The 72,089-nt window shown below is 37.1% G+C and overlaps 2 protein-coding genes across 2 annotated transcripts; both read left to right on the top strand.

The window, feature by feature from the left end:
* Window positions 1–8,516: 8,516 nt before the first annotated feature.
* On the top strand, window positions 8,517–9,215 carry LOC141695683 (uncharacterized). The gene has a single exon (XM_074499911.1). The coding sequence runs from the start codon at window positions 8,517–8,519 to the stop codon at window positions 9,213–9,215; it is 699 nt and encodes a 232-aa protein (XP_074356012.1).
* Window positions 9,216–56,752: 47,537 nt separating this feature from the next.
* LOC141695682 (uncharacterized) lies at window positions 56,753–59,977 on the top strand. The gene is made up of 9 exons (XM_074499909.1): window positions 56,753–57,164; window positions 57,252–57,303; window positions 57,400–57,710; window positions 57,795–58,005; window positions 58,130–58,597; window positions 58,655–58,775; window positions 58,893–59,157; window positions 59,262–59,288; window positions 59,463–59,977. The coding sequence occupies exons 1-9, from the start codon at window positions 56,753–56,755 to the stop codon at window positions 59,975–59,977; spliced, it is 2,382 nt and encodes a 793-aa protein (XP_074356010.1).
* Window positions 59,978–72,089: the final 12,112 nt, after the last annotated feature.

Genomic DNA, 72,089 nt, shown 5'->3' with positions numbered 1-72,089 from the left:
CTTTTTTTTTCTGGATTTTAATGTTCCTTCTACTTTTCCTTTCAGCTTGCGAGGCCATCAATAATGTTAACAGGCCTAAGGAGGGGGAGTCAGGCCGTCAGAAAAGGGCCAAGCTAAACAGGGACCCTAGGAGCAAACCTGACGGTCCTTCTTTTCTTAAGCCCCACGTCCCGGTGGTCGAGCTGGGGGACGATGTGGATCCTCCACTTAAGGCACATTCCTTCAGGCCTAACTGGGGCTTCAGGAGGAGCGATACGGTGGTTGGATCCACCAAACACGCTAAAGATTGGTCTTATCACTCCGTCACTCCCCATGACTTTACTGACATTGTTACGGGGAGTGATATTGAGACTATTGAGCTTCTGGGTTCTCAAGCCCAAGCTGCGGTAATTTTCTTTCTCTCCTTCTTTGAATCCCAACTTTCTTGTATTCCAACGAACTTGTGCTAACTCATACATATTTCTTTGCAGAGTAATACCTACTTCCAGGCGGCCCTCCATCAGGCTAGGTCCTGGAAGGGTAACTCAGATGGGTTTGAGAAAGAGATGAAGAAATGGGAGGAGAGAGCCAAGGTCCTGGAGAAGAAGCTGGACACGAAGAAAGAGGAGCTGGCTCAGGCTCATTCCGAGCTGGTGAAACTTAGGAGCGATAAGGATAAGCTCATCGATGACTACATGGATTCTGACAAGTTTAAGAATCTCATGGAGATTCATGATGAGGGTCTTTATTCCCTACAGTTTACTCAGGGATGGGACGCGGCCGTGAAGGCGGTTTCTGAGAAGTACCCGGGCTTAGTCGACCCTAAGGACTTTATAAGTCCTGAGCAGGCTGAGTCGGAGGACAGCATAGATGCCCTCTTTAACTCCCCTCAGCCAGATGATCGCATCTTGGATCCTAACACTGCTTCTCCTCCCGCTTCTCCTGCGAAGGACGCTGAAGGCGCTGATAAGGAGAAAGAGAATGAAGGCTCCCACATGGAGGAGTAGTTTTTCTATTCTGTAATTTGATCCTTAATTTATGTCTGGACTTTTGTTTGTATCAGATCTTATTACCCTCCGGGGTTATTTTATATGCTTCTTTCCTTATTCGCATTTTTCTCCTTTATCTTTCTGATACTTTAATATGCATTCAAGCTTGAACTAATTGGCCACACCAGTGTTATCACAACTCAAACATCCATAGGTTGAAATAATTTCGATTTCTTCAGTTTGAAGTCTGGTTTTTCAAAACCTTACATAGCATAGGTTCGACCCTAATCAATAATAACTAGACAATGTAAATTCTACTGGAATATAAAATCCTATGCAAGCAAAGCTTCCAGGTGCTTTTAAACCTACTTGTCACAATGACAAGTGAGAATCGTACTTCGCCTATCTTACACGTAGTAAACCTTCAGGTTTTGTGCGTGCCAGGTCCTCGGGACTTCAAAACCATCCATAGTTTCGAGCTTGTAGGTTCCTCTACCTTGAACACTCTTGACTCTGTACGGCCCTTCCCAATTTGGGGCAAGCTTCCCTTTTTGTCCTACACCAGATGCTTCTATCTTCCTCAAGACTAGATCGCCTTGTTTAAAAAACCTTTCTTTAACCCTTAAGTTGTAGTAGAATGAAGCTTTTTTCTGATATTCTACTATCTTTGCATGTGCTTTATCTCGCACTTCATCAATTAAATCCAGGGCTAATCTCTGCCCTTCCTCATTTTCTTTCTCATCGAAAGCCTGAATCCTTGGAGAGGAATGTGATATCTCCACAGGAACTACTGCTTCCGCCCCATATGCCAACATGAAAGGAGTTGCATCTGTCGTGACTCTACAGGTAGTCCTATAAGCCCATAATATGGGAAGTATCTCATCTACCCAATTATTTCTCGACTTTTCGATCCTCTTCTTTAGTCCATCCAGGATTATCCGATTTGCTACTTCCGCTTGCCCATTGGCTTGCGGGTGAGCCACAGAGGTGAATCGTAACTCAATTTCATTTTCTTCACAATACTTCTTGAATTCCTCATTGTTGAATTGCGTTCCATTGTCAGTGACGAGGATACGGGGAATTCCATATCGGCACATAATGTTTTCCCACAGGAATTGTGCAACCTGCTTAGTTGTGATTTTGGCCAAAGGTTTGGCTTCGATCCACTTGGTGAAATAATCAATGGCTACAATCAGAAACTTCCTTTGTGCTGTGGCCATAGGAAAAGGCCCTAGAATATCCATCCCCCACATAGCAAAGGGAATAGGTGAGTTGATAGAGGTCAGCATCTCGGGGGGTTGTCTGGCGACTGGTGCATGCTTCTGACAACGATCACACTTCTTTACATATTCTTTGGCATCAGCCATCATTTCTGGCCAATAGAAGCCTAAACGAGTTATCTTATGAGCCAAGGCCCTGCCCCCCAAGAGTTGCCCACAAATGCCTTCATGCACTTCCTCAAGAGCCAAGCGTGCCTCATCGGGCCTGAGACACCTCAAGTAAGGAACCACGAAAGATCTTTTATATAGAATCCCATCTATCAAAGAGTACCTTAGTGCTCGAACAGTTAACTTCCGTGCCTCAATTGTATCTCTTGGCAACCAACCGGTCTGAATGTGAGCCTTGATGGGATCAATCCATGACGTCCCCAAGCCTACGGGAGCCACAAGCTTAACATCTATGCTTCGTGTCTTCAAAACACGGAAGTACACACTTCCTGAACTTTCTTCAATCTCAGATGAAGCAAACTTTGATAGCGCATCTGCTTTAGCATTTTCTTCCCTTGGAATGTGTTCAACATGGCATTCATTAAATTGGGTCATCACAGCCCTTACTAGGCGAACATACTTTGCCATCGTATCATCCCTTGCTTCAAATTCTCCCTTTACCTGGGATATGATCAACTTCGAGTCTCCACGGACCTTTAAGTTTTTGACTCTAAGTGTCCCAGCTAGACCAAGGCCAGCAATCAGGGCTTCATACTCTGCCTCATTGTTTGTGGTTGGGAAGTCTAGCTTCATGGCATACTCAATTAAGAATCCATCAGGGCTTTGCAAAACCAACCCTGCTCCACTGGAATTTGTTTTTGATGCTCCATCAAAATAGAGAACCCAATATTCTTTCTCCTTGTCCCCATTGTCGACTCCCTTGTCTTGAGGTGTGGTATCTTCCTGCCCCCCGACTTCTTGGTTGGGTATGGTACATTCCACCACGAAGTCAGCTAGTGCCTGGGCTTTTATGGCCATACGTGGCTTATACTTGAGATCGAACTCTCCCAACTCTATTGCCCACTTAATTAGTCTCCCACTTGCCTTGGGACTGTGAATGATATTTCTCAGTGGCTGATTTGTTAGCACTTCAATTTGGTGAGCTTGAAAATAAGGACGCAGCTTTCTTGAAGCCATCACCAAGGCTAAAGCGAATTTCTCAATGGCTGAATAATTCAACTCAGCACCATGCAAAATTTTGCTGACATAGTATACGGGTTTCTGGACTTTCAGTTCCTCCTTAACCAACACCGCGCTCAAGGCGCTTTCTGAAACAGCCAAGTACAAGAATAAAACTTCACCCAGAACTGGCTTGGCCAACAATGGGGCCTGGCCCATATACTTCTTTAACTCTTCAAATGCCTTCTGATTTTCCTCACTCCATACAAAGTCTTTAATGTTCTTTAATGACTTGAAGAATGACAAGCACTTGTCTCCTGACTTGGAGATGAATCGTCCTAGCGCAGCAACCCTTCCTGTGAGTTTCTGAACATCCTTGACAGTTTTTGGGGGTTCCATGTCCAGGATTGCCTTTATTTTATCGGGGTTAGCCTCAATTCCCCTCTTTGAGACCATCAATCCCAAGAATTTTCCAGATCCTACTCCGAAAGCACACTTCGTGGGATTCAACATCATCTTGTGGTACCTCAGGACCTCAAAAGCTTCCCTTAAATGGGTTATATGATCAGTCTTTACTAGACTCTTGACTAGCATGTCATCAACATAGACTTCCATAGTCTTCCCAATAAGATCCTTAAAAATTTTATTCACCAACCTTTGATAGGTGGCTCCTGCATTCTTGAGACCAAACGCCATAACAAGATAACAATAAACACCAAAGTCAGTGATAAATGATACCTTTGGAATGTCATCCTTATGCATTTTGATCTGGTTGTATCCGCTAAACCCATCCATGAAACTCAGCATCTCATGTCCAGCGGTGGCATCAATCAAAGTATCAATTCTAGGCAGCGGAAAACAATCTTTGGGGCATGCATCATTCAGATCGGTGAAGTCTATACACATCCTCCACTTTCCATTAGCCTTCTTCACCATTACAGGGTTTGCTAACCACTCCGGAAATTGAATCTCCTCAATGAAACCAGCCTCTAAGAGCTTTTCCACTTCCTGCTTTATAGCCTCTTGTCTTTCCGGGGCAAAATTTCTTTTCTTTTGTTTCACTGTCTTCCGACTTGGATCCACGTTTAGCTTGTGAGTAATTAACTCCGGGTCTATGCCTGGCATATCAGCTGCTGACAATGCAAACACATCACTATTTTCTTGCAAAAATTTCACTAACTTCCCTCTAAGGGGCTCCTCTAATGTGGCTCCAATGAAAGTCATCCTCTCAGGATTCTTGGGATCTAAAGGAACCGAAACCAATTCTTCTGCTGGTCTTCCTCTATTCTCATCATTTTCTCGAACATCCATATCTTCAATAGGAAGAACCTGCCCCCCGACTCCATCTGCCCTCAAAGAGGCCACATAACAGCTTCTAGCCATTTTTTGATCTCCTCTCTCTTCTCCAATCCCGTTTCGGGTGGGAAACTTCATGACTGAATGGTAGGAAGAGGGGACTGCCTTGAAGGCATGTATCCCTGTTCTCCCCATGATAGCATTATAAGTTGAACTAGCCTTTACCACTACGAAATCCAGCATCTGCGTTGCTTGCCTTGGCTCCGTACCTATGGTGGTTGGCAACTTAATTATCCCTTCCACAGGACATTCTACTCCAGCAAATCCATATATCGGCATGTCGGTTGGTGTTAACTGGGAGTCGTTATACCCCATCCTTAGAAAGGTGTCGTGGAGCAAGATATCCACAGAAGCACCATTATCCACAAGGACCCTCTTAACCGGGCTATTTCCTATTATTGGTGTTATGACCAGCGGGTCGTCATGGGGAAACTTCACACCCTCTAGGTCGGAATCATCAAAAGCCAATGTTACTTCTGTCCTGGCCCTCTTCGGGGCTTCTCCAACAATATGCATAACCTCTCTAGTATATGCCTTTCTGGAATTTTTGGACAATCCAGCAGCAGTTGGACCTCCAAAGATCGTGTTTATCACAGGCCCTTGAGGTCTCGGCCCTCCATAAATGGTGTTTATAACTGGTCCTCTAGGTTGGGGATTCCGCCCCTGATCATCTTGGTCCCTCCTACGATCTTCAAAGTTCTTCCTTCCATTATTATTTCTGTCCCCTCCATCTCCAGTATACTTATTCAATCTTCCTTTTCGAATCAAAAACTCAATTTCATCTTTCAATTGCCTACACTCATCGGTGTCATGGCCAACATCTTTGTGAAACCTGCAATACTTGCCCCTATCTAGCTTGGCGGGATCAGCCTTCAAGGGCTTAGGCCAGCGAATATCTCTGTCTTTCTCAATCTCCATCAAAATCTGACTTCTGGGAGCATTCAGCTTAGCGTATTCAGTGAACTTTTGCCCAGGTCCTCCCTTCTTGGGGGTTGAATCAGGGTTTTGTTCGGTTCTAGGATATTTGTCCTTAGCGATATACTCCAAATCAGTTTTTCGTTTCTTGCCTCCAGTGGGCTCATTACTTACTACGGTCTTCCTCATACTTTCTTCAACCTTGATATACTTCCCTGCCCTCTCTTGGAGCTGCAACATGCTCTCAGGGGGTCGTTTGGCCAAAGACATCTTAAAAAACTCATCCCTAGTTCCTTGTTGCAATGCTATCATGGCTACCTTATCATCAAGATCTGGGACTTTTAAAGCCTCCTTTGTAAAACGATTCAGGTAATCTCTTAAGGATTCCTTAGCTCCTTGCACAAGACTCATAAGAGATGCTGAACTTTTCTCATGGACTCTTCCACTGATGAATTGCTTAATAAAAGCCTGACTTAGTTCTCTGAATGATCCAATAGAATTTGGGGGTAGGCGACTGTACCATCTTTGAGCCATACCCGACAGGGTTTGAGGGAAGGCCCGACATTTTATAGCATCATTCACGGGTTGCAGCAGCAGTGCATTAGAGAATGTCCTAACATGATTAGCGGGGTCTCCCGTGCCATCATAGGCTTTGATAGTGGGCATCTTGAATTTTCTTGAGATATGGGCATTCATTATCTCTTCTGTGAAGGGTGGAGTTGGATCATCAGGATCTCCAAGGGGAAGGAGATTGCTTGGATCAGTTCTTGGGACAGCAGCCCTTCTTCTTACCGGACCATCCAGGTCTATGATAGGAGGAGGATTTCTCCCCCTAGGAGGTATGTGGGATCTGGTGGCTTGGTGAGCCTCCAAATCACGTCTCAGCCTTTGGATTTCAGCCTCATGAGCCCTGATCTTTTCCTGCACTTCTTGGGGATTCGCCCCTGGGGTGCTTTGGGGGCGTTGCCTTCCATCGGCCATTGGCTCTTTTCCAGGACGCCTCCTTCTCGGGGCCACTTCATCATCCGAAGATTCGGAGTCTCTCTCAGTGTATGGACCAGAAAATTCCCGATCCTCAGGGATAGGATCCAAACCTCGTATATAGGGGGGCGACCGCCCTCGTGCTTCGCTTCGCCCAGCATATCCACTTCCTCCAACCTCAGGGTGAAGGGGCATCCCATAAGGGGGGTTAGTAGTAACAATAGTTGAATATTCATACCCGACGGGTCGAGAATTCACAGGTATATGTATTTGTTGAACTTGAGGATTCGTACCTTGAATAATCGGGGGAGTTGTCCCTTGTGGCTGAGGATGAGTTGCCCCTGTCTGGGCTTCCCCCTGAGTAGATGCATAAGTTGAATGGGGAGGAACCTCCACGGTTGATGAAATCACCTGGGTTGTCCCTGATGGTGTTCCCTCCTCCAGAGTGCTGGTTGTTCTCCGTGTTCTCGCCATGGTTGTTGTTGCGTTTTTTCCCACAGACGGCGCCAAATGTTATGGATAAGAAATCAAGGTTATTACTTCCTGTATTTAATACTAAGATTCGGGAGCTCAAGGCCTTTAATGGCTGCTCTCGTGTTTCGTGACTCAATCTGCCTTTACGAGATGCCTACGTATCTCTGTGAATTAGAGAATCAAGCCAAAAAAAAACGTAGTTCTGATTGGTGGGGTGAGGCCCCTTATATAGATGTGGGAGTCCTTGAATTGGACTTGGTATAGGAGACTTGGTGGACAAGCCTCTGAATTAGGATAGACTTAGGAGTCCTAGGAAGTAGGAAGCTGATCCCTTATCCTTTTAGGTCCCCTTGAGGCTAATCTATAAGGATTTATATCCTTATCGGGACTCTTCTCAATAGCTGATTTTTCCCTTATTAATTAATTACGAAATTAATTAATAATTAGGGCTTTTGGGCCTTTTTTATTCCATCAGGCCTGATCTGGTCCATCAGGCTTAACCTTTCTGGTCTGAGTTTCATATATCTTTTTATTGGGCCTAGCAGCCCACAGCTTGTACAATTAATGCAGTATTTAATTATACAATCATAATTTATTTATCCCTATCACCGTGACACAACGTGTGTGCCCCCTACATACCAAAGGGATGATAGGGTGTTGCACCGCGAACACGAGTGTGCCCCTCCGTGAGGAAGGTTCGGGAATTATTACTGAGGCTATCAAAGGAATGGGCGAGGAAGGATGGGATACCCACATGGAAGGGCACCCTACAATGGTAGGAGAGATGGCGCGCTCTCCACTGAAGAAGCTCCTGTCATTGTTCCAGTAGCTTCCTACAGTGCTACGGGCAATGGTTCCACAACGTGTCCTCCTGACCGGGATGGGGTGTGAATTCAAGAAAGGTTGCAGAATAATGAGGAAGTACCGTGACACGGCCCGGAGGAACCCCGCGTGCGGGATAATGTTCAAAATCAAGATGGTAATATACCGCAGCCGCAGCCTTAGGGCGAGGGGCGGCGAGATCCACCGCTACACCCGGGGGGTAATCAAGGGGAACCGCAACAAGTCGCGGAGCAACCCCAACAGCCTAATGTTCAAACTATTCCTGGAGTAGGGACGTTTAATGTGAACGATCTTAAGAGGTTGATCAACCATCTTGAAGGAGGAAGAGTAACAGCGAATGCGCAAGCTCCTTCTCCTTTTGTTGCCATTGTCAGGGAGGCGCAATTGCCGGCAGGATACAGGAACACAACCAATGACTTGCGTTTTCATGGGAACTCTGACCCTGTGGAGTTTCTGGGGCATTTTAACATTGATGGATGTATATCAAGTACCTGATTTGGCTCGATGCCGTCTCCTGGCAGCCACCTTTAGATAAGGCGCTCAGCAGTGGTTCCAGAAACTTGGTCCAGGTGTGATCACATCCTGGGAACAGATGAAAACCTTGTTTCTAACTCAGTTTCAGGATGCAGTGAAGTATACACCGCCAGTTACCATGCTGGCCAATGTGAAACAGAAAGAGGGGGAAAGCTTGACCTCATACTTTAAAAGGTTCAACACAGAGTCTACTTTGGTGAGGGGTGCAACTTATGAAACACTGAAAATACTTCTCATAGTTGGTCTACGTGTGGGAACAGATTTTTGGAAGCACCTGCAAGGGAAGGACCCTGTATCGTTGGCTGATGTATTTGCGCAGGCGGAATCATTCAAAACGATTGAGCAGTCGCTTGCAGAAATAAAAAAGAATGATAACACCCACAACTCCAAGGGGCGAACTAAGAGGAGAGATAGATCTGTGAGCCCGGATTATCGACGGAATGCCAGAAGCCCTAATAGGGTGAATGTCGTGAACACACTGAGAAAATGGAGCCCGCCGTCGAACTATGAAAGGAGATTAAGCAACTACACTCCACTGGCAGCATCCATTGATCATATCTTCGAGGTGAATAAGGACAGAGGAATCTTCAAGAAACCAGACCATCTGACTTCATGGAAGAGTAGAGATAAGAAGAAGTATTGCGATTACCATGAGTCTACCGGCCATGACACCCATGAGTGTCGTCACCTGAAAGATGAGATTGAAGAGTTGATCAAGGCAGGATACCTAGGAGAATGGATTGACAAGGTGAAATGACACATGGGGAAAGATGAAAGGCAACCCCCGTGAGAAGAAGACGCTGAAAAGACAGTGGAGGTTAAGTTCCAAAGAGCTGGCAGTATCAGGGCAATTTTTGGAGGACACCCCTTTGTCGGTGACAGTAATCGGGCGTTGGAAAGAAATGCAAGGGAAGCACGACACCCGCCACTCACCAACATTCATAGTTTGGAAGATAGACCTCCAAAAATATTCAAAGGGGAGTCAGCTGATATTACATTCAGGGAGAGAGAGTCAAGATGGGTACATCATCCCCATAACGATGCGCTGGTAATAACTATGCTTATTGGACCAATGAACGTGCATCGGGTCTTCTTGGACAACGGGAGCTCTGCGAACATCCTGTATTACAGCACGTACAAAAAATTGGGTTTCCCAGATAGCGACATGTATTTTGAAGATGCACACGTTTATGGCTTTACTGGAGAAGTAGTAAGGGTTATGGGTTCAATTAGGCTTCCCGTTACACTTAGGGAAGGAGCTTTGTCTGTCACTCTAATGATAGATTTCAAAGTGTTGGATCAGAATTCCGCACACAACGTGTTGGTGGGAAGACCGTGGTTACGGGCATTCAGGGTGATAACCTCGATACATCACTTGATGATAAAGTTCCCAACACCTAACGGAGTAGGCAGTCTGAGAGGGTCGCAATACGAGTCACGCGACTGCTATCAGAAGGCTGTTAAGGAATTCCGCAGGAGAAGATACGAGGGAAAGGGTCTTCCATTTGAGGGTACGGAGGACATTCATACAAAACCAAGTGGAGAGGTTCATGCCCACTATTTCGTGGAAGGCCTCGAGGAGGAAGAAATCCATATCACCGGGGACTCTGTTTTGACGTTGGGGAATGTTTCGAGGATCCGTAGTATGGAAGAAGTTGTGGTGAACCATGCAGAGGAGATCATGCAGAAGGAGGTTAACGGGAAAAAAATTGGAAGGAGGAAGTGAGATTTTTCAAAGTCTCAAAAATAACTTCAAGGTGGATGCTCCTCAAAAAGAAGACGCGCCCTTGAAGAGTAAAAATGGAATTGAGGTTGATGCTCCTCCAAATGAGGACGCGCCCTCTACACCTGTGTTGCACAAAACCATGCCTTTTCCTGAGGTAGATGCTCCCACTCATGGGGACGCGCCCTTAGATAAAATAATGAACGTCGAGGACCCCCGTGACTTTGATTTCGATTTGGATCCCAGCATCCCTATGCCTGCCGAAAAGACGGGGCCAGCCAAAGACACGGTATCTATTCCGGTCGACAAGAATGACCCGAGCAAGGTTTTGAAAGTGGAATCCCAGTTAGGTGATGAAATGAGGGAAAGTCTTACCCGCTTCTTGATTGCAAATCTTGATGTCTTCGCATGGAGTCATTCAGACATGGTGGGAATCGACCCAGGAGTAATGTGTCACCGGTTAAATATCTTCCTGAATTGTACGGGCATACGTCAAAAACGTCGCCCGGTGAGTGGGGAAAGGGCGATAGCATTAAAAGAAGAAGTAGACCGATTATTAGAAGTGGGACTAATCAAAGAATCTTACTACCCTGTTAGATATATTTGATAATGTCATATGTAATATGATTTGTGTTTAGTTTTCAGATCTTACTTAACAGGACAAATCAGTTCTTAACTGGAAATCAGCACTTATACTGAAGACATAACTTAAGATATCAGAACTTAAGTTATCAGAACTTAAGTGATCAGAAGATATTTATCAGGAGATAATATCAGGACTTAAGATGACTTTCAGATAAGACAGGCGGCTGATTGAAAGGAAAGAAGATCGAGACTAAGACATAAAAAATTATGCATGGAGAAAGAATTCTATGAAGAATAGAATACTTGGAAGAAAAGATAACTAGTTGATATATTTTAGAAAGCAGAATTATATTCCATATCAATTAGAATTTATCTTGTAACTGTGTAGTATATAAACACAGGCATAGGGTTTACACTATAAGTGTTATCATTATCGAAGTTATTATTCTTTGTAACCCTAGCAACTCTCATGATAATTTGTTCATCACTGAGAGAGGATAATTCCATATTGTAACAGAGTTTATTGTGTTGAATAAAATCTATTTCTTGTTACTTGAGTTCTTATATTCGATTTGATTGTGCTTAACACTGTATTCAACCCCCTTCTTCAGTGTGTGTGACCTAACAAGTGGTATCAGAGCTATCTGTTAACACACAAATAGTTTAAGATCTAAAAACAATCATGTCTGAAGAAGAAACTCCAACCAAGCCCACCAAAACTGAAGAACCTCCAAAAACCATAACCCATAGTCGATATGAGACTATAAGAGTTCCCATGTTGAAACCTTTTGAGTATTCCATATGGAAATTGAAGATGGCTATGTTTCTAGAAGCTACAGATCCAGAATATCTCGACAGGATTAATGAAGGACCACATATGCCAACCAAACTCTCTGTGGAAGTTGCAGATCAGCCAGCAAAGTCTGTACCAAAGGAGAAAAGTGATTACACTGCTGAAGATATCTCATCGATTGTAAAGGATGCAAAGGTAAGACACTTGCTGCATAGTGCCATTGATAATGTCATGTCAAACAGGGTAATTCAATGCAAGACTGCAAAAGAGATATGGGATGCTTCGGAAACAAGGTGTCAGGGAACTGATTCAATCAAGAAGAACAAGAAGACTATACTCACTCAAGAATATGAGCACTTTGACTCAAAGCCTGATGAGTCATTAACTGATTTATATGACAGATTTGTCAAACTCTTGAATGATTTGTCACTAGTTGACAAAGAGTATGATATTGAAGATTCAAATCTTAAATTCCTGTTAGCACTTTCTGAAAGATGGGATTTGAAGGCCACAATAATAAGAGACAACTATAATCTTGATGAAACAACTCTTGATGAAATTTATGGGATGCTCAAGACTCATGAACTTGAGATAGAACAAAGAAGCAAGAGGAATGGAAGAAAGTCAAGGACAGTTACTTTTATGGCTGAGGAGGAAAGTCCCAAAGTTGCTGCCTCAAAGAAAGGAAAAGGAAAAGCTCTCATCACAAAGTCTGATACTGAGTCATCAAGTTCTGATAGTGATGATGAATCAGAAACTGAAAGTATATCTGAGATAGACCCTGATGAAGAGATAATGAAGCTGTGTGCTCTTATGGTGAAAGGAATCACAAAGATTGCATACAGGAAATTCAGAAGAGGAAAGAAGTTTTCCAGGAAAGGTGCAAGTTCTGAAAAGAAAGGTTTCAGAAAATCTGAAGGCAAAGGAGGAAAGTCTGACAGAGGAGATTACTCAAATGTTAAATGCTACAACTGATGGTGAGAAAGGCCACATATCTCCTGATTTCAGAAAAGGGAAGAGTGACAAAGGCAAGGCTCTTGTCACAAAGAAGAAAAGTTGGTCAGATGCTTCAGATTCTGAGGATGAGGAAAACTATGCCTTGATAGCAAATGCTGATAGCAGTTCTGATACTGCTGACTTAAAGGTACCTCAAACTACTTTTGCCTTTCATACTGATGATATTACTAAGTTGATAAGATATCTTAAAACCATGTTCATTAGTTATAAAGATCAAACTTTAACATGTGAAAGATTAACTTCTGAAAATCTTGCTTATAAAAAGAGGAATGATTATTTAGAAAAAGAGTTAGTCATGTTACATCAAACTCAGAAAGATAGAGACGATGCCTTTTATGTTAGGGATGAAGTGTTAAAAATGAATGAATCTCTAAAAACTGAGTTAGAAAAGGAAAGAGAGATTATCAGGACTTGGACTAACTCTGGTAAAGCAACTCAGGATATTCTTAGTAGTGGAAACTGGAAAGAGGGCTTAGGTTATGGAGATAATAAGAACAGTAAGAGAACTGTAGAAACTGAGCTTATAGTTGTTAAACAAAACCAAAGGTAAATCCTGTTAAGTTTGTAACTGCAAAGTCCTATATTGAGAAATCAGAAGTTAAGGAGGAAGTAACTTCTGACAAACCTAAACAAGATAAGCTAACTGAAGTTAACATAGGCTTAATGACTAAGAAGCAGCTTAAACATAAGCTGAAAGATGTTAAGAATGTAAACAAGGTAAAACCACCTAGGAAAAATAGGAATGGAAAGGAAGGTGTGAACAAAAATAACAATTATAAGCCTGTTCCTAATGCTCCTAGAAAAACATGTCATAACTGTGGAAACTCTAACCATCTGGCTTCTTTTTGCAGGAAGAATAAGAATATAAACGCATTACCTTCAAAGTCAGGAGTTAAGAGTCAGTCTGTTAGATATAAGCCACAAAATCCTTGTTTTCATTGTGGTAGTTTATGGCATTCCATTTATACTTGTAAGGAATATCATAGTTTGTACTATGATTATTATCAAATAAAACTTTTTGTAAAGAAAGTTAGCATTATTCCTTCTAGTATAAGTTCTGATGCAAAGTCTGATATTGCAAATTCTGATAAGAAAACTGCTAACATAAACTCTGATGCTAAATCCGCTGCAAATGTTAACAAACTTAAAAAGGCCAAAGGATCCAAGAAAGTCCGGGTCCTTAAAACTAATCATTAGTGGTCTTTGTGATTGCAGAGCAAGAGGAATAACATCCTAGTTATGGACAGTGGATGTTCAGGACATATGACTGGAAATAAAGCCCTGCTATCAGACTTTATGGAGAAAGCTGGCCCAGGTGTTTCTTATGGAGATGGCAATATTGGAAAAACTCTGGGATATGGCAATATCAATCTTGGGAATGTCATCATTGAAAAAGTAGCTCTGGTCTCAGGACTTAAACACAATCTGCTGAGTGTTAGTCAAATCTGTGACAGAGGTTATCATGTGGATTTCTTTGAAGAACACTGTGAAGTTGTAAGAAAATCTACAGGAAAAGTTGTTCTAAAAGGATATAGGTATGGTAACATTTATGAAGCCAAGCTTTCAACAAGCACTGATGGTTCTGCAATCTGTCTGTTGAGTAGAGCATCAATTGAAGAAAGCTGGGATTGGCATAAGAAACTCTCTCATTTAATTTTTAACAATATAAATGAACTAGTCAAGAAAGATCTTGTGAGAGGACTGCCAAAATCAGTATTTGCTCCTGATGGCCTTTGTGATTCATGTCAGAAGGCAAAACAAAGAAAATCTTCATTCAAGAGCAAGACTGAATCATCAATTCTTGAGCCTTATCACCTACTACATGTTGATCTATTTGGTCCAGTGAATGTCATGTCTATTGCAAAGAAGAAATATGCTATGGTCATAGTGGATGAGTTCACCAGATACACATGGGTGTATTTCTTGCACACAAAAAGTGAAACTGCATCTATCTTGATTGATCATGTCAAACAACTGGATAAATTGGTCAAAGATTCTGTGAAGATCATAAGAAGTGATAATGGCACTGAGTTCAAGAACTTGGTCATGGAAGAGTTCTGCAAAAACCATGGAATAAAGCAGGAATTTTCTGCTCCTGGAACTCCACAGCAAAATGGAGTTGTTGAAAGAAAGAATAGAACTCTTATTGAAGCTGCACGAACTAAGCTTGATGAAGCAAAGTTGTCAACCTACTTTTGGGCTGAAGCTGTGCAGACTGCTTGTTTTACTCAGAATTCAACACTTATCAACAAGCATGGAAAAATACCATATGAGATGGTGAAGAAAAAGAAGCCAAATCTGAAGTATTTTCATGTATTTGGATGCAAGTGTTTTGTTCTTAAGACTCATCCCGAACAGCTATCTAAATTTGATCTAAAAGCCGATGAAGGAATTTTTGTTGGATATCCACTTTCCAAAAAAGCTTTCAGAGTCCTACAATTTAAGAACAAGGGTTGTCATGGAATCTATCAATGTCTCTTTTGATGATAAGAAGATTATTGGACTTGAAGATTTCAATGATAATGATCAGCTGAGATTTGAAAATAAAGTTCTAAATTATGATTCTGTAAATCTTGACAGTCTAAAACCTGATACTGCAAACTCTGATGGATTAAACTCTGATGTTATTGAAACTGTGGTGACTATGCCAAAAGAAGATGCACCTGTGCAGGGGGAGCATACTGAAGATACAACCACATCTCAAGAAGCATCAGAATCTACAACAGGCTCTTCAAGTTCTGATTCGACAAGTTCTGATGGGCCAAGTTCTGATAATTCTGGAAACTCATATTCTGATATTTCTGGAAACTCTAATTCTGAAGGATCCAAATCAGATAGCATAATTTTAGGGGGAACATCAGAAAATGTTGATGGAGACAGCATGGATCGTGGGGGAGCATCCAGTTCTAGAAAAAACCTTCCATCTGCAAGGAAGTGGACTAAAGCACATACACCTGACTTAATTACTGGAAATCCTGATGTAGGTGTCAAAACTAGAACAGCTACATCAAATCAATATCTCTATCATTCTTTTCTTTCTCAGACTGAACCAAAGAAAGTGGAAGAAGCTCTTCAAGATGATGATTGGGTGCAGGAAATGCAAGAAGAGTTAAATGAATTTGAAAGAAATAAAATATGGACCCTAGTGCCAAGACCAAAGAACAGGTATGTTGTTGGTATAAAGTGGGTGTTCAGAAATAAAACTGACAGTGATGGCATAATTACAAGGAACAAAGCAAGGCTGGTTGCAAAAGGATACTCTCAATATGAGGGAATTGATTATAATGAAACATTTGCACCAGTTGCTAGATTGGAAGCCATAAGGATATTTTTGGCTTATGCTGCTCACAAGAAGTTTAAAGTCTTTCAAATGGATGTAAGAAGTGCTTTTCTCAATGGAGAATTGGAAGAAGTGGTATATGTTGAACAACCTCCAAGCTTTGTAGATCCTAAATTTCCCAATCATGTTTACAGGCTTGATAAAGCACTTTATGGCCTTAATCAAGCTCCAAGAGCATGGTATAAGACATTAGCTCAGTTTCTTCTGGAAAGTGGATTTAACAGAGGGACTATTGACAAAACATTGTTCTATCTCAACCATGGAAATGACTTACTTTTGGTGCAAATATATGTTGATGATATCATTTTTGGTTCTACAAATGACAGACTTTGTAAGAAGTTTGCCAAGCTGATGTAGTCAAGATATCAAATGAGTATGATGGGAGAACTTAACTATTTTCTGGACCTTCAAGTCAAGCAGAATGAAGAAGGAACTTTTATTTGTCAATCTAAGTACACCATAAATTTGTTGAAGAAATTTGGAATGCAGGATTGTTCAAGTACATCCACTCCTATGGCCACTGCAACTAAGTTGGATAAGGATACTGGTAAATCAGTAGATATTACTGATTACAGAGGTATGATTGGCTCTCTACTCTATCTAACTGCAAGTAGACCTGATATCATGTATGCTACCTGTCTTTGTGCAAGATTTCAAGCAGATACAAGAGAACCTCACTTAACAGCTATGAAAAGAATTTTCAAGTACCTTAAGGGTACAACTAATATGGGATTGTGGTATTCTAGAGAATCATACTTTAAGCTAATAGATTACTCAGATGCAGATTTTGCAGGATGCAAAATTGACAGGAAAAGCACAAGTGGAAGCTGTCAATTTCTTGGAGGCAGATTGGTTTCTTGGTTTAGCAAGAAACAGAAGTCAATTTCCACATCAACTCTAGAAGCAGAATACATCGCTGCAGGAAGTTGTTGTGCACAGATTCTTTGGATGAAGAATCAGTTACTGGATTATGGGTTAGAATTTTCTAAAATCCTTATTTACTATGATAATCAAAGTGTTATTGCTATGATAGGTAATCCAGTTCAACACTCAATGACATAGCACATCAGCATTAGGTACCACTTCATAAGGGAACATGTGGATGAAGGTACAGTGGAATTGCATTTTGTTCCCACAGATCAACAACTAGCAGATATCTTCACAAAACCTTAGTGTATGTTCTGATACATCAGACTTTATGATCAGTGTTTACAGATATTACTGTCTTTGTGTATTTTGTGCTTAAATTGAAAATTACTTAAGTGATGATTGTTCTCTGATGTGAATTTCTAAACTCTGATAGTGATATGAATGTTTCTGTGACTATTTAGTCCAATAAGGATAACTGTGCTAGATGCTGAACTAGTAGTCTTTAATATACTAAAGATCCCATATTTGAAGTAATTGTTTATGTGGAAATCTTTTAACACAAGCAAATTCTGATATTGAGCTTAGTCCAGTTTACTTTGTGTATCATATTACTAAGTCAAAAACTAGAATAATGCTTCTTATCTGTTAAGTTCTGATGTTAGTAAATCTGATGGATGTACTAAGTGCTGATAAGCCTCACTTATCAAAAGAAAAGGAAAAGAAAAGAAATAAAAATCAGGTACTCCTTTGAGATCTAGAGTAAAAATGTGGAAGGGAAGACCCAAGTGCATTGCTGGTATTAAGTAATATGCATTAGAAAAGCAAAATAAAAAATTTCTTGGTGACTTTTCACACTCTATGATTACTGGAGAAATACTCTGATAGCAGCATAAATTCTGATAAGCAGTCGTGACTCACTTACACTGAGAAGCCACTGTAAAATAGAATTTCAAAAGATGCATAAATTGAGCACAAAACAGTTGAGGTGGACTCATGCATGAACTCATTCTAAAGTAGACTTCAGAATATTGACAGATTTTGAGTAAAGTTCTTAGTTATGCCTTATTTCTAAGATGTACTGAAGTGAATCAAACTTTACTCTTTGTTTGATATTTAGCTTAATGCACACACATACACTCCATATGAATGATGAAAATTACTGTGGTGATAAATGTTTTAGATGAACAGTTTATGTGTCAGATTGCATAAATTCTGAGGAAAAGTTCTGATGGAAGTTCTGATGATTAAGTTCTGATGAAACCATATAAGTATTTGTGTGAAGAATTACAGGAATACACATTTACTTTTCGAGTTAAGGAGCCATATTCTGATGACTTTTAAATCCTAATAATAATCAAGTTCTGATGCTGACGTGACAGTATTTATTTACTTGGTTTATTTTTGGTCATTACTTAAAGGATAATATTTTTACAGAATATTGGTGAATGTAAGATAAAACAGTCATATGGGTTAGTGGTTAGCGTGTATGTCTTGAAAACCTGCATGCGCACAGTAATTATTATCATATCCCGTGCCAATTAACTCTGGCTTTAGATCTTTTACTGACTGTTATTATTACACTTCAGTCTAGGGAGTCGAGGGGTCATTATTTTTACTTGTAATGTTTAACCAGTCCTCGTGTCCCTTGGTATTCTATTGGCTATTTAAACCAACCATTCATTCCGGCCAAAATATCTTTCATTTTATCTGTCACACCCCCAACTTAAATAGCAAAATAAATATAGTTATTACATCATTCTAATGAGTACTACACAACCAAAATCCAAGATCTTACAGTTTAGGGTTTGGAACAGCCCAACACTACCAACTATTACATCTGATTACAAATACCGAGTCCTCACACAACTATTATTACTTATTCTACCTGGGCTCGAACATAAGCATCCGCATCACAGGTCTTACGGGCAGTCTGCTTGAATCTAACCATGGCTGCTAGCTGTAATATCAGGGTAAAGCAAGAAGTGAGCCAAAAGCTCAACAAGTGCTAGCAATACAACGCAAAGCATAAATCGAGATATACCTTTAGGAATGACAATGGAATGACATAATCAATGATAATCGAGAGATAAAACTTATGTGAGTTGGCATCATTATGCTTGCATCAAAACAATTTTAAAATCATTCTTAATCAAAATCATTTTATGACGCTACGGATTACAGCCGGTGATCAGCCGCGAAGTAACCCCGAACCTCGCTGGGTTCTAAAACATTACTGGGAATCCCTAGGCAACTTTTAAGCCTAATATAAGTGTGGAAAGGACTCGCGTCTCAGTCCAGATCCACCATTCAAGAAAACATTTGTCCCCCTTTGGGACTGAAAAATCCACCTTTTATTCATTTTGAAAACTGATGCCGATTTATGACAAAATCTCTTTTGACTGAAATCATTTTTTTTATCAGGGGATTATAGATCAACTTGAAACACTGGAAATATGACACTAAATCTCAGGGCCATGATCCACTAGACTTTACTATATTAGGGTAATCGAGAGATTTCCATAAACAAGAATTTTGACAAGGAAATTAAGCAAGGCTATTGGATAATATGAAAGAGTAATGCCAAACTAGGCTTAAAGCAATGGTTGTAGACAAGGTATAGGTATTAGAACATCAAGAAGATAAGCATCACTGGTTCCAATAGGATAGAGGTGCTAAAATATAAAGGAAGTGATCATCAGCTCAAGATATAACAGGGTATCAAGCTTTAGGGTAAGGATAGGGTTATCAAACAATCATGAATGAATTTAAGAAAAGATTGGCTTTTAGGTATCAAGATACAGTTTCTATCGAGGTTATTTCAAGAGTTGAATCAAAGCATCAGGGTGCAACATCAAGATTTCCCAGGGATCAATAGCATGATAATCAAAAGGATCAATAAGGTATTATAACACATCTCTATTTTATCATGGCATTAAACTATCATGAAAGACTTTTGAACTACTTGCAATACGTACTCGAGGGTTCATGGCATCTCTATGTAACTCAAAGATAAACAAAAGATACTCTTGATTTAAATATATCAAAATGACTCAGGATAATTGCATCGATATATATATGAACTGTTTACAGTAAATGCGAAGGTCAAGTTGAATCACTTGCCTTGAGATAGATTGGTCTGGTCTGACTGGTAGGAGCAACAACTGGAGCTTCACTCGACTTTTATGGCAAGTTTTCCCTCGTCTCGAGATCCTTCATAAATAATAATAATCCTCATTATAATATATTCTTTCCATCTTAACCTATTTACAACCCGAAATTAAACATGGATGGCACTTAGGCCTATACACACTTAATTCATATCCACCATTTATATTTTCAAATGTACACACGTAGCCACATAATCACATATCGTATATTAATACCAAATAACATCATATACACCATAATGCCACACTAGGCTTGGATGATCTCGACTCACCACTTAAGTTACTTGGTCGCTAACTAAACGAAGTCTTCGAATTTGGGCTTCCTAACTCAATGTGCCTTTCCTAAATTATCCAAAACCTATTGACCCTCACTTGTGCCTTTTGTTCTACTGACCTTATACTATCTTACAACTATGGTGGTCGACCTAATACTCACTTCTAAGTGTCCTAAAACTATGTGATAAGTGAAAGTGCTCACTGGTGCAAATTTCAGAATGGTAACTAAGGTTTCTTGAGTGCATTAGACACTCTTAAACTACAAGTTTTTCTTCAAAATTTTTACACAAGACTCTCCTGACCTAAGGGCATCTCACAAGCTTGATGTGGCTCAAAGGCCTGGCTTGGGCCTTCTTGGGCCTAAGCTAAAAGTCCAAGGTACCCCTGTTTTTCTGGGCAGAAAATGCCCTGACTTGAATTAACTTGTGACACATGGTTCTAGCTCATATCCTATGAACTATGGTTGGAAAAACTTCTCTGACATACCCTCTAACTAAGGCCCAATTGGGCCTAATGAGGGCCTACCCATGACATGGCCAAATCTCCCTATTTCTAAGTTGCAACAAAACTGTCCCCTGCTGGACAGATTTTGTTATTCTACTTGTGCACCTAACCAAATGACATGCAAACCTCCAACCAACTCCTAAAACCTATTATATACTCCCCATACTAACTTCTGGTGGCTTGGGCCTCAAAGTGCACATCAATGACATGGTCAAAACTCACTCTAAACCTCAGGGTACTAAACTGATTTTTCTGCAGAAACTATAACTCTCATTTTCCAAGGTTTTGACTTGACAAACCCAATTATCAACAACTAAATACTTAAACCAAGACTTATACTTGGTATTCTACTGAACTAACTCCCTTTTTCTCAAAATACCCTTGGTGAGATCATCCTTACCTATGGTGCAACTATGGCAAAATAAAAGAGACTACTCTTTACAAATCACAAACCTTTATGCTCTTGAAGCAACAAGATATATATATATTTATTTTTTTTTTATAAAAGATAACCACGAATTATTACCATGCAATAAGAAGTATAAATCAATATTAATACATTATTCCTACTGAAATTAAGGCTCACTAACAACCATGAATCTAAATGATCAAAACTTCCAAAAAAATCAAAAGTGATTTGCATGCATGCATGCTTTCGGATCTTTCAAGCCAAATCAACATGATTTCCAAATAAATTTTTATCATAATTCAACATGCAAGCCTAACATGGATTACAACTAAATGATCAACTAGCATGCAAAAGGATTTTATCAAGATTTTACTACAACATTCATGTTATCATCACAAAATACACAAAAATGTTAACAAGGCAACAAAACACCATCCATTCGGCTCCTATCAAGTCATGGCCGAATGGATTAGGGTAAAAACAGCATTCGCATAGGTGTAACACTCTTATGTCTAGCCATTCTTGACCCTATGATACTATAACTCATGGTGAAAGCCTTAGATTCACAAGAATCAAGGAGGTTCACTTTGAGTTTAACAAAAACATCACCATGCAAGGTCAAAACATAGGTTTTTCACTCTATACTTTTGAAATATATAAGAATAACATATAGGGAGTAAAATTACTTGAATATAAGATGATTGTTTGGGTGAAAGAATGAAGAAATGAAGGGGATGGAGGGCCTCGGCTATGGGATGGCCGAGAGGGAGGGTTGAGCCGAGAGGGAGGGAGGAGAAAAGGGAAGGGTGGAGTGAAAATGGAGTGATCATCACTTTAGTTTTGTTTTTATGTCTTTGACTAGGCTAAATGTGAGTGGATTTAGGAAATGACAAGAGTAACCCTCTAGCTAAAGTTAGGCAAATTTGCATGCAAGGTCAAGGAGGTAATTTGGCTAGCAAAATGTGAGTTAGTGGGGTGGAGAATGTCTTCTTTGCCCTTTGGTTAAATAGAAGAGAGTTTGCATGCAAGGTTATTCATGTAATTTAATAATTATGACAACTAAAATTTATAATGATTTATTTTTATAAAATAAAATACAAGTTCAAAAATTATAAAATTTCTACCATAAATTAACTTGTATTTTTAGAGACTTTATAAAATCATTTTCAAAATTTGTGTACAAAATGTCTTTTAAAAGAAAATTTTTTCCAAAGCTTAGAATATTCCTTATAAATCAAAAATAAAGAAATTAAATAAATTCTTGCTTTGAAAAATCATATACTACCCAAAGCAAATTTAAAATGCAGAAATTTTCACTCACACAAACGTACAAGCATTGAATATATTTTTATTTAACTTAATATTATTCACAAATAATATTACATAAAATGCCGGTCGTAACATCCTCTCCCCCTTAAGGGATTCTGTCCCCAGAATCTAAGAGAACAGATGAGGATACCGGGAACGCATATCAGACTCTAACTCCCAAGTCGACTCTTCGACCTTAAGGTTCCTCCAAAGTACTTTCACTAACTTTACTGATTTATTTCTAAGACTCTTTACTTGCCAGTCGAGTACTTTAACCGGTTGCTCCACAAATGACAGGTCTGCCTGAATTTCTACAGGTTCATATTCTATCACATGGCTAGCGTCAGGATTGTACTTCTTAAGCAACGACACATGGAACACATTATGCACATGCTGATACTGAGGTGGTAAGGCCAACTCGTAGGCCACCTTTCCTACTTGGCTCAAAATCTCAAAAGGACCTACGTATCTAGGTGCTAACTTTCCTTTCTTGCCAAATCTTATCAACCCTTTCCTAGGTGACACTTTTAGCAACACAGCTTCGCCAATTTGGAATTGAACATCCTTACGCGCGGGATCCGCATACTTCCTCTGTCTATCTTGAGCAGCAAGCAACCTTTTCTGAATTAACTTGACTGAGTCATGCAACTGTTGTACCAATTCTGAGCCGAGAATTCTTCCTTCTCCTACTTCATCCCAACTTGTTGGTGATCTACATTTTCGCCCATACAAAGCTTCATATGGTGGCATGCCGATACTGGAATGATAGCTGTTGTTATATGAAAATTTAATTAATGGCAGGTGGTCGTCCCAACTTCCAGCAAAATCGATTGCACAACTGCGCAACATGTCTTCAATTGTTTGAATTGTTCTTTCACTCTGGCCATCAGTCTGCGGGTGATACGCCGTGCTCATATTCAACTTCGTGCCAAGACATTCCTGGAATTGCTTCCAGAATCTTGAGTTAAATCGGGGATCTCTGTCTGAAACTATTGATACAGGTACTCCATGCCTTAATACGATTTCGTGCACATACAGATGAACCAACTTATCCAGTGACGACTTCTCATTTATTGGAAGGAAATGCGCCGACTTCGTAAGACGATCAATTATAACCCATATTGCGTCATGTCCGGACTTTGTTCGTGGTAGTCCTACTATAAAGTCCATAGCGATGTTTTCCCATTTCCATTCTGGAATCTTCAGGGGCTGAATTAATCCGCTTGGTCGTTGATGTTCTGCCTTTACTTTCTGACAGGTATAGCACTTCGCAACCCATTCTGCCACGTCTCTTTTCATATTTGGCCACCAAAAGTTCTTCTTTAAGTCTTGATACATCTTGGTGCTTCCCGGGTGGATTGAAAATTTCGAATGGTGGGCTTCATGGAGGATCTCATTCTTTAATTCAGATACATGGGGAATCCATATTCTGGATGAAAACCTTAGTATTCCTTGCTCATCCTTTTTAGTATTAATCTCTTCTCCAGATAACTGATTTTTCTCTTTTTCCATTACTTCCTCTTGACACTTCTTTATCTTTTCCATTAGTGTTGGCTGAAAGGTCATTGCATGACAAACTTCTTTGACTTTCCCATAAGCACAAAGTTCCAATTCAAATTTTCCGATTTCTTCAGATAACTCTTTTGATGTTATCATTGCATTCAATCTTTCCTTCCGACTCAGCGCATCGGCCACTACGTTCGCCTTTCCAGGATGGTAATTTATCGAACAGTCATAGTCCTTAATCAATTCCAGCCATCTCCTCTGCCTCATATTGAGCTCTTTCTGAGGAAAAATGTACTTTAAGCTCTTGTGATCCGTGTAGATTTCACACTTTTCTCCATAGAGATAGTGTCTCCAAATCTTGAGTGCGAACACTATGGCGGCTAGTTCCAAGTCATGCGTCGGATACTTTAACTCGTGCGGCTTCAACTGTCTTGACGCATATGCTATTACCTTACTGTGTTGCATCAACACACAACCCAAACCCTTATGTGAAGCGTCGCTGAATATTACAAAATTCCCTTGATCATCTGGAAGTACTAACACCGGAGCTGTTACCAACTTCTGTTTTAACTCTTGAAAGCTATTTTCACATTCTGCACTCCATTCAAACTTTTGATTCTTTCTGGTTAACTTGGTCAATGGTGTGGCGATCTTCGAGAAATCCTTGACGAATCTTCTATAGTATCCGGCCAATCCTAGAAAACTTCGCACTTCCGTAGGAGTCCTTGGCCTCTCCCAACTCATAACTGCATCAATCTTCGCCGGATCCACTTTAATTCCATCATTTCCAATAACAAGCCCCAAAAATTGAACTTCCTTTAACCAAAACTCACATTTGGTAAACTTGGCATACAACTTCTCTTGTCGGAGTATCTCCAATGCTATCCAGAGATGCTGCATATGTTCTTCTTCCGATTTAGAATAAATAAGGATGTCATCAATAAATACCACGACAAATTTATCCAAATACTTCTTAAATACTCGATTCATCAGATCCATGAATGCGGCCGGGGCGTTGGTCAATCCAAACGGCATTACTAGGAATTCATAATGCCCATATCTGGTCCTAAATGCGGTCTTGGGAATATCTTCTTCCTTGATCTTTAATTGGTGGTATCCCGATCTCAAGTCAATCTTCGAAAAACATTTTGCTCCCTTTAACTGATCAAAAAGGTCATCTATCCTTGGTAGCGGGTAGCGGTTCTTGATCGTTACTTTATTCAACTCCCGGTAATCTATGCATAGACGCATACTCCCATCTTTCTTCTTCACAAAGAGAACAGGTGCTCCCCATGGCGACGTACTTGGTCGTATCACTCCCTTATCCAATAATTCTTGTAGCTGGCTCGCCAACTCTTTCATTTCTGCTGGTGCCATCCTATACGGAGCCTTTGAAACTGGTTCCGTGCCTGGAGCAAGGTTGATCTCGAACTCAATTTGTCGATCTGGTGGTAAGCCTGGTAGTTCGTCGGGAAACACATCGGGGAACTCATTAACTACAGGAATATCTTCCATGCTGGGGCTGCCTCTCTCTGAATCCACTACATATGCTAGGAACGACTCACAACCTTTTCTAAGTAACTTCTTAGCCTGAATAATTGTAAGAAATAGTCGCTCTTGCCTCTGTCCCTTAAATACTACCTTCTCTCCACTCTTCGTCTTTAAATACACTCTCTTGGTCTTACAATTTATCTGAGCGCTATTCTCTCCTAACCAATCCATTCCTAAAATTATATCAAACTCTCCCAGCTTGAAGAGTATCAAGTCGGCCGAGAACTTATATCCCGAAATATCAATCTCACATTTTGGACAAAATTGATTCACAGGAATCTTCTCTTGGTTCGCAATTACCACATTTACTACCTCACTCATAACCGTTTTATCACATTGGATCTTATCAACAAAAGATTCTGATATGAAAGATCTTGTGGCTCCCGAATCAATCAATACTTTGGCTTTGACATTATTGAGTAAAAGTGTACCTGCTATCACCTCAGAATTCTGAACAGCATCTTTCATCTTTAGATCAAATGCCCTTGCTGTTGCTTGCGGGGTTGGTGCGGGTGGTGGAGGTAATGCCAATACCTCAGCTGGCACGCTTGCACTGGTACTTGCCACGTTCATCAGAGCTCTGACTGGTCCTGTTGCCTTACACTCCCTAGCCATGTGTCCAGTCTTCCCACATTTGTAGCACGTAACTCCTGGCTTCGGCATCTTGCACTCATTTGCCAAATGTCCCTTCTGATTGCACCTATAACAGGTCATACTCAGCTTATTGCATACTCCGGGGTGCCTTCTTCCACAGTGCTTGCATTCTGGCCTCTGGAACCTGTTTTCTCCAACTTGCCCTTGGCTTGCCTGATTGTTCCCTTTTGATTCTTGCCTTTTGCCCAAATTTCCTTTCCTTTGAAAATTTCCGCCCTTCTGGAAACCAATCCTCTTTACATTCCGATCTTGCGAACTTCCAGCTTCAGACTTTTCTCCATAAAATGGAACCTTCCTCTTCTTGTTATCCCTCTCTTTCCTTGACTGCATCCCATTATTCTCAATCAGAGCAGCTTTCTGTACTACTCCCGCATAAGTTTCAAGCTCAAACATAGCCACCCTATCTCTGATCCAAGGCTCCAATCCTTGCTGAAATTTCTTTGCTTTTTCTTCCTCAGTGCTAGTATACTTTGTCACAAACCTTGACAACTCAGTGAACTTCTTCTCATATTCCAGTACAGTCATGTTCCCTTGTTTTAACTCAAGAAATTTTAGCTCCATCTGATTCTGCATGTACTTAGGGTAATACTTGTCCAGAAATAACTTCTTAAATCTCTCCCAAGAAATCTGCTGAGTGACTTCCATAGCTTTTACTGATTCCCACCAATAAATGACTTCTCCCTTCAAGAAGTAAGTGGCATACAGCGTCTTCTGATCGTCTCCTAACTGTACCAACTCAAAAGCCCTTTCCATCTCCTTGATCCATGTGTTTGCTATCACTGGATCAGTGGTATCATGAAATACAGGTGGATTCACACTCTGAAAAGCCTTGAAAGTGACAATTTGTCTTGGTGGTACTGGTGGTTCAGGTGGTTGATATGGCTCACGGTTATCTTGGTTTTCAATTCGTTGTTGAAGAGTTAGTTGTTGTTGAGCTATAGCATTGGTTTGCTGTTGCAAGGTTTCCAGTAGTCGAAGAATATTTGGGTCTGTGGTGAAGGTGGTTGTTGGATTCTTCTTTTTGGGAGGCATGATCCTGAAATAAGAGTTGTGTTATAACAAATATGAATGATAAAATGATTCGAGGGTATCGCATGGCATTCTTGTTTACATATGGGGTCAAGTTTCCAGATATGATGACAAAACATAAAATAACAGTTGAGAGCAGATGGAACAATAGCACATAATTATTGAAATTTTAAAGGTCACAGTACATAGGATTGGGACATAGTCTGATTCTAGAAATAACATGCTTATTTAAAGGAAAGACGGAAACAACTGGGGATTCCATAGAGTTGATAGTACAACAACATGAAAGGTAAATGGAAAGAACTAAGGCTCCACTCCATCTGAACGGGGCTTGGTAGTCTTTTCCTCTCGAAGCGTCTTCACAATGCTCTGGAGCTCATCTGCCACCATCTGAATGACATACTGGCTGGTACGGTCCCGGTGTGTTGGCATCTCCTCAAGCTTAGTGTTGACGTACCGAACCAAGGTCTCAAGTCTCGCAATCATCTGCTCCTTGGGCTTCCCTTCGTAGTTTCGGCTGTCCGGATACACGTTCTTCAGTCGGTCTATCAGTTGGTCGTACTTGCCCTGAAGCATGTCGAACTCGCGCCTCAACTCAGCATACACGGAGAAAGCAATAGTGTCGTCCGACCCAGAGGATGACGAGGAATGCGCCCTTTGCTGACAACCAATAAGAGGAGTATTAATAATAATTTACTTTACCTTCTCTCTCGCGTAATATCTATAACCTACACACAAATCCTATAACCTATTTGGGCTGTCCAGGGACTCTAAACCGTAGCTCTGATACCAAAACCTGTCACACCCCCAACTTAAATAGCAAAATAATATAGTTATTACATCATTCTAATGAGTACTACACAACCAAAATCCAAGATCTTACAGTTTAGGGTTTGGAACAGCCCAACACTACCAACTATTACATCTGATTACAAATACCGAGTCCTCACACAACTATTATTACTTATTCTACCTGGGCTCGAACATAAGCATCCGCATCACAGGTCTTACGGGCAGTCTGCTTGAATCTAACCATGGCTGCTAGCTGTAATATCAGGGTAAAGCAAGAAGTGAGCCAAAAGCTCAACAAGTGCTAGCAATACAACGCAAAGCATAAATCGAGATATACCTTTAGGAATGACAATGGAATGACATAATCAATGATAATCGAGAGATAAAACTTATGTGAGTTGGCATCATTATGCTTGCATCAAAACAATTTTAAAATCATTCTTAATCAAAATCATTTTATGACGCTACGGATTACAGCCGGTGATCAGCCGCGAAGTAATCCCCGAACCTCGCTGGGTTCTAAAACATTACTGGGAATCCCTAGGCAACTTTTAAGCCTAATATAAGTGTGGAAAGGACTCGCGTCTCAGTCCAGATCCACCATTCAAGAAAACATTTGTCCCCCTTTGGGACTGAAAAATCCACCTTTTATTCATTTTGAAAACTGATGCCGATTTATGACAAAATCTCTTTTGACTGAAATCATTTTTTTATCAGGGGATTATAGATCAACTTGAAACACTGGAAATATGACACTAAATCTCAGGGCCATGATCCACTAGACTTTACTATATTAGGGTAATCGAGAGATTTCCATAAACAAGAATTTTGACAAGGAAATTAAGCAAGGCTATTGGATAATATGAAAGAGTAATGCCAAACTAGGCTTAAAGCAATGGTTGTAGACAAGGTATAGGTATTAGAACATCAAGAAGATAAGCATCACTGGTTCCAATAGGATAGAGGTGCTAAAATATAAAGGAAGTGATCATCAGCTCAAGATATAACAGGGTATCAAGCTTTAGGGTAAGGATAGGGTTATCAAACAATCATGAATGAATTTAAGAAAAGATTGGCTTTTAGGTATCAAGATACAGTTTCTATCGAGGTTATTTCAAGAGTTGAATCAAAGCATCAGGGTGCAACATCAAGATTTCTCAGGGATCAATAGCATGATAATCAAAAGGATCAATAAGGTATTATAACACATCTCTATTTTATCATGGCATTAAACTATCATGAAAGACTTTTGAACTACTTGCAATACGTACTCGAGGGTTCATGGCATCTCTATGTAACTCAAAGATAAACAAAAGATACTCTTGATTTAAATATATCAAAATGACTCAGGATAATTGCATCGATATATATATGAACTGTTTACAGTAAATGCGAAGGTCAAGTTGAATCACTTGCCTTGAGATAGATTGGTCTGGTCTGACTGGTAGGAGCAACAACTGGAGCTTCACTCGACTTTTATGGCAAGTTTTCCCTCGTCTCGAGATCCTTCATAAATAATAATAATCCTCATTATAATATATTCTTTCCATCTTAACCTATTTACAACCCGAAATTAAACATGGATGGCACTTAGGCCTATACACACTTAATTCATATCCACCATTTATATTTTCAAATGTACACACGTAGCCACATAATCACATATCGTATATTAATACCAAATAACATCATATACACCATAATGCCACACTAGGCTTGGATGATCTCGACTCACCACTTAAGTTACTTGGTCGCTAACTAAACGAAGTCTTCGAATTTGGGCTTCCTAACTCAATGTGCCTTTCCTAAATTATCCAAAACCTATTGACCCTCACTTGTGCCTTTTGTTCTACTGACCTTATACTATCTTACAACTATGGTGGTCGACCTAATACTCACTTCTAAGTGTCCTAAAACTATGTGATAAGTGAAAGTGCTCACTGGTGCAAATTTCAGAATGGTAACTAAGGTTTCTTGAGTGCATTAGACACTCTTAAACTACAAGTTTTTCTTCAAAATTTTTACACAAGACTCTCCTGACCTAAGGGCATCTCACAAGCTTGATGTGGCTCAAAGGCCTGGCTTGGGCCTTCTTGGGCCTAAGCTAAAAGTCCAAGGTACCCCTGTTTTTCTGGGCAGAAAATGCCCTGACTTGAATTAACTTGTGACACATGGTTCTAGCTCATATCCTATGAACTATGGTTGGAAAAACTTCTCTGACATACCCTCTAACTAAGGCCCAATTGGGCCTAATGAGGGCCTACCCATGACATGGCCAAATCTCCCTATTTCTAAGTTGCAACAAAACTGTCCCCTGCTGGACAGATTTTGTTATTCTACTTGTGCACCTAACCAAATGACATGCAAACCTCCAACCAACTCCTAAAACCTATTATATACTCCCCATACTAACTTCTGGTGGCTTGGGCCTCAAAGTGCACATCAATGACATGGTCAAAACTCACTCTAAACCTCAGGGTACTAAACTGATTTTTCTGCAGAAACTATAACTCTCATTTTCCAAGGTTTTGACTTGACAAACCCAATTATCAACAACTAAATACTTAAACCAAGACTTATACTTGGTATTCTACTGAACTAACTCCCTTTTTCTCAAAATACCCTTGGTGAGATCATCCTTACCTATGGTGCAACTATGGCAAAATAAAAGAGACTACTCTTTACAAATCACAAACCTTTATGCTCTTGAAGCAACAAGATATATATATATTTATTTTTTTTTTATAAAAGATAACCACGAATTATTACCATGCAATAAGAAGTATAAATCAATATTAATACATTATTCCTACTGAAATTAAGGCTCACTAACAACCATGAATCTAAATGATCAAAACTTCCAAAAAAATCAAAAGTGATTTGCATGCATGCATGCTTTCGGATCTTTCAAGCCAAATCAACATGATTTCCAAATAAATTTTTATCATAATTCAACATGCAAGCCTAACATGGATTACAACTAAATGATCAACTAGCATGCAAAAGGATTTTATCAAGATTTTACTACAACATTCATGTTATCATCACAAAATACACAAAAATGTTAACAAGGCAACAAAACACCATCCATTCGGCTCCTATCAAGTCATGGCCGAATGGATTAGGGTAAAAACAGCATTCGCATAGGTGTAACACTCTTATGTCTAGCCATTCTTGACCCTATGATACTATAACTCATGGTGAAAGCCTTAGATTCACAAGAATCAAGGAGGTTCACTTTGAGTTTAACAAAAACATCACCATGCAAGGTCAAAACATAGGTTTTTCACTCTATACTTTTGAAATATATAAGAATAACATATAGGGAGTAAAATTACTTGAATATAAGATGATTGTTTGGGTGAAAGAATGAAGAAATGAAGGGGATGGAGGGCCTCGGCTATGGGATGGCCGAGAGGGAGGGTTGAGCCGAGAGGGAGGGAGGAGAAAAGGGAAGGGTGGAGTGAAAATGGAGTGATCATCACTTTAGTTTTGTTTTTATGTCTTTGACTAGGCTAAATGTGAGTGGATTTAGGAAATGACAAGAGTAACCCTCTAGCTAAAGTTAGGCAAATTTGCATGCAAGGTCAAGGAGGTAATTTGGCTAGCAAAATGTGAGTTAGTGGGGTGGAGAATGTCTTCTTTGCCCTTTGGTTAAATAGAAGAGAGTTTGCATGCAAGGTTATTCATGTAATTTAATAATTATGACAACTAAAATTTATAATGATTTATTTTTATAAAATAAAATACAAGTTCAAAAATTATAAAATTTCTACCATAAATTAACTTGTATTTTTAGAGACTTTATAAAATCATTTTCAAAATTTGTGTACAAAATGTCTTTTAAAAGAAAATTTTTTCCAAAGCTTAGAATATTCCTTATAAATCAAAAATAAAGAAATTAAATAAATTCTTGCTTTGAAAAATCATATACTACCCAAAGCAAATTTAAAATGCAGAAATTTTCACTCACACAAACGTACAAGCATTGAATATATTTTTATTTAACTTAATATTATTCACAAATAATATTACATAAAATGCCGGTCGTAACATTATCACAAACTCACTCTCTTTTTATTCATACCAACAAAAATGGTATGTTTCAACATGTTCCTGAACTATGAAACCTTTAACATCGAGTTAAGTTGTGATGAATGGCAACAGGAGTGGCATGTCACCGCCATTCCTGACGAACTTTGGAACTCAGTTCCACAAGAGGTTCACACAGAACTCTTGTTCTTATCAATGGAGTATCACCTCCATCTTGATAGGTTGGAAGAGGAAAGGAGAGAAGCTCTCCGTCAAAAAGAACGGATCATCCGTCTTGCAGTGCTCTTCATCAGCAGCAGAAGGAGTTAGTCGTTAGGTCTTCTTAGACTAGGACTAAGGCTGTTGATGTTAGGAATCGTAGAATATGACTATCTTGTAATTTTTGCATGTAATTGCTAAATTTCATCAAATGTAATCATCTGATATATCAATGAAATTTTCTTTAATTGCAAGATTTGTTCTTTGTTTCTCAAATTATGTGGCTGTGCATGTTTAATTGCAATTTATTAATCTTTACTTCATCGACTTTTAATCTTATTTTGTAATGAATGTTTTGATTAAATTCTGTTGATTTGAGGAAACAACTGAGGAACAGGTTCCCATATCAGAACCTGTTGTTGTAGAAGCTGAGAAGGTTTCTTCTCAGAAAGATACTATAACTGGGAGTTCTAGGCCCCTCAAAAGGCTTAGAAAGTTAAAATATGATGATAAAGCTCCTACAGTGTCTCCACCTTTGAAGAAATTAAAGAAACAGAGAGCTCATAGGGACATAGTTGAGTCAAATTCAGATGTAGTGGAAGCAGCTAAGGAAGGGGATCAGGAATCTCTGATCTCAACAGAATCAATTGTTATTGAATCACTTCCTTCTGCACAACATGAAACTGCTCAAGACAAAATTCCTATACCTCATATGTCACCTATAGTTGATCCAGTACATACTAAAGAACCAGGTACAAGTGCTGAAATTGATATTCATAACTTGATTGTTCCTGAAGTTTTGTACTTGGAAGCTCCACCAATTCAACTCACTCTACCAACAACATCAATTTTGGATGTTGATTAGAACCTGGATGCAGATCAGAATTTAGAGGATGATGTTGAAGCCTCTATAGCCTCTCATGCTGCTGTTTTATCCGAGGATGCTGATACTGCAGGATCTACAAGTTCTGATGCTGCTAATGAATAAATTATTGGTGAAGCTGCAGCTAATTTAGATGCTGATGTAGCTGGTCCATCAGGACATGCACCTCAACAAACAATTTCTAAAGCTGATTTAGTTAAGAAGTTTGTTATAAGGGAAACACCAGTACCTTGGAGTGAAACTCCTAGAGGAAAGGAGTGGACTAAGGAATGGAACACAGTTAGTTTTGTTCCTTCTGAAAAGATTCTTGCTGAGCATCTGGCAAAAGTTGATGAAATGCTGATAAATGATGATTTTAAGGCACAGCTGAGAGTTACTGTATTGAGTACTAGGCACCTTCAGGGTCAACACTCAACAACTCATGCCAAGGTGAATAAAATTCAAGAAACTTTGATCCAGCAAGATATGAATGTGAAACTTGAAAAGAACAGATTTTTCAAGCCAGCCTTTGACAAAATTGCCTACATTGAGAAAACTCAGGAGAAGCAACAAACTCAAATTGAAGAAATTCTGAAGAATCAAGCTTCTTACAAAAATCAACTCAATGAGATCCAATCCTCGGTGGAATTGCTTGTCTCTCTTCTTTTACCTGCTGATGCCAAAAAGGGGGAGAAAGTGATTAAGTCCAAATGCAAATCTATTCAGACACTGAAAGGAAAGGATGATGGAAATGATGACCAGGGAAACTCTAACAAGGGTGGAGGTCAAGGTCAAGGCAAAGGATTTTTATCATGTAAATCTAGAATTACAAGTTAAGGAACAAGTTCTAATACTGGGAGAAGAATAAGTTCTGATACTGGTAAAAGGATAAGTTCTGGTGAACATCTGGAACTTGATGAAGAAATTTCAAAACAGTTATTTCTTAAAGAAAATCCAGGAATGGACTTTGAGATTCTAAAGGAAGAAGAATCTAGACTCAAAGCAGAAGGTGTCAAGACAAAATCTAAAGCTTCTGTTGTTGAAAAGAAATTTCCAAAGCCTAAGGGTATTGTGATAAAGGAAAGAACAAGTTCTGAGGCAACCAAAGCCAAATCACAAGTGGAAATTGATCCAAGGTCCAAGGGCAAAGAAAAAGTTGATGAACCGTAAAGGTTTATATGCCAGTCATGGATGAAGAAATAATTGATAATGAAGAAGATGCTAATCTTACTCTGATACAACAGAAGATTTTTCAAACAACCTCTGACATGGCTCATGTTGTTCAGAGTCAAGATATAGTAAGTTCTGATATGACAGTGAAGCAAGCAACCTCTGACATAGCTCAAGTTGGCTTGATATCAGAAGATAAGGAAAAGGAAACCTCTGACATTGCTCATGTTAAAGCTTCAAAGATACTCCTACCAGGATTCACCAAAGCTAAACAGACTCAACCTTTAAAGACTACAATAAGTGGTTTTGAAGCAAGAGTTGTTACAGGAAAGGAAGCAAGAGATAAATCTGGGTTGGGTAGTTCTGATGAAAGAAGAGTACATAACACTACCAATAATCCGACTTTCTTAAGTGAACCAGGTGTTGGAGCAACTCCTGAAAGATTGAATTGACTTGAATCTGTACAAAAAGTTTACCATACCTTTTTGAAAGAACATATCTTGTTATATTTTATGACAGATGGAAGGGTATACCAGATTAAGCAGAATGCTATACCACTGAAGTATTTTGAGGAACTGGAACATGTTCTATTCCTACTTCAAGTGACAGACAGATTAACCAGATAGTGTTGTAGGGTATTTAAAGTCTCAAATTCAAAGACAGAAGAAGCTTTATTCTGAAAAGTCTGACAGCACCTACTGTCCCAAGTACAGAGATCACAAATGTGATATTGTCGAAATGAAGCCTAACTCTGTTAAGATTATAATTACTTTTCTGGGTTATAAAACTGTGGAATTCAATCTAGAGTCTGACAAGGCATATCTGATCAGACTAGATCAGGAGATAAGAAAAGCTAAGATAAATAATCTCAGAGCAGCTATTTTTCAAACTGGAAAAGATACAACTGAATTGATAAATGCTAAAAGGAGGATGGTTAATGAACTTGAATATGCTGAGAGATGTTTGTTGAAGAACTATCTCAGAACAACTCCTGATATCAAAGAGATCAGATATTGAAGCCAAGTCAAAGATCTACAACTGCTTAAATTCTGAAGTGTAAACAGACTGAAGCTATTATCAGAAGTTTAAGATGGTAAAGCTGAAAGGACTGTAAGTTGTAGTTATCTAGTCAAATTCTCATGCATTTGTACTTAATGTTTTTGACATCATCAAATATCTGTTGAACTTGTATATTACGCTAATTTACAAGTTGGGGGAGACTGTTAGATATATTTGATAATGTCATGTGTAATATGATTTGTGTTTAGTTTTCAGATTTTACTTAACAGGACAAATCAGTTCTTAACTGGAAATCAGCACTTATACTGAAGACAGAACTTAAGATATCAGAACTTAAGTTATTAGAACTTAAGTGATCAGAAGATATTTATCAGGAGATAATATCAGGACTTAAGATGACTTTCAGATAAGACAGACGGCTGATTGAAAGGAAAGAAGATCGAGACTAAGACAGAAAGAATTATGCATGAAGAAAGAATTATATGAAGAATATAATACTTGAAAGAAAAGATAACTAGTTGATATATTTTAGGAAGCAGAATTATATTCCATATCAATTAGAATTTATCTTGTAACTGTGTAGTATATAAACACAGGCAAAGGGTTTACACTATAAGTGTTATCATTATCGAAGTTATTATTCTTTTTAACCCTAACAGCTCTCGTGATAATTTGTTCATCACTGAGAGAGGACAGTTCCATATTGTAACAGAGTTTATTGTGTTGAATAAAATATGTTTTCTGTTACTTGAGTTCTTATATTCGATTTGATTGTGCTAAACACTGTATTCAACCCCCTTCTACAGTGTGTGTGACCTAACATACCCCGAATGGCTAGCAAATCCAGTGCTCGTAAAAAAGCCGAACCGGAAGTGGAGGACGTGTGTGGATTTCACAGATCTCAACAAGGCATGTCCAAAGGATAGTTTCCCGCTCCCATGAATTGATCAGTTGGTTGACGTGACGGCAGGGCATGCCCTTCTAAGTTTCATGGATGCATATTCGGGTAACAATCAGATCCCCATGTATGGTCCCGACCAAGAGCATACATCCTTCATCACCGACAGGGGGCTATACTGCTATATAGGAATGCTGTTTGGATTGATTAATGCTGGCACAACCTATCAGCGGTTGGTGAATATGATGTTCAAAAACCAGATTGGGAGAACCATGGAGGTGTATGTGGATGATATGTTGGTAAAATCCAAGGAGGCGAATGACCATATCGAACATTTGATGGAAATGTTTAACATTCTAAGGAGGTTTCGCATGAAGTTGAACCCACAAAAGTGTGTGTTCGGCGTGGAGTTAGGCAAGTTTCTCGGGTTCATCGTCAATCATAGGGGAATTGAAGCCAACCCCGCAAAGATCAAGGCATTGTTGGATATGAAGTCACCCACCAATGTAAAACAAGTGCAGAGTTTAATAGGGAGGATTTCCACGCTGAATCGATTCATTTCCAAATTGTCCGACAGATGCAAGGAATTCTTCAAAGCCATTAAGTTGGCAGGGAAGGACTTCGTATGGATACCAGAATGTGAAGAAGCTTTTAGAAAGATTAAGGAACAACTGGGGAACCCTCCCGTGTTGTCGAAACCATTAGATGGAGAATCTCTAATACTGTACATCACAGTATCTGAGTATTCAATCAGTGCAGTTCTGGTAAGAGAGGGAGATGGGCAGCAGTCACTGGTGTACTATGTGAGCAAGCGGTTGCACGACACTGAAACTCGCTACACAAGCATGGAGAAGCTGGTTTATGCCCTGATCCTTGCATCAAGAAAATTACGGCCATATTTCCTGGCCCATAGAGTTGAAGTTCATACAGCATACCCGCTACGGCAAGTCCTTCACAAACCAGAGTCATCGAGGAGAATGCTGAAGTGGGCTGTGGAGTTGGGACAGTTTGATTTGGAATATATGCCCCGGACGGTGATTAAAGGACAAGCCTTAGCTGATTTCTTGTTGGAATTTGACTCCGCAGTTGACGACAAAGCTTTATTGATACTACATCCACCTCACGTTAAGGAGTCTTTAGAGGAATTTCCACATCCCTGGTGGATCTTGCATGTGGATGGGGCAGTTAACAATAGAGGAGCAGGTGCGGGTATAGTACTCGTGTCTCCAGAAGGCCATCATCTGATGAGCGCAATTCATTTCAAGTTTTATGCAACAAATAATGATGCGAAATATGAAGCATTGATTAATGGCCTAAAGATCGCTTTGGAAATGGGAGTGTGAAACCTAATTACGAGAAGTGACTCAGAGTTGGTGGTGAATCAGGTGAATGGGGGATATCAAGCGCGAGGCCCACGAACGGAATTGTACTTGAGATGCACGCAGCGCCTGATTGGAATGTTCAAAGAAGTTAGGTTGGAATGTATGTCACGGGAGAAGAACAGTAACGTAGATGCTCTAGCAAAGATGGGGTCGCAACAATAAGCTGTGTTATTAGGATCCATACCCCTTGAAATCCAGGAGATTCCTAGTATCCTAGAGATAGAAATTATGTAAGTGGATGAGGCTCCCAAGGAAACATGGATGACGCCCATTATGGCCTACATTCACAAGGGAACACTCCCGAGGATAAGTTTAAGGCTCGTCGACTCCGCTATCAGGCTGCAAGGTATGTGATGTACGATGCAGTTCTGTACAAGAGAGGCTTCAATCAACCGCCGTTTAGATGTATTGACGAAGAAGAAGGAAATTACATCTTAAGGGAAGTACATGAAGGAATCTGTGGCAATCACTCGGGGGTAGCTCGTTGGCGATGAAAGTTTTGCACCAAGGGTACTATTGGCCTACAATGAAAGAGGATGCTAAAAATTTTGTCAGGGCATGCGATCGCTGCCAGTGCTTTGCAAACTACTCGTCTATGCCGGCGACGCCCTTGACATCTATGATGAGCCCATGGCCATTTGCCATGTGGGGGATAGATCTTATTGGGGAGCTACCTAAGGCTAAAGGGGACGTCAAATATGCAGTGGTCGCGGTTGATTATTTTACTAAGTGGGCAGAGGCTATGCCATTGGCTACTATAACCGCAAGGAAAATAATAGATTTTGTCTTCAACTCCATCATGTGCAGTTTTGGAATCCCTTACAAGCTTGTATCTGACAACAGAAAGCAATTTGACAGCAAGGAGTTGCGACAACTGTGTGAGGATTTAAAAATTAAGAAGGAGTTTGCGGTGGTCTATCATCCTCAAAGCAATGGGCAGACAGAAGTTGTGAATAAAATAATAAAGCATACCCTAAAAGCCAAGCTGGAAGAGCGCAAAGGAAATTGGCCTGAAGAACTCTCGAAAATGATATGGTCATACAACACTACACCACAATCTACTACGGGAGAAACTCCATTTATGCTTACTTACGGCTATGAAGCTATGGTCCCCGTGGAAGTTGGTTCGGGATCGCTTCGCAGAGACCGTTACACGGAGGAGGATACAGAGATTAATCAAAGGCTTCATTTGGATCTCTTGGAAGAAACAAGGGAAAATTCTCAGCTGAGGCTCGCAGCGTATCAGCAACGTGCCGCAAGGTATTATAACAAGAAGGTAAAGGGACAATTGTTGAAGGTGGGTGATTTGGTGCTTAGGAAGGTGATGCCCAACACGAAGAACCCCCAACATGGAGTGTTTGGAGCTAATTGGGAAGGACCATACAAGATAAAGGCCATCTTGTGGAAAGGGACTTATCACCTTGAGGATATGGAAGGGAAGCTGGTTCTGCGAGCATGGAACGCGGAACATCTCCGAAAGTATTATCAGTAAAGTGCGGCTTTGGCCCTTTAGTTACCTCTTTTATTATATATTTAGGGCTATGCCCAGATTATAGACTAGAATTAAATAAATTACTCCTAGCCTAGGGGGGTAGTGCATTTACTACTTACCTTAGAACTAGTTGAAGGGTCATTTTTTCGAATAAATTCCCCACAAAGCATAGTAGCCGTGGGACTGGTGCACTTCTAACACCAGAGCGCATTATTAATGAAAACTTTGAGAAAATTCCAAAAGTTATTTGCTTGTTAATTTGACTAGTTGCATGACGCGTCCCAGCTATAGGGCGCGTCATGAGTAATAGTTCTATACAGATGTTAATTGAAGCAGTGGTTGTCAAAAGGAACAATAAAACTCAAGTAAAAATGGAACTAAGACGCGTACTATTTCAAAAAACGCGCCCAAGTTATCTTGGTTGATGCTCTTTCAGTTTTAAGTTTCTTTAAATTTGACAAAACCTAACTGAAAGGAAAGACACATCATTACTAAGGACGCGTCCAGACTGAGGGACTAAATATATCTTTAAAATAAAGGTTAGACGTGTCAGGATACTGGGACGCGCCTCTCATGCTTTATGCCTTCTTCTAGAAAAGTACAAGTGTAGCATGATATCATAAATATTAAAAATATCCTATCTGGATGATCTAGGGACGCGCCCAGTTAAAGAGGACGCGCCCTTTAAGGACATCTACTTAATAGATGATGGTTAAAACACAAAAATACTCCAAAGGCGACGCGTCCTAATAGTAGGACGCGCCCTTATCTAAGGCAAACTTAAGAAAATAAAATGATATGCATAAAGGTAAAAAGTGCAAGCAAAAGGAGTTCAAAAGTAATCATTACAATTTGCAAGGCTTCAAGGGGCCCGTACCCTTAAATAGTTCAGGTAAAAAACTCCATGAATAAACATAGGACGCGTCCTAGGCAGGAGGCGCGTCCTGAGGCTTGTCTTGGTTGTCTACAGGAGGAGGTTGAGTCTGAAGCAGAGCAGGAGCAGGGGACGCGTCCTCTTCCTCCAAGCCTAGAAAAATTCTTTTGCTCTTAATGGAATCCGCAGCCCTGATTCTGAAGTCATTGACCCATATCTAGGTGTCAGCATCGAACTTAGAAAAAGAATACTTTGGGTCATTTGCAATAAACCCGGAGCACCATTCCTCGAATCCAGTTGCGAAGCTATACTGATAGACTAGTTTTTTCTCCTCTCTCTCCACCCATGCAGACTGTCATCGTTTAGAGTGTCAAGCTCTAGCTGCATGGTGGAATTCAGAGTGATAACACTATCCATTGTTTTCTCTGCAGAAATGACATTACCCTCCAATATGGCTTTCTCCCCCTCAAGACGCGGCTTGTCCTCCTGCAGGCGCTTGATCTCGACATCCTTTTTTTGGGCAAGCAGATTAATGTACTTTTCCAGAGATTTTATCTTGTCTTCAGCTTGGCTCTTTGCAGTGTCCGTGGCAGCAAGACGCGCCCTGAGTCTTGCAGACATGTTAGCACTTTGCCTGGCGTTCAGATGAAGCTCAACTGTAGCCCTCACCATTGTCTCCTCTGTCTGCTGCTCGGTTTTGAAAGTCCAACCCCTAACTTCATCCTCAGTAAAAGCACCGACTGAAGACGCGCCTGGATATCTGAGGACAAATGATTGGTCATCAGGAACAATTTTCTGGCGCTTCGAGGGCGCGTCCTCATTGACAGGGATGTCAAGTGTTGTGGTAGCCATGATCTTGGGGGAAGGTGGAGGAGTCACAGCAGGAGTAGGATTTTTCAAATTCGGATCAGGCTTTACGGGAGTTTGCTTCTTTACCCTTAGCTTCTTGGAAGCTCCAATAGCGAAACCTTTTGGGAGAGAAGCCATGTCTGGGATATAAACACGAAAAAATGTTAGTCGAATAAAGAAGACGCGTCCAGATAATAGGACGCGCCCATAGTATAATTTAAAGATTGAAAATGCATGCATTTAAAGACATGTAAATGCATGAAGAGATGTCAAGCAAAATGAATGCAAAGATATAAAAAATGCATGTGTGGATATGACGCGCCTTAAAAATATGACGCGTCCTACCTAAGAGCATATTGGATGTATGGGAAAGATATAAGTAACATGCTAATATCAGTCCTAGAATTTTATAAAGAGACGTGCCCTGAAAATAAGGCGCGCCCAAGATGAAAGGGCAGATATAGGAAAACGTCTATAAATCAGGTTAAGTTAAAGGGAAAAGGTAAGCATGCAAATGGCGCGTTATGGAGACATTGAAGGGTTTTTAGCATATAAACGCAGCGAAAATGTAAATTTAATCTTAAAAAAAAATGAAACCCTCCGCAGGATCCATGCAAAAAATAATATTTAATTCGTAGTTCAGTGTGTTTACCTTAAGAAACTTTACGTTAGTGGAAAGATGGAGGTCTTTAATAGCGATCCAAGAACGATGAACGGAGATCCTTAGCAGCTGCTCCTCAAGTGTGGAGCACTCCACACCTAAACACCAAGAAAACGATGTAATGAAGGAGGAGGAGATGGAGAGAATTATGGTTTTGTAAATCTTTTTGGTTGAGGCAAAAATAGGGTTTATAATAGTATATTTATAGGCAAAATTTTCAGCTGAAAATTTTCCCATAAAATATTATTATTATTAACCCTTTATTATTCTCACTAATAATTAAAACACCTTTTAATTATTAATCCTTTTTCTAAACTCTTTAGAAATAATTCTCTCACTTGATTTAATTTCCAAAAATTAAATTCTTAATTAATAATATTAAGAACCTTTTCTTAATTAATTTATAATCATTTAAATCTCATTTAATTAATTATTAAATTTGCCAATTAATTATCAATTTCATAAATAAATAATAATCAGCCATTATTAATTAATTCCTCCACCATTAAATCATTCTCTTTTATGGTGTGACCCTGTAGGTTCAATATTAAGCTGGTAGTAGAAATAAATAATAATAAAACTATTTTATCATTATTTATATAAATTCTATAATTCATTAAATATGATTAATTAATTAATCATATTTATTCTACATCGTGAGGGATACTTCTCAGCATATCGCGACTATCCGGATAATACGAATTCACAGCTTAGAATACCAAGAACCTATTCAGTGAGTAGTTACCGTACAATTAATTCCTTCTACCCTGCAATGTCACGATTAAATACAAGGCATGGAACTTGTGTCAAGCCTATCTTATTTAATCACTTGCTTTCCCATTCACTATGCTTAGTTCTATTTAATGTAAATTAGAAACTCCTTTCTAATTTCATTCACTCTGGCCAGAGATTCCTGAACTAACATAAGTGGATCAGCATTGAACATTCTCTTCCTACACTGGAAGGGGTATATCCTTTATTGATCATACACTATCTTCGTGTAGAAATTCCTATATCCAGTAGAGCCCTTATGATTGTCCCTTGAGACTAAGAACTAAACCAAAGCATAGTTCAGTGTACACAAGATGACTATGATGATCTCAAGTCTAAGGATACTTGTACAACTATCACTATGTGAACAACTGCTGACACGTGAGTGAACTCCATCAGTTGTTCAGCTGTGTGAGTCATGTTCAGTGAACTTATTCTATAATAAGCACCTACATACTAGCTATAGTGTCACCACACAAATGTCTAGGAGAACAGACATCCTTCATAATGAAGCAAGCATAGTATGTACCGATCTTTGTGGATTATTAATTACCAGTTAGTAATCCTATGACCAGGAACTATTTAAGTTTAGAGTTATCATCTTTTAGGTCTCATTATTATGATCTCATCACAATCCATAAAAAGCTTTACTCTAAACTGTGGTATATCTTATTTAAACATTTAAATAGATAGAGCCCGCAATACAAACAAAACAAGCCTTTTATTAATATCAATGAAATCAAAACAGATTATATAAAAGTTATTCCTAAATCCTCATAAATGATTGGACTTAGGATATATCTCTTTCAATATCCCACTTGTACTAAAGCCAATCACTCTGGTATCTAATACCCATCTTGTCTTTATGACGATCAAAGTGACTCTGAGAAAGTGGCTTTGTGAGTGGGTCTGCTATGTTGTTATGTTTGTCAACTCTCTTGACGTCTCCTCTTTCAATACAATACAAGAAATGTCACCGCGCTCCCACTAACCTTTTTGTAGACATATGGTTCATCTATGTTTTTGATAAAACCAAACTCTTTGATTGTCTCATCAAAACGGATGTTCCATCTACGAGAAGCTTGCCTTAAACCATATATGGTTCGCAGCAGCTTACACACTAGGTGTTCATTTTCCTTGGAAAGAAAACCCTATGGATGTGTCATATACACTTCCTCCTCAAGTTCCCCATTGAGGAAGGCCATTTTCACGTCCATTTTCCAGATCTCATAGTCGTAGTAAGCAGCAATCGCAAGCAAAATCCGAATTGATTTTAACAGGGCTACAGGCGAAAAAGTTTCATCTAAGTCAATCCCTTGCCTTTGTTTGAATCCTTTTGCCTCGTGGCCACCTGCTCCAATCTTTCTTTTGTATACCCACTTGCACCCAATAGGCTTAACACCTTCAGGAGCCTCAATCAGAGTCCATACTTGGTTGGTATACATAGATTCCATTTCGGATTTCATGGCACTATGCCATTTCTCTTAGTCAACACTACTCATAGCCTCATTATAGGTCACAGGGTTGTCATCATCAATGATTGACAACTCATTGTCATTCTCAATGACAAGGCCATAATACCTCTCAGGTTGGCGAGACACTCTCCCTGACCTACGAATGGGCTGTTCCACAGAAGGTTTTTCAGTCTGAACAGGTGTTTCCACTTGATCCATAGTAGTTTGTGCTTCTTGAACTTCATCCAGTTCAATTTTGCTCCCACTGTTTCCTTCAAGGATAAACTGCTTTTCCAAGAAGGTAGCATGTCTGGAGACAAACACCCGATGATCGGTGTAAAAGTAATACCCTAAAGTCTCTTTAGGATATCCCACAAAATTACATTTTACGGATCGAGATTCCAGCTTATCTGGGTCAACTTTCTTGACATAAGCTGGACATCCCCAAATCTTAACGTGTTTAAGACGCGGTTTCCTTTCTTTCCATATCTCATATGGTGTTTAAGGAACAGATTTGGAAGGCACCTTATTCAGTAAATATGCTGAGGTTTCCAATGCATAACCCCGTAGGAATACTGGAAGATTTGCATAGCTCATCATGGACCGAACCATGTCTAACAAAGTTTGATTTCTCCTTTCAGATACCCCATTTAACTGTGGAGTATATGGAGGAGTCCACTGGGAGACTATACCATTTTCTTTGAGATAATCTAGAAACTCTCCATTTAAGTATTCACCACCTCGATCTGATCGAAGAGTTATAATACTGTGTTTGGTTTGTTTCTCCACTTCATGTTTATATTCTTTGAACATTTCAAAGGCTTCAGACTTGTGTTTCATCAAATACACATATCCGAATCTAGATCTATCATCTATGAAAGTAATGAAGTACGAAAATCCACCCATGGCTTGCATAGACATTGGTCCACATACATCTGTGTGTACCAATCCTAGCAAATCTGTAGCCCTCTCTCCATGTCCACTAAATGGAGATTTGGTCATTTTACCCAATAGACAAGACTCGCATGTAGGATATGATTCAAAATCAAAGGGGTCAAGTAACCCTTCCTTATGCAATGTCCGCAGTCTATTTTCACTAATATGACCTAGCCTACAGTGCCATAAATAGGTCAGATTTTCATCATCTCGTTTTCTTTTATTAGTTTGTTCAATCTGAAGTAAATCATACTCTACGTCACATACATACAGACCATTATTTAAAATGCCACGTCCAAAAAGAACATTATCTCTAAGGATAGAACATTCATTATTCTTAATAATAAATGAAAAACCATCCACATCCAACATAGGAATAGAAACAATATTCCTCACAATAGAGGGAACGTAATAACAATTATTCAAAATAATAGTCTTGCCCGTAGGCATATATAAACTAAATGATCCTACAGATATAGCCGCAACCCTTGCTCCATTGCCCATACGTAGAATCACCTCATCTTTTTCAAGAGTCCTACTTCCCTTTAGTCCTTGCAACGAATTGCAAATATGAGAACCACAGGCGGTATCTAATACCCAAGTAGAAATTTGACCTAATGACATATTAACTTCGATCATGAACATGCCTGAATCAGAAGCGGTAGTCTTACTACCCTTCTTCTTCTTCAATTCTGCAAGGTAAACCTTGCAGTTCCTCTTCCAGTGCCCCAACTTGTTACAGTGAAAATAAACAGCTAAATTAGGACCAGTCAACTTGTGAGCATCTAGTATGCTCCGGAGTGATAGTGCAGAAGACATGACGAATATAGTAAATATGTAAATGATAAACACATAACAACACTTAGCAATTTCATTTCAAAACACTATATGAATCGGGTCTTTATTCATAAGTGTCTCCCACTAGTTTATCTAATTTTTTCAACCCCCTAAGTGAAAATTAAGCATTCATAACGCTAGTGGGAATAGGGATCCTACATTACATCACACAACCTCGGCTGTGGCATGAAACGTCATGTGATGTTCAATAGGCAGACAACTCTTGTCAATTACATCTTATGTTATTCCCTAATATAAGTTTAGCCTCTTGAATAATTGAGTCACGGTTGTGGCACGACAAACTCAATATTATAAGTCAAGTCTAACCCAATATTTCGTATAATTGAATCAGTCTCCAACGGCCCACGGCTGTAGCACGTACCGACCTTTAGATTCTAATTCAATGTACATATCTCTATGTAATAGACAAGTATTTCTTATTTCGAAATCAAAGCCCTCGGTTGTAGCAAGAAACGACAATGATTTAAAAATAAGAACCAATTTCTACCATGTTATAAGGCTGATGACCAACACAAGCCCGTTGTGTCATTGGCCAATTACTACTTGATATTATTTAATTTTAGAGGGATTATATTACGTTATAATCATAATCATATTATAAAGAGTTTCTTCCTTTTAAATTTAAATATTTCAAATCAATAATTGATAATCAGATGATTCCCAGATCGGGTGGAGCATTGTCAAGAGGCGTCACTTAATAACCCTTTCTTACAGATAGAAATTTATTGTTGACAGAATCATCCTTTCTCTCAATATTAAAAATTCATATTCAATTACGTGTTTCATAAACACAAGAATCTCATGATCGTATTCATAATATTTATTGTTAAGGCAAGAAACGCTTCCTATTCTAGATTTTCTAGAGCACGCCTTATATTGATTTAAGTTCACCTAAATCTATCATCGCATGGTAAACATAGGCATATATCTCATATATAAAATTAAATAAACAAGTAAATGTAAAGTGCAATAAAGTAAATGTTTTTGGTTATGGCCCCATCCTATGTGATCTTTATCAAGCTCATGATAAAGATCAAGGTCAATCTAATATGGTGATGGAAATAAATACAACTACTTATTACATAAGTCTTCTTCTTTGTTTAGACTTCTTGTATGCCTCGTCTTCTTCTTTGTATCACCTCCATTGGATAGCCTTCTTGAGTCTTCAATTACATTACATGATTGTAAGTAAAACTAATCTAATGAACTTACAAGAATAACTCGAGTTACATTCGAGATTTATGATTACAAAGATTGACGACATGCAAGTCGTATTTAAAACCAAAACAAAAACCATTACACTAAGGTCGAAAGGCCATAACCATCCACCATGCTCATACAACACATAAAAGCATGTTAAAACACATAATCTGATCTTAGCATATCATGTTATCCATGATCTAATCATAAAGAGAAAATATGACAAAAATCAGAAAAATCATAATCAAATCAGATAAACAAGAATCACTGTTTACGGGCAGTAAACGACGTCAAACGCCTTACAGACGAGTCGTTCATAGCTTTAGCTATCGGTTTTGTTCAGACGCTCATTTACCTATGGAATAGGGTATTCGTTTGCGTAAATCGGACATCAGACCAAGATTTCAGCAAATCTGCAGCAGCCAATTCAGAATCCGTATCTAATATGATTATCATAATTAGAATAAACATAAATCATGTATATATCAGTATATATACAGATTACATAATCATCTTATGATTATACAACTCACATGAATATCATATATTCAAAACCATACATATATAAGCATATTATATCAACATCAAATCATGGCGAATCACGTACATGCTCATATATCGAAAACAGTTAAACACATAAACGAATTAAAAACTTTTCTCAAGTAGATCTGATGCCATTGAAGGGTTTTTAGCACATAAACGCGGCGAAAACATAAATTTTATCTTAAGAAAAATGAAACTCTCCGCAGGATCCATGCGAAAAATAATATTTAATTCGTAGTTCAGTGTGTTTACCTTGAGAAGCTTTACGTTAATGGAAAGATGGAGGTCTTTAATAGCGATCCAAGAACGATGAACGGAGATCCTTAGCAGCTGCTCCTCAAGTGTGAAGCACTCCACCGGTATCCACCAAGAAAATGATGTAATGAAGGAGGAGGAGATGGAGAGAATTATGGTTTTGTAAATCTTTGTGGTTGAGGCAAAAATAGGGTTTATAATAGTATATTTATAGGCAAAAATTTCAGCTGAAAATTTTCTCATAAAATATTATTATTATTAACCCTTTATTATTCTCACTAATAATTAAAACACCTTTTAATTATTAATCCTTTTTCTAAACTCTTTAGAAATAATTCTCTCACTTGATTTAATTTCCAAAAATTAAATTCTTAATTAATAATATTAAGAACATTTTCTTAATTAATTTATAATCAATTAAATCTCATTTAATCAATTATTAAATTTTCCAATTAATTATTTATTTCATAAATAAATAATTATCAGCCATTATTAATTAATTCCTCCACCATTAAATCATTCTCTTTTATGGTGTGACCCTGTAGGTTCAATATTAAGCCGGTAGTAGAAATAAATAATAATAAAACTATTTTATCATTATTTATATAAATTCTCTAAGTAAATATGATTAATTAATTAATCATATTTATTCTACATCATGAGGGATACTTCTCAGCATATCGCGACTATCCGGATAATACGAATTCACTGCTTAGAATACCAAGAACCTATTCAGTGAGTAGTTACCGTACAATTAATTCCTTCTACCCTGCAATGTCACGATTAAATACAAGGCATGGAACTTGTGTCAAGCCTATCTTATTTAATCACTTGCTTTCCTATTCACTATGCTTAGTTCTATTTAATGTAAATTAGAAACTCCTTTCTAATTTCATTCACTCTGGCCAAAGATTCCTGAACTAACATAAGTGGATCAGCATTGAACATTCTCTTCCTACACTTGAAGGGGTAGACCCTTTATTGATCATACACTATCTTCGTGTACAAATTCCTATACCCAGTAGAGCCCTTATAATTGTCCCTTGAGACTAAGAACTAAACCAAAGCATAGTTCAGTGTACACAAGATGACTATGATGATCTCAAGTCTAAGGATACTTGTACAACTATCAATATGTGAACAACTGCTGACACGTGAGTGAACTCCATCAGTTGTTCAGCTTTGTGAGTCATGTTCAGTAAACTTATTATATAATAAGCACCTACATACTAGCTATAGTGTCACCACACAAATGTCTATGAGAACAGACATCCTTCATAATGAAGCAAGCATAGTATGTACCGATCTTTGCGGATTATTAACTACCAGTTAGTAATCCTACGACCAGGAACTATTTAAGTTTAGAGTTATCATCTTTTAGGTCTCATTATTATGATCTCATCACAATACATAAAAAGCTTTACTCTAAACTGTGGTATATCTTATTTAAACATTTAAATAGATAGATCCCGCAATAAAAACAAAACAAGCCTTTTATTAATATCAATAAAATCAAAACAGATTACATAAAAGTTATTCCTAAATCCTCATACATGATTGGACTTAGGACATATCTCTTTCAGACATGACGCGTCCTATACCTAATAATTCCTACCTTGCTCTAAGTCCACCTTTTTATTAATGTATGGCTGAATAATTTATGTGGCATGGAGCCCTTTAGATTTCTCAGAAGCAGTGAGAATGGGCTTCCCATTATGAAAATCTCGAAATTTGTAAAGAGAACCCACTCATGGGGACAAAGCTCTTATTTTCTTTAAGTTCTCCTCAGTGATCATATCCTTGAGGTTGAAATGCTTCTCAGCATATTCAGTACTTTCTCTGCTCTCTTTTTCTTCCTTCCTGATAGTTCTTTCTGAGTTCTTTTATCTAGAGAAGAAAGTTGAAGGTTACAAAAAGAAAAGAGAGAAAGGCTACAAAATGGAAGACGCGTCCTCAGGGAAAGGACGCGTCCTGGACATTGTTCTTACTTGGCTCTAAGTTGAAACAAACGCGTGTCCTTTTGAGATCATAAATGTAGAAAAATGGCTCCTTCCAGTCTCGTTCATGACTTATCTTGCCTTCATTAAATCCCTTATTGTTCAGCCATTTGTTGACAACCAGAAAGTCGTACCCTGGAATGGATTTCCCGATGCTGAAAAAATAGCTGAGTTCTTTCATTGAGGGCGCGCCCAAACCCAGGTTATGGTACATAAAGTACAGAGCCCAAGCTAGCTTGTACGAGTTTGGGGATAGTTGGACTGGAGCCATATCGTACCTCTTCAAAAAAAATTGATGTACGGATGTAAGGGCGCGCCCACACCCAAGGAAATTAGTTTTGGTGTGAGAACCATTCTGGGGATCCTTTGATTCCCAATGTTAAAAATGTGTGGCCTCATTGTACGAAGAGCGCGTGCCTAGATGCCCTCCATGTCATAGTATTTCATATGCCATTGGATTTCCCAGTCAGTTGCAGTAGAGTCGAGAGCTACACAGGCTAGCTTGCCTTCTTTTTTCCTTCTGGAATTTTTCTCTGCCTCAGTTAGAGCACCAAGCCTTGTCCAGTCACAATCCACTTCAACATCTGAAGGTTCCCAATGTTCCAGGGGAGGATCAGATTTCTGGGGGGACACAGGATATGCTTCAGGGTCTGGAACCCTCTTTTCAAATTCACTTACACTAAGAGGGGACGCGTCCTGAGAAGCTGACGTGTCCTGAGAAGCTGACGCATTCTGAGAAGGAGGCGCGTCCTCGTCTAAAACAATCATGCGTACGGGCTGTTGGCTGGTTGCGGGTACAATTTCATCATCCTTCTAATCTTCGATGTCAGCCCTAGCATGGAGAGTTGGAGTTCTTTTTTGATAGAGTCCTTTCTTTTTCATTCTAGAGCTTATGGGGACGTGATCCATGGAATCGGAACTTGAATCAGACATTATAGAAGTCTTTGATTTGAGAGACTCGAAGACGCGTCTTTCTACTTTAAGAAAGGTGCTCGTCCGGTGAGATTCAGGGAAATCGGGTTTGAAAGAGATCAAGTGTGGGGAGTAAATCCCAAGGAGTTTGTTGAGAACTTTAAATGGATGGAAAGATGACGAAGAAGACGCGTCCTCCAGCTGCAAAAGAAGGAAGAAAAATTTGAGGATGTGTCCACATTAAAAAAATGAAGAGAAGGGAGATACTGGAAACGTGCGAGGGCGCGTCCTAAAAATCTATCACAGGAGAGGCACTATAATGACGCGTCCTATTAGATTAATGGCCCTATATGATCTTTGTGTGGAACAACTTGAACATATGTCTTAAACAAGGGAATTTAAGACGTGCCCTGACCGGAAGACGCGTCCGATATGGTTGCAATGCAGTGGAATTTTAATCGACTATAATCGATTTGGGGGAAATTCTCTAAAATCTAGAAACATGTGACTGGAGAATCAAGGAAACTAAATATAGTGGTTTTACAGATATATACACATATACATATAAAGGAAAATGAAGAACAGTTGAGGCATATGAACAGTCTTTTGCTTATTACGGTTGGATTAATCAACCAAATAAAGAAGTAAAAGATGATTTACGTACCTTATAAGATGGGGATTCGATTAAGTTGTAGAAGTCAAGTAATGGGCGGTTGAATTGTCGGAAATTTTGGCCGAAAGCTTATGCGGCGGTGATGGCGGTTTCTTGAGAGAGAAAAAAGGAAAGTAATAATAATGAGATTTGGTTAGGGTATTTATAGAGGAAAGTGTGTGTTGACGTATGCAATAGCTGTAGGGCAACGGCTATAGAGTGAGTGAAAAGACGCGTCCTATGCCTATGGCGCGTCCTGTATTCGCGAGCCAAATTTCGTTGCTTAGTTTTTTGGAATAAAAATTCCAATTTTGTTTTCAACTGCAAATGGAATTTGGGGGGTAGTTGTTATACCCAAAATTTGGCATGGGATTGACTCGGGTCAAATGCGGATTAAGTACGGTCAAAAACGGTATTGCTTTAAAGAAAGTAAGGATGCGTCCAAGCACTGAGGACGCGCCTACTTGTGAGAAGATGTTTTATAGTCTGGTAATGATGGATCATGGGGATGCATGATCAGGAAGGGACGCGCTCAAGCAATGTGGACGCGTCAACCATGGTGAATGTATTTGGAAAATATGGTCTTGTGGCAATAGACGTTGGAGGACGCGCCTGACTTGATCAAGACGCGCCCTGAGTAGTGGAGTGTTGTGCATGACGGTTTTTTGAGGAGACAATACAAGTTTCATAAAGGTGAGGACGCGCCCAGGGTCTTAGGACGCGTCCTGTGCTTGGTCTATGTATTCTCAATGATGACTTCAGGACAAAGTTTGCATGGAGAGGAGCAATGGAGATTATTTTTATTAACATATTTTTTACAGGTACTCTTGGAAGAATTCCCTCCTTGAGATGGTCAATGAGGGGGATGTCCGTGAAAAGCTTGAAGGCCTCCAGGGGTATGCCTGATGATTGAAGGCCTCCTCCTGTATTCAGCGGGTGTCCTCGTTGGGGATGCGGGGTTAACATTGGTGTGTGCTTTGGGAACTCTGTTCTTGCATTCAATGGGTGTCCTCGTTGGAGAACTTTGGAGTCATCCTGCACTTTGCACCCAAGAGCTTGGGATCACATGTCCAGTTATCTGGTGGGTTTTCCTCATTCGGGGGACAGGGATGCGTCCGGCACTTGGGGTGAACCGTGGCTATACCTGCGTCCGTAAATCAAGGGAGATAGCTGTAGCAGAGTGTTATCCTTGCGCAGGGAGATGCACTATCCGTGAAGTCGTGCGATTACGGATGAGCCTTGGGCCTTCACGGTTGGGCCTCATAGTTGGACATTCCTAAAGCTAGCGGAAGACGGACTTTGAATGGGCTTCTACCGGGCCTAGGAATAAGAAGTCTAAGCCCATTAAATTTCTTGTTCCACAAGAACTACGTCAGGCTTGATCCCTATAAAAAGGGTACGTAGGCACATTGAGAGGGTAAGAAGTTGAGAGCTGAAAAGAGAGCCACCACTTACTCTGATCAATCTCAGCCTAAAACAACCACAAACCTCCACACACCGCTTGATTTTCCGGCAAAGAACCACCGTCATAGATCTTAATTCCGGCGAGAAATCTCAAACTTTGTTGTTACCAGATTCCTCTGTTCACAAATAATATTTCATTTTTTTATTTATTATATGATCTTGGTCATTCTGGAATTATGAATAATAAAAATATATTATAAATTAAGAAGTTTAAAAGCCATTCTCTCGTTAAATGGGTGTATTTGAATGAGTCGCTCTCTCGTTATTCACAAATCTAATATCATAAAAATATATCATTTAATATTTCTTCTATTTAATAATATAAAAATTTGAGAAAATTATATAAATTGATCGAAATGATATGAGAGGCATCGTCTCACCGCCCTTGTCTTCTACTTTACATAATTAATATAATGATATATTAATTTTAATAAAAAATGAGAAAATATATTTATAGATACTTGTTTTATTTAATAATATACAATTTTAAGAAAATTACATGAATTGATTGAAATGATATGAGAGGGGCCACCTCACTGACCTCGTCTTTTACTTTACATAAGTAATATAATGATATAATAATTTTAAGATATACTGAGAAAATATATTTAAAGGTACTTATCTTTTTAATATTTCATTGGCTAAAAATTAAAAAAAAAAAGGAAAATATAATATAGTTAGTTATTCTTGGGAGAAAGAGGAGAAATGATAATAAATAAAGAAATTTAGAAGAATATCAAGATAATAAGTTGATTTAAAGAGAAAGAAGAAGTTTAAGGAGAATATTATGATGGTAAGTTGATTTTAAATTTTTTAATAAAAGATATTGAAGAAAATATTAGGAGAATATTACGAATGTAAATAAATATTTACGAATACTTGTCTTTGCCTAAAAATTAAAAGAAAATTTTTAGGAAAATATAATATAGTAAGTTGATTTAGGAGAAGGAGAAGAAATGATATTAAAAAAGGAAATTTAGGAGAATATCGAGATGGTAAGTTTATTTCAAAAGAAAGTAGAATGTTGGGAGAAAATTATGATGGTAAGTTTATTTTAAAAATCTTAACGGAAGATGTTGTAGAAATTTTAGGAGAATATTACGGACGATGATAATTTATTTAACGGAATATAAGGTAATTGTAGTAGAGTAAGTTGATTTTAGGAGAAGGAGAAGAAATGGTATTATAAAGGAAATTTAGGAGAATATCAAGATGTTAAGTTTGTTTAAAGACAAAGTAGAAGTCTTAAAAATATGATAATGGTAAGTTGATTTCAAAAAATTTAATGAAAGATTTCGTAAAATTTTTAGTAGAATATTACGAATGATGATAATATATTTAGAAGAATATAAGGTAATTGTAGTTTTTGATATTTATAACTCAAAAAATTGAGAAAATATAAAAATATAATGAGACGATTTGAGAGGCGCCACCTTAATGGCTCCGTCTTCTCCTTTATATAAGTATATTGATAGAAGAACATGGTGATAATATTCCTGAGATTAAATAGTCTCATTGAAAAGATTAAATTACCCATGTTTTTAATATCTATATAATCTTAAAGGCTACTATTGCCCATATAAGATTTACCCATTAATTTACCCATTAATTTACCCATGACCCATCTTATTTTTTACATATAAAACCTTATATTATATATATATCCATGGATCTTTCACATTTAAATTTATTATAACCCATTTTAGAAACTACTATAATATACACTTAACTCACTCTCTGATTGTAGCAACTGAATCATACGTTTGAATTTTTTTGAATTATTTCTCTCAGGCAGCTGCATAACTCCAGCCTCCTCTGATCTTCTCATTCGTTCCATGCTCCATTGATCTGCTGTTAATCATGGATCCACGGTCTTAGACAACCTCTTCAAGGACTTCACTTATAGGTTTATTTTCATTTTAAAATCCTGTTAATCATTATGCACGTTAACTGTTATCTGATTTGGTTGGTTTTTGTCTTTATCCATAGGCTTGAAATGTTTGATTCGTAGCCGAGATTCATCAAATCAGGACGCAAATCAATCTTCTGTGTTGCAGCCCATCCCAAGTTTGAATGTTCCTGACTCTTCTGGTATTGTATCTTTCTTTGTCTTTCTGTTCGTATGATATAAATCATGTTCTTATATTCGTTTCATGAACTTAGTTGTGAAGCGTAGAAATATTTGTGTTGGACAAGAAAATCTCAGTCCCAGTGTTACAGTTTCAAATCAACAGACACCAGGTTCTGTAGTATCGTCTGGTAAGTTTTCCATATCATACATATCTTATCTGTTACATAATTTAATTTTGAAACTCATGTGTAACATATGCATTTTGTAGTGGGAATTAGGTTTCTTTTACAGCCATTATTGAATAAGACAAATATTTTGCGTGATTCCCCCCCAAAAAAACCTTCTAACTTTGTTGTTGATATATCGTCTAATAGAAGCAACAAATCTTCCTTCACAGGTATGTGTAGTTTCTTTAAAAATGTTCCGTACAGATGTTCAATTTCTGTATCAATGTTCATTTTAGATGTATGATATTGTGTAAAAAAATTTGTCTGTGATATTTGTTGATTGCTAGATTTGAAACGTATGAGCAGAAGTGTGTGATTGAGACCTGTTGGTGGATCAAATAACACTCCTTGCAGTGTTAAAAATTTCAACTATTTCGGGTATTATACTTGAAGAAAATAACACTCCGATAGCCAAGAACATGGAAGGAGGTGTTGCATTGTCAGATATTACCGATGCGCCATATGCGTTATATTATTACTTGATACTGATATTACGAAGTTTGTATGTTCTGTTGCCTTTGCTATATATTTAATATTAAATTGTATTATTGGTTGTAGCCGTGAAACGTAGAATACATGGTCGCAATATTGAGAAGATTTTTACAAACCCCATGTGCATGTTGTCTTTTAATAATTTTGTTTTCAATAAGTTGTTATGATTTCCTATGTCATTATTGCCCCTAATCAGTTTCTTCCATTACTAACAATATATATTAATAACTCTGTATTTTTTATAGTTTTTGTTCAACAATCATCCTTATCGGGAATTACAGGTGTAGAAAATAACAGTGTTGCGGCGAAGAACACAAAACCATCTTCCACGCCTTCATATATGAACAGTACCATATGTGCGTTACCTATTAACTTAATTCTCAAAATTGTAAGATTTTATGTTTGTTTTGATGGGAAAACAATTAGTTTCCATTTTTGTATTTTGTTGCAGATAAGAAATGCAGAGTACGTGGTCCTAATATTGAGAAGATGTATACAAATGCCATGCGTATGTTTTTTTTGAGAATATGTTATTTTTAAAAAAAAATTAAACTTTACAGAATATAATTGATTAATCCCACTTTCTTCAACAAAGGAGATGTGTACTCAAATATTTGTTTGCTATGCAGCTGTGAAATGTAAAGGACTTGGTATGTCCTCTGTGAATAGCGGTGATGCATCTTCAAACTATAATCCCATCTTTGAACATGGGCGAATGAGCCAACCTGGGACGTCTCATTTACGTAGAAGTTGTCATAATCCCCTTCAACCAAAGTTAAGAAACAATAAAGGAAAGAATAAATGTCAAGCATCTTTTGAGAAGAGAAATTTGATTTTAGATTTTTGAAAATGTGGTTGAAATTGACAATGCAGAGTCCAGTGATTCAGATGTTGGAATTGATGATATGTACCATGATGACCCGGATTGTGTGATATTGAATCTGAATTTATGGCGTGGATATATGGATCTTGGTCCTCCGTCAAAGTTGTGCAATAAATGTGGTGCTACTATATGGAACGAAGAGCGTAATAATAAATCATGTCCGCGTAAAGAGCCCACATTTTCTTTGTGCTTTCAGAATGGTCATATACATTTTCCAAAAGAAAGACCGCCACCAGAACCACTTGCTTCTTTGTTACTTGGTGGTGAGGAATCAAGGCATTTAAACAGTACATAAGAGTGTACAACTGCATGATCCAATTCACTTCCACTGGTGGTAAGATTGATAACTCAATAAACAGAGGTAGCTCTCCATATTGTTTTCGCTTACAAGGTCAAAACTATCATTTGGTTGGGAGTTTAGTACCGCTGGATGGTTCTTGCCCCAAATTTTGCCAGCTCTACATATACGACACGCAGAATGAGGTTGAGAATAGAATCAATGTAATAGGAGGTGCTTCTGACAATGTTGATCCAGATATTATCGAGGAACTTTTAGTATGTTAGACAAGAACAATAAGTTAGTCAAAGCTTTTCGCATGGCTCGGAATCGGTTTGAAAATGAAGATCTGGATGAGTTTAAGTTAGTCCTCATATCATCTCAATCTTCTAGCGGGAGACCAAACCATATTACGCCATCTGATGAAGTTGTTGCGTTCATTGTTAGTGATGATACAGATACCTGTGGTTTTAGAGACACGGTTGTGAATTCCAAACAAGAAGGATTGAAGAGAATATATGAAACAGATCCACATTTCATGCATTTGCAATATCCAATATTGTTTCCTTGGGGAACCGAGGGGTATCATAATCGTATACCTCTGATAAGCAATAGATACTCTGAAATAGTGAATTTAGATGATGAAGACCTTGATCCCGACTCAACACAAAGGCGACATATTTCACTAAGAGTGTATTATTGTTACAAGATTATGATACGCACTTCTGAAGGTATTTATTAAAAGTAAGCAATGTGATTAGAATATAAACTACGTAAAAAATTAGTATATATTTTCACTATCGTGTAATTAATTTCAGGTTTAATGCCACACCTTGCCGGATGTTTGTGGCAACAGTACATTATGGATCAGTTTGCTGCCATTGAACAATATAGATTAGACTGGGTTTTAACGCATTAAACTACCATCCGTGCTGATTTGTATAATTCTGTACGTGATGCTCTCAGTAAAGGAGACCATGATCCAATGCATGTTGGAAAAGCTGTTATACTGCCTGCTTCATTCACTGGATCTCAGCGATACATCTCTCAATACTTTAAGGATTCCTTGGCGATATGTCGTGCAATTGGTCATACATCCTTATTTCTCACCATGTCGTGCAACTCAAAGTGGCCAGAGATACAAGAAATGCTTAAATTGTTGCCCAATGTTGATCTTGTTGATGCACCGGATATTGTTTCTCACGTGTTTAAATTGAAGCTTGATCAGCTATTAGATTTGATTAAAAAGAAGAACTACTTTGGAAAGTGTATAGGAGGTAAATTACATTTAATTTTTTGAATCATATCTACACATGCACATATTTAATGTCATATTTTTTCTTTAATTATCTTTTGCACAGTTATGCATGTAATTGAATTCCAGAAACGTGGTTTGCCACACGTGCATATGCTAATCTGGCTGAGCCCTGAAAGCAGACCTAATTCTATTAAAAAGGTTGACCAGTTGGTTTCTGCTGAAATACCAGATAAGAATTCTGATCCAATAGCATATGAAGCTGTTAAAAACTACATGATGCATGGACCCTGTGGTAAAGACTTACACATTTCCATGTATGGTGAAAGGAAAATGCATGCGTCATTTCCCAAAGAGGTGTTAATAAATATATTGATACATATGTTCCGTAATAAGTCTATTTTATTATTAATGTCGACGCATATAATTTTATTATTGCAGATTTAATGGTAATACCTATTTTGACGATTGCAGTTTTCCTGTTTATCGAAGGCGTGACACTGGTAGAGTTACAAACAAAAAAAGGATCAACCTTGACAATCAATATGTAGTTCCATACAATCGAGATCTTATGTTGCGGTTTCAGTGTCACATAAATCTGGAAATTTGTAACAGTTCAAGATCGTTGAAATATCTCTTTAAGTATTGTTTGAAGGGTCATGACACTGCTACAATCTTGTTGAAGAAGGAAAGTAACAAATCAGGTAATGAACAAACTGCAAGATCCGTGAAGAATTTGGATGAGGTAAAGAATTTTCTTGATGGTAGATATGTTTGTGCATCTGAGGCATCCTGGAGGATTTTTGGGTTTGACATTCACCATCGTTCCCCAAGTGTTGAACGCTTACCAATACATTTTCCCGGTCAGAAGTACTTGAATTTCCAGAGTTCTGCAGATTTGGAGAATGTGTACGATAACGCGACTTCCAAAAAATGTAAACTATAAGCATGGTTTGTAGCTAACAGTGAATTTCCACAAGCTCAAAATTTTACGTATATTGACTTTCCCACCCATTTTACATGGATAAAGAAAACTGCTAAATGGAAGCTTAGACAAAGAGGTGATGTGGTTGGGAGGTTAGCAGAGGTTCATGCAATAATTGGTGAATTATTATATCTTCGAATGTTGTTACTTAGATGTAAAGGTGCTTTATCTTTTACTCAGTTGTGAACTATTGATAGAACTACATATGATACTTTTAAGGTAGCATGTTGTGCTCTTGGACTGTTAAATAATGACAAGCAGTGGCATGATGCTTTGGAAGAAAATGCATTCTCAGGTATGCTAACCCAGATTTGGGCTATGTTTGTTAACATCCTGGCAAATTATTCTGTGTCTGATCCGCTTGCGCTATGGGAAAAATACTGGCTAGCATTGTCAGACGATGTTCTTTATATAAGGAGCAAGATTTCAGATAATATTCATTTAACATTGTCTGAGTATGAAATCCAAAACTATGCTTTAGCAGGTGTGTGATCATTATTAAATACATGATACGTCCGCTACTTTGTAGTATTACTTTTATTGTTTTTAATTAGATGTCGGAACATTTACCATTGTTTTTTTGTGCAGAGATTGAAAAGTTATTAAATGATGTTGGTAAGTCCTTAAGAGATTTTCATATGATGCCATTTCCTGACGAATAATTTTTTCACACTTTTGTCAATCATCTCATTGTTGAGGAAACTAGCTACAATAAAGAAGAATTGAGACTTAATCACGAAAAAGCTCATAAAAATCTGAACTTAAGGCAGCTGGATGTATATAATGCAGTTGTTGATAATGTAAACAAAAATAAAGGTGGAATGTTTTTTGTTTACGGCTTTCTTCTTCGATTAACATATGGCACCATTCCAGGTCTAACTAATCTGAATAGTGTTTTATGGGCTGTTTTGATAGAAACGCGTAGAGCATTTCAAGACCAGTATGAACGTGTTATCATTGAGACTGATAATATCCGGGCTTACCATGAATGCAAGTACTACAGAGAGGACGGATTAACACCACATACTAAGAGCACTTTCAAATTTATCCTTCCACGTCTTAATGATCCTAACATTCGTTATGAAATTACTTTGGTACATCAGCAAAGGAACTCTGTTGCAAGACGCTTGGCATATATTGGTAAACGAAATCTCCATAATTTGCAGACATTGGACCGACCTGTTGACAACATTCAAGAATTTCTTAATATGGATTTATGTATTGGCCCTCCACAAGCCCGATTTCATGATATTGAAACTGATGACCCTGAACCAGTTCAAGATGGTGTGGTTATGAATTTCTAAGCATGTTCAATTGTTTGTGTTTGTTCCTGTTAATTATAGATATGTACTAAATCCTTATGTAAATATGTAAAAATAATGTACAGTTTGGTTTTATAAATCAATGTAAATAATTATTGTACTTAGTAAATATGTGAAGTTGTAAATATGTTTGATTTGATGTTACATGCATTGTCCATTCCTAAATTTTTCGATTACCTACAATGTCCTATTTTGTTACTGACATGTTTATCAATTAAATTCATGATTATGTTTATTCCCACAAGGCAAAAATATTTTGGCAATTTTTTTATTATTACAAGTCATAATGATGTAGTAATACTTTCCAATAATCCAAGTAACTACCACTTAATAATTACGCATTTCTCAAGTTACAAATCTTTAAAGAATGACAGAGTAGAGTAGAAAGTGAAAAGTTTTTCTTAATATTCAATGTCGTTAACTCAAGTAATTGGAATACCTAAAGCATTTTACATTTCTACAAAGTTGAACAACTTCAAGTTTGCCCACATTTAAATATATAACAGTTGCATTGAGTAATTTATTTTATTTAGAGCTTATCATAATCAGTTATCATTCTAATTGTGCTTCATTACCAAATTACTATCTTCGCTACATCATGGAAAACTTTAATGTTTTCACCGTTGATACTGATATTATGGTTATATTGTTTACATTCATAATACACGATCTTGATAGCTTTCACATGTTTGGAAAGTTGTTGATGGCCTATTTTACCAATGCAAGCCGAATCCAAGTTAAAGAGATATTGCAGAAGCTCAACTGGGATGCTCTGTACCGGTATCATAATCATTACCTAGAAGTTAGGCGTGACCAATTTCATGGCTTTATTCGTTTTGCCATTTCTCTTGAAGTTGAGCAAGCTATGTTTTATAACTCGGTTCGAATGCTTTTCATGCGTAATAATGTGGATCATAATCTTCAAACTCTCTCTTTTCTCTCCGGTAATCATTTTCCATCTTTTTTTAGTTTTGTTTTTTTAGAGCCGTCTATAGACCATATGAAAAAGATCAGGTTGTTGGAGAAATGTCTCATATTCTTGGAATGGTTGATCTTAAATCGAAGTTAGTAGACATTGTTCATTTGCTTGAGGATATATACTGGTACATATCAGATGTAGACAATTTGCTTCCTCTTTCTAAATTTTATCCAAATACAAGAAATAAGGACTCGATAAATAGGATTGAAGGAAATCCTTTTGGTGAACAGCTTTGGTATTCACTTTGTGAGTTGACCATGAAAGAGAAGTACCATGAAGAAGGTGAATTTTTTAATGAACGTTTAACCATGTCACACATATGGAATTCAGGTTGTGGTCATTGCAAAGTGCAGTTACTTTTGTTCAAGATCTTGTTTGGTAATGTTTGTGACTGATGTATTGTAGTTTTATTGAATTTAGTACGAAATTGAAACATTTGGTAGTTTAACTTTTGTAATTTCTACCCTTTATGTTGAATGAGATATTATTGTTCTTTGTTGTTGTTCAAACTAAGATGAAGAATGTGCTGTAATATATGTGTTTTGAACTTGTAAATGAATTTAATTTGGAATGTAGTCCAAGATAGATTGTATGATATAATATTTTATTAAAATAAATAAAGATATAATAGAGATAGCAATTATATAATTATAGATTTTGTGATGTCAAAACCATAATTACAAATAAGGAAAAATACATAATTGGCCATATTTTGGACACAAAATCAATTATGGCATAGGAAGATAACCTCAAAGTTGTTAGACGTTGTCAGTTTGTAAATATCACGAACTTACGAAATCCCTGAGTTTCCAAATTTGTCGTCATTGAAACCATGATTGTGAAACTATAGTTTTCATGAGTATCATGAGATATTAGTTATAATACAAGTGTAACTCACATAGGTTTTAAATCAACACGTGGGGTATTATATGCACTTTTATTAAACCGTAAAATTCTATGTGCAATTCATAGGCCATGAGTTAATACTATGATTAGTTAAGTACCTTTATGGAATCACCCAAGGACTTAATACATAAGCCGAATGTTATCTTTAGTCGATAATTATAAAAAATTATAACAATTCAGTCATACCAAACATGGCAAATTCCATGTTTGCAATGATATGTCTAAAAGTGAAATCCATGCCAAAACAATTGGCGACTATATCAACATTACATGTCTTTGATGAAAATATATGTTAAAAACATTGGAATATCAGCAGAAACGCAAGCATGGTCATGATATGTTTTCACTCGAATTCATCTCCATTCCATTATCCCTAAAGTATCTTCCCTGGACATTCTCTGCATCAAGAAAAAGATCATTTGTATCTTTAAATGTGTGTGTTCAAATTGAGGTAAACAATCAGTTCAATATAAACCAAAAATAGTTTATGTAAGTTCAGCAATGATCGTTAATTAATATGACCATACTATATAATAGAATTGTTATTAGTAGAGTTCTCACCAAGCTTTAGGGTCTGATGTGCAAACATCTTTTGCACTCCATATTTGTCAAAAATGACCCGTCAAACCGACCAGCTTCCCAGTTTATGAACACAATAAAATCTCCCAGGTTAAGTTCAATATTTGCTAGAATTTTATTAAGACCAAAGAACCTTTTTCTCATTTTTGCAAAAATAACATGTAAACACTGTATCCAAAGGGAGACAATAGAGAACAACATCGGGAATATGCTTGCCAAAGCGTGCCATGAAAGGATGTGGAATATCCTGCATCAAAAGTGAAAACATATTTATCCTATGTGTTCTTATTATGTAAATAGACATTTTTGCTCGATTAAAGCATTTTACAAGTTTATAAGAAAATAACTTACAACTAAACCATCATAGATTGTATTCTCATTAGCTTCAACTAAAATTTTCCATCCAGCTCCAGCAACATTGGCTGATCATGTTTGTAAAAAGTATAATTAAAATCATGCCTTAAAACAATGACATTGTTCAGCCATATAGTGAAGAGCAGATTAGAGTTTTACATTGCTTGGCCATATAGAAATTCAGTTCTTCTGGTATGACATACTCTATTTTACATCCCGTCTTATCAAAAATGTGACCCCAGAAATTTCCTTCACCTTTATAGCAGAGAAGAAGTTTACAACCAATGCCTTTTTTGAACAAATTGTTTAGTTCCCCAACTCCACTTAAGTTTTCCCTGTTTTTCTCATAAGAGAATTGTAGACGTTGGCCACTTGGTAGCATATTAATCCATTACCAGGAAGATTTTCGCCATATGTAGAAACAATGGAGAGTGGTAATTTCTGAAGGCATAAGCAATGACTTATTCATTAACTTAATTATCAAAGTCGGTACATGTATTGGGACAAAAGAGTAAGTTATTTACCAATTCATCCGTGAGAGGTTGCATTGTGGCATCAACCTGAATGATGAATGCTGGAATTTTAACAGGCTCACGGTTTTGCTGCTGAGATGGAATATTATACATAAATATAATTAGCAACTACAAATTATTAAGTCTAATTGGCCAATTAACGAGACCTGTGCAATGCAACAATTATAATTTCATTGTTTTTTGGCTTCTAATCCAAGCACAATCATTTTGTTACTGTACTACAGAATATTGTAGTAGCTCTTGCTACTGTGAATCAGTCAGATGCAGAGTCCAGGCGCAATGATAAACATCTCTTAATACAATCATGGCAGATACTATTACAAATCAATGTAGCAGACCTGGATATCTATAATGGTTGTCCCAGTAGTAAACAAATATAACCAAAATCACAACATACACTGTTAGGCAAAACGGATTAAGACTATCAACCACATACTTAAAAGATTTGGATTGATTTTTCAGCATATAAATCAACATACAATATGACAATCCTAAATTATGATTTTCCGATAGATGAAAATACCCAATATGAATCAATACACAATGTTATCATGAGATTACATTGTCAATCCTAAACTAATCTTAATAACTATTTTCATAGAATCATCAATGTAGGCTATTCAATATACTTATTTGTATATAAACATGAGCAGGATTGAATAAATCAAAGACAATAATCATCTATTGGAGATTGATATTGAATCATCATGTTCTTAATTGAAGGAGAGAGTAGATACATACCTCCATGACAATTATTGAATGATTAGATGGAAAAGTTTTCAGCCGATGCTCCATGCAGAGTTGGATTGCGGTTTAGTTGTAGTATTGACTTGAATGGGGCTTTGCATGCAAAGGTTTATTTTGATAGAGATACCAAAAACTATTGAACCACTAAAAAGTCAAACAACACGCATCTCTATGTGTAATTATGATTTGTATTTATTTTATTGGAAAGATGTAATAAAATAATTATATGTTATTTATTTTGTTGGAAAGATGTAATAAAATAATTATAAGTTATTTAGAAGAGCAAGTAAATATTATTTATCTACTAACAAAAAAACATTTATTATTTTTAGAACAATATTCTGCAATCTTATCATAAAAGTTAATAATTCATGAATTATTGTTTCCCAGTAAGTTTATTTGACTGAATATGTCCTTATTATGGATTATAAACAATACTATTTATTCGGGATTTTTAATTTCTCAATATTATGTCATTAAATTTTAAGTTTTGTATTTTACGCCATAATATCTTCACAATACACAGTTCTAATAACCATCGACTTTAATAGATTATTATGTGTCATTTTGTTATACATGTTCACTCGGCTTCCCGTGCTAACTTAGATTGTTTCCAAAATACAGGTGATATCATTTTTTATTCTTTGCCGGATTATATATATTTTTGCAATAAGATGTTTTGTAATTGTAATTGGATTAAAAATAATAATAGACGTCTAAAACAAACATAGATATTTCAATAAATTATTCAGCAACAAATTTTTTGAACTAAAATATTGTTATCAAATGTTCGTACATATTAAACCCTCAACTGCATATTTTCTTTAGACTGAATATACCGTTACTAAGGATTAAAAACATTACTACTTAACCAAGCTAAAGATACATAGAATTTTTTTTTCTAAAAACATATATACTTTTGTATTTTACGCCATAATATCATCACAATACAAAGTACTAATACAATTGGTATTTGTTTTGGAGCCAGATTATATATATTTTTGCAATTACATATTTTGTAATTAAAATTGGATTAAGAATACTAATAGACGTCTAAAACAAACATAGATATTGCAATTAATTATTGATCAACAAATTATTTTGAACTAAAATATTGTTATCAAATGTTCGTACATATTAAAATATATATATGTGCAGAATTTTTTAGACTTAATATGCTCTTACTACGGATTACAAACATTACTACTTATTCGAGCTAATTAATATGTAGAATATGTTTTAGGCGAAGTTTTAACTTTTGTTTTCTACGCTATAATATCATCACAATATTATGCCCATATAAGAATAACAAAAAAACTATTGTTCTTTTTAGAACACTATGCTGCAATCTTAACATAGAAGTTGAGAATTCGTGTTTTTTTTTCAAAAAAATTATTTGACTGAATAAGCCCTTATTACGGATTATAAACATTACTATTTATTCGAGTTTTTTAATTTCTTAATATTTTATTATTAAGTTTTAAATTTTATATTTTACGGCATAATATCCTCACAATACACATTACCAAGGGTCATCGACTTTAATAGATTATTATGTGTCCTTTTGTTATACATGTTCACTCATCTTCCCATGCTAAATTTGCAATAGCTTCCAAAATACATCATTTTCTTTATTTGGAGCCGAATTATATATATTTTTGCAATTTGATTTTTTGTAATTGTAATTGGATTAAAAATAAAAATATACGTCTAAAACAAACATAGATATTTCGATTACTTATTGATCAATAAATTATTTTGAACTAAAATATTGTTATGAAATGTTGGTACATATTAAACTGTCAACTGCGGGTTTTTTTTAAATTTAATATGCTCTTACTACCTATTACAAACATTACTACTTATTCGAGCTAATTAATATGTAGAATATTTTTTGTTACGAAGTTTTAACTTTGTTATTTTATGCCATAATATCATCACAATACAAAGTACTAATAACCATTGACTTTAATAGATATGCATAATCTGAAATTATTAATAAATTAAAATGTTTTAATCGGCTCACTTATGTGTTCACTGTATGGGTATATCAAATATGATATGTTATATTGTAATAATAAATTTCTCATATCTACTTAATGAATTCGCTTAGCTTTGTCTACGTGAATCATTTTGTTGGTAAAATAAGATTCTCGACCGACTTGCATAAGTAATTACCAAGTTATAAATCAATGTATCATTATGCTTTCGATCAAATCTGTGAAACGAATTGATTAAGTCTCCTATTATGAACTTCTAAGGTTGAAAAATATATTGTATGTGTACTTGATACTAATTAAATGTGAAAGATTTTTGGTGTACTTAACACTTAATTCCTTTTTTATTCATTGATAAATATTAAGGCAATCTTTATGTTGACGATTTTTTGTATAATATGAATTTTTATACTATCAATGCAACAACTAATAATTTGATTAATGAAATCATCTAAAGAAAATTGACAATTAAAATATACATATTTTGGTACAATAAGATATGCACAAGTATCATACTCTCACTCCATAATTATCTTTATCTATTTCAAAGTAACTAACTTTATTCCAGATTAATATCCTGACATATCACATATAACAACTTTTGTGGAATAAAATATGCAATCTGATTATATCTCTAAATAAAATTTGTAGATATCCATCTAAAACTTTTTCATAGCATTTTGTTTAAATTTCGATATTGTCATAACTGCTCTTATATTGTAACTCATAGTTGCATAAGAAACGTTGCAAACCACATCTTGCAATCATCATGGGTTAGTATTATGTATACAATTTGTATTACATGGTGAACGATTATGTAATCTTGAGTTTACTATTATGTTCTCTTTTAATATAGATTTGAAAATTCAATTCTTTCAGCTCCAGTTATAGTTCATTCGCTTTCTTCACTGGACATTTATAGCCGAAACTTAAGGATACGAGTTTGAGTCACAAGATTGTGGCATATTAATAATAGAGAAGGAGTCTTTGTTTGATGTAATTTGATTCTTTTGGACCCTCAGGTAATTCTTGTTTAAAACAGATTGTTTTACGTTATCACATTTATAGTTGCGAGTATACAATTGTAACATACATGTTTTCCTGTTTGTAAGAATTATCATATACAGGCTTCTGTGAGAGCTGATATATGGAACTCTCTTGACAACATTATTGTTGAGGGTCAGATGTCTGAAATAACAAATTTCATTACTACCCATACATCTGGTACCTTGAGGCCTGTTCGTTATGCGCTAAAAATTGTTTACACACCTTTAACCACAATCCAAACTATGTATCCAAATGACTTATTCTAGATTTTCATAGAGAGGCACAATTTTGAATTTGTCAGTTTACCTCAGTTGGCTATAAATCCTGAATCTTATGCTCTCGACAGGACATTCACCTTAGGTATCAATAATTTTCATATGTTTTATACTAACACAACAATGTAAAAAGTCCATTTGTTTTAATTATATGACATTGTTCTTTATCAAATATCATAGGAGTTGTTGATGTTCTCCAGCCAAGGGTGAATATTGAAACAATTTTTGGAGTTCAGCCTCTTATACGATTCAATGTTACTCAGGGACCAGAGTAAGAATTAAGTTACGCGTAAAAAAAATTATTGAACTAATGTATCTACTTAAATTTAAATTTTTTCGTTCATATGTGTTTTGATACAGGGGTTTCTTTTAAAGTGGATATATGGGGTGCATTGACTGAAAGTATGACTTCATTGTACGAAGATGGGGAAAAGACACCGATCATTATTGTTCTGTCAAGTGCCAATATTATCATGTGCAAAGGTTAAATTTATGGAGTTAAGATAGTTTATTATATTATTTACTTAGACAAGTACATTGTACATTTGTAACATGTTTGTTTTGGTTGTAAGGCGTTGCTATTATCACTAATACTCCGGCCTCCAAATTCTATATTAACCCGGGAGTACAGGAGATTTTTAACTTTAGGCATTGGTATGTGTAAAAAGATTGTTTTTAAAATTTGTACTTTAACTGTTTTTAGGTATAAATGTCTTAATACATTTATCTATATTACAGGCTTGAGGGCATGGGATATGATGGTGCCGATAGTGATTGATGAATTAAATAAGGTAAATATAGCATTTGTTTGCGAAGTAATGTACTTTAAGATTGAACACGAGTTAGTAAATGTATGAAATTACGAAATTAAATATTGTAACTTAATTCTTATTGTTTCTGTTACTGGAGGAAAAATTTGAAGGTGATTTTTGATATATGGAAAGAGAATGCATTGCATGGATGTTGCATCAAAGAAAACTTTTTATTTCAATCAGAATTTTCGTTAAGGATATCTAAATAAGTTTTAGAGACAAGTCATTTTTTATGTTTAGTTCTGTTTTGTTGCAAAACTAAAAAAATTGTTGGATTTTTAGATGGTTTGAATGTAGACCCTTAATGATTTCTGTTTATTGTACTACTTAATTAGCCTTATTATCATCCTGTGCATTTTCAACATTTTGTACTGCATCTTCTATATTCAAATCAATCGGCTCTTCATTCTTCGCATGATTATGTAACACATCATATTTATTCTGCGTTTAACTATTTAAATGGATTATGAAAAAATCCTTGTTTGTAACATTTGATGCTAAATATCCCCTCAACGTTTAACTGTATAAACGTAGTTCATGTTTTTAGATATTATTGAAAGAAAATCATGGGATACGAGATACATACCAAAGCAGACTTAATCATGTCTGTTTGGCTTCTCTTTTTGGTAATTTAACTAAAAAAATGGTAACATCAAATTGACGAAATAAAAAGTTTAAGTAAAATTAAAAGAAAAATGTTTGTCATATTTTGTCTTAATTTTCGTACATGTTCAGCTTTTTATTTTTGTAATAGTTGTTTAGGAAGAAATCACTACCAAAAATATTGTACTAGACGATTTAGCCTAATTTTAAGGGAGTATACATTATTATACCACATTAACTTATTCTAATTATTTTCAGAATATTGGATTACTTATGCATAACCCAAATCCTAACAAACTCATATGTAAAGATTACACCAACTGGATTAACATCAATCATGTACCTAAATCCATGATTGGCATACTAATCCTCTTACATATACGGTTAACATATGTTCTATGAGTGTTTAAATTGTGTAGCCCTTTAATAATCATTTGGTTGTTGTTAATCTTTCTCATGGATGTCATGGAAAATAATCTTGCATCAGTTGATAGAACTAGGACTGATTGGAGGGTTCGTGTACGTTTTACTTGAATGTGGCCTTCATTTTCTCGCATTCAACAATTCCGAGGTGTTAATCTAATTTTGCTTGATTCTGAGGTAATGTCGTTCACTTTATAAAGTAGTAGTATATGATCAATATTTATATAGAAGAGTTTCTTAATGACCCAATGTTATGCATGATTGTCATATCTTTGCATTTGTGAATCGTGTGATTTGGCATGATGTTAGAAATATTATACTTGAAGGAAACGCATATGATATCCACAACTTTATAGTAATAGAGCCTGTAGGACTTTTGGGACCTGTATCTTCTGATAAGATTATTGTTTTCGCACATGATACCATTGCCCATCTTGTTCCTTTTGAAGTAAATACCATTCCAAGGCACAAGTTTGAGCTTAAGACTATTCCTGAGATTTCTGAATTTGCAATGTCACTTTCTGAACATGTGCCCCCTGTACATGCTATAGGTATTTTTGTATCTTATCACATAATTGTTTTTATTTTAAATGATCCTTTAAAAAATCTAATTATATGATATTGCATAGATATTATTGGCATGGCTCAAAACATTGAACCAGTAAAGCAAGTTTATACACGATTTGGTGAGAAAAAGTTTCTTCGTTTTGAGTTATTTGATGGCAAGTAAGACCATGATTTCACTAACAAATATAGTTTCGATCAGTGTTTTCCAATGTTGATATGATTGTCTATCTTTGTTTCCATATCAGCAAAGTGGTTAAAATTTGTGCTTGGGATCAATTTACTGATGATGTAGCAACGACGCTAGAAGGAAATGTTGTGTATCCTCCAATAGTGATCTTAACAACAATGAGGCCACTAATCCATAATGGTTCCATTTACTGTCAATCTACATATCTTTACTAGAAACTATAATTGTTTTTCATGGTGTAAACTAAAGATTATTGGTAAATTGCTTCTAATAGGTTCTCTGTAGATAAGAAATTCATCATATTCGCAGATTTATTTCAATATTAATCATCCGGTTGTAGAAGTGTTGAGGCAAAGGTATAAGCACTTTTTGGGTAATATAAATTATTACTATTGGGAGAGATATAAACATGATTGAGTTGTATAAACTCTAATGAACATGTTGTGTACTATTGTATTTATAGGATACTTGGTGGAGCAGTCTAAATAAACTACTTTTGACGTGAAGTCGTCCCTACACATTTGCAATCAATTTATTCATAATAAGATTTAGCTAGATTGTATTCTGGAATGTCTGCTATTTTGCATTACATTTGAGTTTTTATCATTTTAAAGATGATTGTTTTTAGATTTCAGTATTCAGCCAAACTTTCTCTTATGAATTGAAATTAATTTGAATGTAGACTCATATGAATGTTTTACTCATCTAATCATTTGTTATATGTCATTGCCGAAATTAATAATTACGTATGACATGTAAATATAATTTTACATCTTTCTATTACAAATGAAAATAATATACAAAATAAATGAGAGTCTTTTCCATGTAAATTGCAAAACAATGATGTAATTTGAATATAGATAACAACAATGTTCACTTTGATCCAATAATCTAACAAACACTTTTTGCAGAATAACATTGTTACTTATTTATAGTAACGTTGATTACACAATAACATACTAACAATCTTCTAATATTCTACTGAAATATGAATTATATTGTGACTATAATCATCCATTAATATGCGAATTCTACTAATTGCTTCAATCAACTGATCAGCCTGACCATTCAAATTAGCAAGATATTCCTTCCATCCATCGTCAAACTTTTGAAAGCCATTCATCATTTCTGCAGCGTTTAGTTTCAAGGTTGTCTCATGACCACGCAGAGAGGTGGACGTATCAACTAGGAATCCGAGTGGATTTCCCATATAAGATGGTGGTATTTCGTCACTACTTTGGGGTGATTCTCCAGGTTTTTTTCTTGATCCATTCTGCAAAATATCTTCTATGTTGCTGTAAAGGAGAGAGATAAAATTATTAAGCACACGTCTAGAAATTGGTAAGACATGAAAAGAAATAGACATGTAAAGAATACTTTAACTGTTCCAGAAGGCCAACCGAACAAGCAAACAAATCAGATTGCCTATTTTCCATGGATGCATACAACTCTGAGAAGAAAATATTTGCATCTTCCAAATCAGTGTTCAAATCTGCGCAAGTGACAGCCAGTTGGTTCAACTCTTCCATTGCCACATTTTTAATCCCTGACCATCGTTTTCTCTTTGCATTGCGTGAAGTAATTTTGACGCTATATAAGAGAAGGTATAAGAGAGGGTGTTTCTGTTAATGTGATTGTATGTGTGAGGTCATGTACCTTTCCCTTATATAAGCACCAAACATTGATAACTGCCTGTTCTGTAATGTGCAGTTAAATAACTGCAGGTTAGTTACCAAAAACTTTGGTAACTGCAAGTCTCTATATCTCTCATCATAAGCATTGATCTGGGAGTGAGTCTTTGACAACCAATAGTCTCTCCCCAATTCATCATCAAAATACTCCCAAATGTACAAATTTATGACCAAATGTAAACAGGTTCAAATATGAAACACGGAAAGACTTTTATAAAGAAACATATTTCGAGAATTCCCTTGAATACTATCACTCAAAGTACCATGACACAAACGCATAAACCATTCGTATCTTATTGGTATCATACAGAGAAAATATTAAATGCTTATAATTTTATATCGAAACTATCATCAATCTCAATTACTTCTTCAGAACATGAAGGAAACATGAAAT

This window comes from Apium graveolens, chromosome 11 (assembly GCF_009905375.1).
Source record: "Apium graveolens cultivar Ventura chromosome 11, ASM990537v1, whole genome shotgun sequence".
NCBI lineage: Eukaryota > Viridiplantae > Streptophyta > Magnoliopsida > Apiales > Apiaceae > Apium > Apium graveolens.
This window is presented reverse-complemented; position numbering and strand designations above follow the sequence as displayed.

Bases quoted from the DNA above. Each gene is read 5' to 3' on its own strand.
- LOC141695683 (XM_074499911.1), top strand. From the start codon at position 8,517: ATGAAAACCTTGTTTCTAACTCAGTTTCAGGATGCAGTGAAGTATACA.
- LOC141695682 (XM_074499909.1), top strand. From the start codon at position 56,753: ATGGCTCGGAATCGGTTTGAAAATGAAGATCTGGATGAGTTTAAGTTA. The intron at 58,598-58,654 runs GTACGATAACGC...TGTAGCTAACAG, and splicing joins TCTGCAGATTTGGAGAATGT to TGAATTTCCACAAGCTCAAA. The intron at 59,158-59,261 runs GTGTGTGATCAT...TTTTTTGTGCAG, and splicing joins CCAAAACTATGCTTTAGCAG to AGATTGAAAAGTTATTAAAT.